The 72,089-nt window shown below is 38.8% G+C and overlaps 1 protein-coding gene across 1 annotated transcript; it reads left to right on the forward strand.

The window, feature by feature from the left end:
• Window positions 1-36,905: 36,905 nt before the first annotated feature.
• Window positions 36,906-37,836, forward strand: OR13H1 (olfactory receptor family 13 subfamily H member 1; the record flags this gene model as incomplete). Its single annotated transcript, XM_080653139.1, is given in 3 exon segments — window positions 36,906-36,974; window positions 36,978-37,351; window positions 37,353-37,836. Coding segments are annotated over 3 exon segments (927 nt in total).
• Window positions 37,837-72,089: the final 34,253 nt, after the last annotated feature.

Genomic DNA, 72,089 nt, shown 5'->3' on the forward strand with positions numbered 1-72,089 from the left:
TAATTTATTTGGTTTTAGAGAGATGTATTTGTTCAAATTTTCTTCTGCTTTGTGGCATATTTCTTATTATGGATGATTCAACTGCCTCTAATTTGTTGTTTTTTTTTTCCCTCATCTCCATTATAATATTTTAGCAGATATGTCTTGCTGATTGCATTTTGATTGTTACTTATTCTCAATAAGGACCATTTTTTTTGTTAAAATATACTGTTAATATTGGTGATAAAATAGTGAGCTTGAATAACCAGGAATTTTATTTTATTCTCTAAGAAGCATTTCTCTCCAATATTCTACCCTGGAGGTATGTATGTGTTCTGAGGAAGTAGTAAATCTCCACAGGTCACAGTCATATTTACTTCTCTTCCATTGACCAAGATGAAGAGCCACAGGGTATATTGCAAGTAAATGAATAAATGTACACAACATCCATGTTCTGCCCCGTGGTTTTTTTTACAATGCAAGTTTCTGTTAGTTCTGAGCATTAGCTTTTTCCATGGCTTCATAGAAAAAAACAATAATTGCTTTGCCAGTTACCCTCTTCTTTTTCTAACTTGGATTGCAGGATCCTTGCCTCAATCCACTTTAATCATAAACACCAGACCATGTGCTATTTATTTTCCCAAATTACCATCAATTTATTTGGTCCTCTAATAGTTTTCACTTATATAGTTTTATTCTCTATTTACCATTGCTACTGCAAGTGTGTTCTCACTTTTACAGTTATTCTGACATTTTTATCAAATTTGGAAAATATAGTGAAGTGACATCAAGGATGCAACTGCCCACACTGTATTAAAGCATTAACCAATATATTTAAATATTTTAATTAAAAATGTGGTAGATTGATTTACTAGTATATGTGGAGACAGAGATAGATCCTACTTAATGGGCAGGGAAGATAAATTCACATAACATAAATACTTAAATGTGCACAAATTCTCAGAGAAATCAAGGATTTTCTTTTAAACAAAAAGTTGTCATGTCTGATACCCCCCCCCCAAAAAAAAAAAGAACATCAGAAGAGCCAAAACACCTGCTGTGGACATTTCTACTTCATTGGTCTCTGAAATTCCATGCTGACTTTTATAAGAAGTATAAAACCTTCCATACTCAGACCCCTGGGAAGCAGCAATGTTAACTGCCAAGAACCTACGTGACAAAAAACACTAAAACCAGAGGGCAAGAAGAGGCGCCATGTGGATAAGCAAGCTTGGGCAATGTGAACACCATTCTTAGCATATATTGTGAATTGGTGAAAGTGCAGGGCATCACAGGTGGCATTTCCCATGGCCCCTAGTTTTTAGGATGTTAACTGCAAATTCTCAACAGAGGAAATGGCAACAGTGATGAGTCTATTTCCAAAGTCCTTTCAAATAACCTTCTGATTTCACCCATTCACACTTGCACTTAGAAATATCAATCAATGCACCAGTATTTTTAGGAGCCTTCTAAATGGGTCACCTTTCAAAGAAATAATTGGAGGCAGGCTGAGAAAACAGTAGGCCCTTGATAAATGCTTGAATGAATATGTGAGAGGGTAAATGAAAAGCCTACAAACCCCAGAGTCTAAATCTGTAAAGAATCAGAAAGGTATCTTTCCTGAGGGAACTATTTCATCTCAATTTTAAAATACTAATTTGTGACCTCAGACAGTCTATATAATGTATTGTCCAATCTGATGGATTTGGGTTCATAAAAATAGTTTTTCCAGACAAAACCTAAAACCAATTCTCAGAAAAAGTGCAAACTAACTTGTTTATGCTTCAGCATGAGCCCTTGAGTTTGTTTGGTTCAAATGTTTAGTGCAGACTTTTATCTAGTATTGCATCCACTCAAGGAAGTTTTCACTGCAATAGACTTGGTCTGTTCCATTAAAAAGCATAAACCCCAGGTGAACTTGATGGGGACTAAATAGGAAAGTAAATTAGTTCTTTCACCTTTCACTGAGATGACTGGAAGAAGCCAAGGTCTACAACCTCAGACAAAAGGCAAATATATGGCTTCCCTAAATGGCAGAGTTTGATTATTTTGCTATGAGTTAGTAAAAACTTTATATAGATATTAAAACAGCAACAATAACTAGTGTTTATTTAGACATTAAATATGCTTAAGTATACTGACTATAAGGTCCTTAAGGGTTATTATGGAAATCTAAGAATGCTGTGAGTAAACATCAAAATAAAAGGCTTCCACACAGGAAAAGAAGCTATAAAAAATGTAAAAGGGAGCCCACTGCATGGGAGAATATATTTGCAAATGACACTTCTGTTAAGGGGTTAATTTCCAAAATATATAGAAAACTAATACAGCTTAACAAAAGGAAGACAAATAATCCAATTTTTAAAAATGGGCAGAGGACATGAATAGACACTTCTCCAAAGAGGATGTACAGATAGCCAATAGACATGTGAAAAAATGCTCAGCATCACTCATAATCAGAGAGATACAAACTAAGGTGACAATGAGGTATCAACTCACACCTGTCAGAATGGCTGCCATCAACAAATCAACAAACGACAAATGTTGGTGAGGATGTGGAGAGAAAGGAACCCTCGTGCACTGCTGGTGGGAATGCATACTGGTGCAGCCACTGTGGAAAACAGTATGGAGTTTCCTCAAAAATTAAAAATAGAACTGCCATTTCAGTGATCGACTCCTAGGAATATATCCTAAAAATCACAAAACACCAATCAGAAAGAATATACGCACCCCTGTGTTTATAGCAGCACTATTTACAATACCTAAGACTTGAAAATAGCCCATCAGTAGATGAGTGGATAAAAAAGCTGTGGTACATTTACATCATGTAATACTATGCAGCTGTTAAAAAAGAAGGATCTCTTACCCTTTGAGGTGGTATCGATAAACCTGGAGAGTATTATGCTAAGTAAAATAAGTCAGTCAAAGAAAGACAAGTATCACATGATCTCACTCATATGTGGAATCTAATGAACAAAATAAACTGGTGAACAAAATAGATACAAATACAGAGAAGCATGGAACAGACTTTCCAATCTCAGAGGGAAGGGGAGAGAGGAACAAGAAGAGATTAACCAAATAATTTATATGCATATATGCATAACCCATGATGCAGACAATAGTATGGTGAAGGTCTGGGGGGTCGGGTGTAGAGTGAAAGTGTCAATGGGGGAAAAGGGGGACATCTGCAATACTTTCAACAATAAAGATAAATTTTTAAAATATTTAATCTCAATCCCTAATATGGGGAGCTTCCATCATTTTCTATAAGCACACCTCAAGTTGTCCCTCCCACCACATTATGAAATAGATGTTTCTTGGCTTTGACATTAAGGGAATTTAAGTAAATATAAAAATGCTTTATCAATTGAACAAGGTTATGTAAATATTAGTTGTTCTTATTGCTAGCGTTATGCTCAGATATCAAGTGTAATGAAAAGTCAAGTAAAGAAGAATTAAAATCCTTTTGCCTCAACCCTTCTCACATTAGCCATAACATACATCTTTGAGGGAAATGATGTATTAATTATAGATCTCTTTCTTTTTAAACATTCAGCTTGTTTATGCTTTCCAAAAATTCATATGTTGAAACCTAATAACTATGTTATGTGGAGACAGAGCCTTTCAAAAGTTAAAAGTATAACTTTTGGATTTGTGGGTTAAATAAAATATATTCCAAAATTAAAAAAATAATAATTAGGTTGTAAGGGCGAAGCGTTCATAAATGAGATTAGTACCCTTATAAGAGACATGAGCAAGATGATCTATTTCTCTCCACCAAGTGAAGTTAATAGCAAAAAAAGGAGTCTGTATACAAAGATGAAAGAGGGTCCTCACCATTAACACACTCATTTGGCACCTTAACCTTGGATTTTCCTAAATCCAGAACTATGAAATATATGTATTTATTGTTTAAACCTCCCAGTCTATGGCATTTATTATGGCAACCTAAACTGACTAAGACACAGTTCAAACAATTTTTTGGAAGCTTTAGCTTAAGTGATTCCTTTTTTTTTTTTTCAACTGAGGTGATGAGAACTCAATAATAAAATGATGGACAGGGTGACTAAGTTCCTTGACCCATCTCTGTTTGCACCTTAGGAAGGATAATATTGACTCCTGATTTCTTTTTCTTTCCAGTAATCCTGTCAAGAAGCACAGGATAAGAAAAGGTCTCCCAGCTTCCTGGAACAGAGGGATTAATTCCATTTAAGTCCTTTGACCCGTAACTCAATTTATCCTTGTTTCTATTTCCCAGTAAGCATGGAAGATGAGGAACTGATGAGAACATTTACACAAATGTTTAATCATGTTATGGACTTTTCTGTGGAATGTATCACAGGTCAAAATCTACTGGAGAAAATGTTGTAATGAAAAGTGTTATACATCAAATGTTTGTCAGTCCAACTAGGAGTCCAATAATTTTAGTAATAGCTAATACAATATTCTTAACAAAACTAGGATTTGGCACAGTCCCTTAAAGTTCATTATTGTGAGACTAAAAAATAATGTTATCTAATATCCCATACAAAGAAAAAAAATCATAAAATGTACTCATCCAATCTATTTGCAAACAGGAATAATGAGAGGAATCTGATTAAAAGCCTGTAATATTTCTTTATTGAAAACTCAACATTCCATTCCATGATAAAAATCCAACAAACTAGGAACAGATGGGAACTTTCTCTGTCTCATAAAGGGAATCTATGAAAAATTTAAAGATGACATCATAATTAATGGGGAAAGTGTGGAAGCTTTCCCCCTAAATCAAGAGCAATGTAAGGATGTCCACTCCTGCTATTTCTATACAACATTGTACTGGAGATTTTTTTATTTTTTATTTTTTTTATTGTTTAAAGTATTACAAATAGTAGTGCATATGTCTCCTTTTTTCCCCCATGTACTGGAGATTTTTGATAGGGAAATCAGACTATTAAAAGAAATAAAAGGCATACATACTGGAAAAGAATAAGTACATTTATCTGTATTCTCAAATCTTAATATAGAAAATTCTAGAAAAGCCATTGGGAAATACACTATAAATAAACAAATTCAGCAAGATTGAACACTATAAAATTAATATACAAAAATAACTCACAATAAACAACCTATAAATGAAATTTAAAAAATAATCCCATTAACAATAGGATCACAATATATAAGATACTTAGGAATATGCAACCACAAAACATGCAAAACTTATATTGTGATAACTATAATATGTACTAAAGAAAATCTAAAAAAGTAAACACACACACACACAATGTTCATGGATCAGAAGACTTAAAATTGTTAAGATTGCTATACTCCCCAAACTTGTCTATAGATTATATACAATTCCTTTCAGAATCCCAGTTTACTTCTTTGTAAAAATTTACAAGCTGATCCTGGAATTCATACATAATTTCAAAGTACCCAGTATAGCCAAAACAATTCTAAGTAATACTAAATGGCAGGACTCACACTTCCTAATTTCAAGTCTCATTACAAATCTGTGGTAATCAAGACACTGTGTTACTGACATAAAGATATACTTTATAGATAAATGAATAGAACCCAAAATACAAAATAAACCCATGCAACTATGCTCAACTGATTTTTAACAAGGGTACCAAGATTACTGAATGAGGGAAGAATAGTTTTTTCAACAAACATTGCTGGAAAGTCTGGATATCAATATGAAAAGAATGTAGTTGAGAGCAGAGGGGATGGATTTCACTCATATGTGGGATATAAAACTGAAAGTAGCAAATGAACAAACAATCACAAATTCATAGACATAGACAATAATAGTTACTAGGGAAGGGAGATTTGGAGGGTAGTAAAGGGTAAAGGGGCCCAAATATGTAGTGACTGAAGATGATTTGAATTTGGTGGTGGGTACACTATGCAATATACAGATTATGTATCATATATATAAATGTAGTCTTGAAACCTATATAATCTTCTTAAACAATGTCACCCCAAAAATTTTAGTAAAAAAAAATGTACAGAAGAAACCAGCATCAAAATGAAAATGGAACCCACTGTATGGGAGAATATATTTGCAAATGATACATCTGATTAGCTGATAATTTCTAAAATATATAAAGTACTAATATGACTCAACAAAAGGAAGGCAAACAATCCAATTAAAAAATGGGCAGAGGACATGAATAGACACTTCTCCAAAGAGGACATACAAATGGCCAAGAGACATATGAAAAAATTCTCAATGTCACTAATCATCACAGGAGATGCAAATTAAAATGACAATGAGGTATCACTTCACACTTGCCAGAATGACTACCTTCAATAAATCAACAAATGACAAGTGCTGGCAAAGATGTGGAGAAAAAGGAACCCTAGTACACTGCTGGTGGGAATGCAAACTGGTGCTCCACTATGGAAAACGGTATGGAGTTGTTTCAAAAGATTAAAAATGGAACTGCCATTTGACCCAGTGATCCCACTTCTAGCAATATATCCTAAGAATCCAGAAATACCAATCAGAAAGAATATTTGCACCCCTATGTTCATAGCAGTGTTATTTATAATAGCTAAGTTCTGAAAATGCCCCAGGTGTCCATTAGTAGATGAGTGGATAAAAAAACTGTGGTATATTTGCACAATGGAATGCTATGCACCTGTAAAAAAAAAAAAGAATCTCATCTTTTGCAACACCATGTATGGACCTGGAGATTATTATGCTAAGTGAAGTAATCCAGTCAGAGAGAAGCAAATATCACATGATCTCATTTATATGTTGAATCTAATGAACAAAATAAACTGAAGAATAAAAGTGGACCAGAGGCATGGAAACATGAAACAGACAGACAAATCTCAGAGGGAAAGGAGGAGGAAGGACAGGAAGAGAATAGCCAAAGAACTTATATGCATATATTCATTACTCGTGGATACAGACAATAGAGTGGTGAAGGCTTGGGCCAGGGCAAGAACCGGGTGGAAAGGGGCAATGGAGTAAATAAAGGGGGCTATCTGTAATACTCTCAACAATAAATATTTTTTAAAAGAAAAGTCAACCAAAAAAATGTAGTTGAACACACCTCATACTATATACAAAAAAATAACTTGAAATGTATTAATGACCTAAATGCAAGTGCTTTCTATGGTCTGAATATATTCCCCAAAAAGTCATATGTTGAAATCCTATTCCTCAAAAATGATGGTATTAGGAGGTGAAGATTTGAGAGGTGCTTAGGTCATGAGGGAGGAGCTCTCATTAATAGGACTAGTGCCTTATAAAAGAGGCTACACTGCCTGGGCAGTGTGATTCAGTGGTTGAGCATTGACTCATGAACCAGATGGTCATATAGTTTGATTCCCAGGCTGGGGCACAAGCCCAGGATGCAGGTTCAATCCCCAGTGAGGGGTGTGCAGAAAGCAGTCAATAAATGATTATCTCTCATCATTTATATTTCTATCTCTTTCCCTCTCCCTTCCTCTCTCTGAAATCAATAAAAACATTTCTTAAAAAAAAAAAAAAGAACCAAATGAGACAAAATAGCAGTGGAATAGGCAGATGGGTCCTGAGCCTTAATCCAGAACAGATAGAAAGAGCAAGTAAATAGAATAACATCCACCCAGAATTGGCAAAGTAGACACAACTGTTGAGACAATTCACAGCTGGGAAGGGCAGAGGACACCTGGAGAACAGTAAAATCCGGGATCTGCGCTGGAGAGAATTGTAGACTTCCAAGCCCAGAGGGTCAGAAGGAAGCCACATGGCAACAAAGCTGTGTCCATTAGGGACAGGCATAACATCTGACTGTGGAAAGGAAGTCTACAGGGCTGCTGGAGACAGGGGATTCTAGATCTAAGCCCATATCCATGAGAGGCTGAGCCTGGAGAGGGCAGCCTGAACAACTTCCCAAGCCATGCGATGCCAGGGGGAGAAAAACTTGCAGTGGTTTCCCCTCTTTTTGGTCTTTGCTTTTATTTGCTAAACCCAGTTCATAGGACCTTTCAAATACACTCACCCATGGCTGAAATGCAGGTGGAGGTGCAGATTTGTGGAATCTGGGAAGAGGCTGGGGAGAAGAGCAGGTCTGGGAGAGGCTGGGGAGAAGAGCAGGAGTCTGGCACTGGAACATACCTGACACTTTGGACCTAAGCAGCCATTTTCTCCTTAAAAGTTAGCCCCTCCCTGCAATCTCCAGACAACCAATACAGCCACATCCAGACTACACCCTGAGTGTTACAAAGGATACAAAAAAAGTCTGAATAGTCCCTGAGAGCCCTCAGGGACTGGCCTGAAGAGAGACCTTTCAGTCCCTGAAAGCAAAATGGCAACCTGCCCAGATATAGCCTTGTCAGAAACAGCTGCTTGAGAGATTAAGATTGACAGTGGGAAAATAGGCTAAGGGCAGAATTGGTCAATGTGGTAGAGGGTGAGCCACATAACCAGACACCCAGAGAGGAGACTCCATCCACGAATGGGTAAATAACACTTCATACTCAACTACAGAGGCAAGAAGATGGCGGCAATGAGGAAGAGAGTGTGAGTGAGTGAGGGAGAAAAAGGGGAGTGTATGGACTTGTGGTGTGTGTGTGTGTGTGTGTGTGTACATGAGTGAGGGACAGTTAGATCCCACAGGACTATTGGGGGATGGTGGAACAGGCTCACCTTGACAGGCAGCCTCTACTACCATTGCAAATAGTCCTGGGGTGGCTGGCTCTACTGCAGGTGACACACCATATTGAAGGGTAGAGCTGCTGTGACTGGGATCCAAGCCTCACCTCCACCCAGGATGCCCTCAGACACCACCCAGGACTCTACAGCAACCCCTGCCAGGGACCTGCTGACTCAGATGCCCTCATCTGAGGAGCCATAGCTGTGCAAGCAGCCTGCCCCCGTCCAAGGAGCAGCAGCCCCGCGAGCAGACCACACCCATCTGAGGAGCAGCAGTATAGTGTGGCCTGCTGGCATTCGAGGAGCAGCCCCACAAGCAGCCCGCTCCCTTCCAAGGAGCAGCAACCGCATGTAGCCCACCACCATCCGAGGAACAGCAGCCACGCATAGCCCGCGCCCATCTTAGGAGCAGCAGTCATGCAAGCAGCCCACCTCTGCCAGCTGGAGGAGCCACCACTGCTGCAAGCTGTGCGAGCAGCACCCACCCAAGAAGCCACTGCAAAATGAGGAGCAGCTGCTGCCACAACCACCCAAGAAGAAACCGCAGCCTGAGTAGCTGCTGCCACCTGAGGAGCAGGCCCCACATGACTCAACACCTATATCCTTCAGTGAGAGCAAAAATGGGGAGACAAAGAAACACCCAGTGGAAAGAAAAGGAGGAATCACCAGAAAAGGAGCTAGGTGAAACAGAGGCATGCAATATGTCAGAAAAAGAATTCATAAAAAGGGTCATACAATTCATCAACCAGATGGATGAAAAAATCAACAAGTTATGTAAGAATCAAGAGGAAATAAAGGTTGATATAGCTACAATAAAAAACACTATGGAATGTTTCAACAGTATATTAGGAGAAGCAGAAGACCGAAATAGTGAACTAGAAGACAAGGAAGCAAAACACACCCAAAGTGAACTGCAATTGGAGAAAAAAATTAAAATACAGGAAGAGAGCCTAAGGGAGCTTTGTGACAACATGAAATGAAGCAACATACAAATAATAGGGGTAACAGAATGACAAGTGGAGGAAAAAGGGTTAGAAAACCTATTTAAAGAAATGTCAGAAAACTTCCCTGATTTGGGGGAAAAAAAAGTCACACAAGCACAGAGTCCCAAGCAAGATGAACCCGAAAAGACTCACCAATACATGTTATAATTATTATGGCAAATGATGAGGAAAAGAGAGAATCTTAAAGGCTGAAAGAGAGAGACAGAAAGTTATGTACAAGGGATCACCCATTAGATTATCCAATGATTTCTCAACATAAACACAGCAGGTCAGAAAGCAATGGAAGGAAGCTTACAAAGTGATGCAAAGCACGGGACTGAATCTAAGAATACTCTATCCAGCAAGGCTGTCATTAAAAATTGAAGGGGAAATAAGGAGATTCACAGACAAAAAAAAACAGAAGGGGCTAAGGGATTTATCACTACCAAGACAACAATGCAAGAAATGCTAAAGAGGCTGGTGTAAAAAGAAGAAATAAAAATGGAAGAAGGAGCACAGGCACAAAAAATAAAAATGGCTACAAACAAGTACCTTATCAATAATAACTTTAAACATAAATGGACTAAATGCTCCAATCAAAAGACATAGAGTGATTGAATGGAAAAGAAAACAGGACGCATTTATAGGCTGTCTAAAGAGACCCACCTCAGAACAAGGAACTCACACAGACTGAAAGTGAATGGATGGAAAAATACCTACCAGACAAATGGAAATGAAAAATAAGCTGGGGTAGCAATACTTATATCTGACAAAATAGACCTCAAAGTGAAGGCTATAACAAGAGATAAAGAAGGCCACTTTGTAACACTAAAGGAATCAATACAACAAGAAGAAATAACCCTGATAAAGATATATGCACCCATTTAGGAACACCCAAATACATAAAAATCTTCTGGAAGATATCAAGGGAGAGATCAACAACAATGAAATCGTAGTAGGGGACTTTAATACCCAACTGACATCACTGGATAAATACTCTAGACAACAACAACAACAACAACAAACAGCAAAGAAACAGCAGTCCTAAATGACTCACTAGATCAGATGGACTTAATTACTTACATCTTTAGAACATTTTACCCCAAAGCCATGAAATATACATTCTTCTCAAGTGCACATGGGACGTTTTAAAAGATAGACCAAATATTGGGTCACAGACAAAGTCTCTCTAAATTCAAGAAGATAGAAATCATATCAAGCATCTTCTCAGATCACAATGGCATAATATTAGAAATAAACTACAATAAAAACAATCAAAAAATTCAAACACTTGGAAGCTGAATACCATGCTATTAAACAATGACTGGGTTGCCAAAGATATCAAAGAAGAAATTAAAAACAACCTGGAAATGAATGACAATGAAAACACAACAATCCAAAATCTATGGGACACAGTGAAAGCAGTCCTGAGAGGGAAGTTTATAGCTCCACAGGCCTACCTCAAAAACAACAAAAAATGATAATCAATTATTTAACCTTAAAACTTAAAGAATTAGAAAGAGAGCAACAAGAAAAGCTCAGAATGAGCAGAAGAAAGGAGATAATGATGATCAGAGCAGAAATACATGACATAGAGACAAAAAATACAAAGATTAAGGAAACTAAGAGCTGGTTCTTTGAAAGGATAAACAAGATTGATTAACTTCTAGCCAGGCGCACCAAGAAGCAAAGATATAGGACCCAAATAAACCAAATAAGAAATGAAAGAGGTGAAGTAACAACAGACCCACAGACATATAAAGGATTGCAAAAAATATACTAAGAACAACTCTACTCCAACAAACTAGACAACCTAGAGGAAATGGACATATTCCTAGAAAAATACAAACTTCCAAAACTCAATCAGGAAGAATCCAAAAATCTCAATAGGCCAATAACTATGGAGGAAATTGAAGCAGTCATCAAAAAGCTTCCAGCAAAAAAAAAAAAAAAAAAAAAAAAGCCCAGGCCAGACGGTTTCACAGGGGAGTGTTACCAAACATTTAAAGAACTAAAACCTATCCTCCTCAGACTATTCCAAAAATTTCAAGAGGAAGGAAGGGAACACTTCCAAGCTCATTCTATGAAGCGAGCATTTCCCTAATACCAAAACCCAATAAAGACAACACAAAGAAAGAGAATTACAGGCCAATATCCCTCATGAACATAGATCCCAAAATCCTCAACAAAATTCAAGCAAAGCAGATCCAGCAGTACATCAGAAACATCATACACCATGACCAAGTAGGATTTATCCTGGGGATGCAAGGCTGGTACAATATCCACAAATCAACAAATGCCACACATGCCACATAAACAAATTGAGAGATAAAAATCACATAATCATATCAATTGATGCAGAAAAGGCATTTGACAAAATCCAACACCCTTTCTTGATAAAAACCCTCAGCAAAGTGGGAATTTGAGGGATCATACCTCAACATAATAAAAGTCTTATATGACAAACCTACAGCCAACATCATACTCAATGGGCAAAAACTAAAAAATTTCACCTAAGAACAGGAACAAGACAGGAATACCCACTATCACCTCTCCTGTTTGACATAATACGGAAAGTGCTAGCCATAGCAATTAGAAAAGAAAAATGAATAAAAGGTATCCAAATTGGAAATGAAGACATAAAACTGTCATTATTTGCAGATGACATGATACTGTACATAGAAAACCCTAAAGACTCCATCAGGACCGAACCAAGATGGCGGCATAGGTAAACACCTAAACTGTTGCCTCGCACAATTTCAAAACTACAACTAAAAGACAAAACGTCTATCACTCAGAACCATGGGAAAGCTGGCTGAGTGGAAGTTCTACAACTAGAAGGAAAAAAAAAAGAGCATTGAGACATGCACAAGCGCTTAAAAGCTGAGGTATGGAGTTGCGTGAATCCTGCTGACAGTGGGTGACTGGGTGCACTGCTTTTTTCAACCCAAAGGGAGACACAAGCTCCCAATTACTCTGAACTCCAGTTTCTGGGGAGACGCTGGGGACCCAAACTCCTATGGGGAGAAGCTGGACTGTCTGCCATCGGGTGGGAAAGTCAGGGTGGCTTTCTTATAGAGGTGCACATAGCAATCATTGTTTACTGTGTTGGGGCACAGGACATGGGGACTTGGAAACGCAGAGACCCAGAAACAGGTGACTGGCAGCCATCGCTGTTTGCCACGCCCTAGCCTAGTGACTACCTGAGACCCCGCCCCGCACAATCTACAAACCCAACCAAGCTCCAGGCAGTGGCTTTTGCATATAAATGGCCTGCCCTAGCATAGCTTAACCTAACAACTGCAGCTCTGGTCAGACAACTCCAAAACCTCCAAACCCCAAGCAAAGAGGAGAAAACTGTAGTTCTCGCTGTAGCTCCTGCTGGGTGGCCTCAGACAGTAACTGACCTGCAACCCATTGGAGATCCAGAAGCCAGTGTATCTAGTGGTCAGTGTGAGATGACACCAGATTTCAACTACTCACATCCATAAGTGACACATTCAAGAGGCAGACTCAGTGAGCACCAAAGCCCCACTGAAGCAAGTCCTGCCCCATAAGCGTGTCTTTAGCACAGCAGTTCTTCCATTATAGACACAGCAGGTCCTCACAGCCAATTGGCCTGGAGGTCAGTTCCTCCCAGTGTACCAACAGCAATCAAGGCTTAACTACACCAAGACTTTGCACTGAGCCCACAAAGGGGTGCACCAAGAGTGTCTACCTCAGGTGATAGGCTGAACCACTGGTCACCTACCACAGAAAACCACTCCATCAACACAGGGAAGCAGCAAAATGCGGAGACAAAGAAACATGTCACGAATGAAAGAAATGGAGGAAAGCAAACTACTGTACATAGAGTTCAAAACCACATTTATAAGGTTACTCAAGAATCTTCTAAAAACCTCCGAGAAACTTGATGAGACCTCCGAGGAGCTTAGTGAGACCTTCAAGGACCTTAATGAGAATGCCAAAAAAAATGGAAAAGGACCAGTCAGAAATTAAGTGTACACTGTCTGAAATTAAGAATATACAGAAATTCAACTGTAGATCAAAGGACCCCAAGAAACAAACCAAAGATGAGGAAACAAAAAACACCCAACCAGAAAAACAAAAAGAAAAAAGGATCCAAAAATATGAAGATAGTGTAAGGAGCCTCTGGGACAACTTCAAGTGTACCAACATCCGAATTATTGGAGTGCCAGAATAGGAGAGAGAGCAAAATATTGAAAACCTATTAGAAGAAATAATGACAGAAAACTTTCCCTACCTGGTGAAAGAAATAGACTTACAAGTCCAGGAAGTGCAGAGAACCCCAAACAAGAGGAATCCAAAGAGGACCACACCAAGACACATCATAATTAAAATGCCAAGGGCAAAAGACAAAGAGAGAATCTTGAAAGCAGCAAGAGAAAAACAGGTAGTTACCTACAAGGGAGTACCCATACGACTGTCAGCTGATTTCCCAACAGAAACTATGCAGGCAAGAAGGGAGTGACAAGAAATATTCAAAGTGATGAACAGCAAGGAGGTACATCCAAGATTACTCTACCCAGCAAAGCTATCATTCAGAATTGAAGGTCAGATAAAGAGCTTCACAAACAAGAAAAAGCTAAAGGAGTTCATCACCACCAAACCAGGATTATATGAAATGCAGAAGGGTACTCTTTAAGAAGAGGAAGAAGAAGAAAAAGGTAAAGATAAAAATTATGAACAACAAAATGACAACAAATACATACCTACCAACAAGTGAATCTAAAAATCAAGTGAATAAAAAATCTGATGAACAGAATGGACTGATGAATATAATAGAATCAGGGACATAGAAAGGGAGTGGACTGACAATTCTCAGGGGGAAGCAGGTGGGTGTGGGAAGAGATTGGACAAAAATCTTACACCTATGGATGAAGACAGTGGTGGGGGGTAAGGGCATGGGGTGAGGTGGGGAATCAGGTGAAGGGGAGCTATGGGGGAAATAAAGAGGAACACCTGTAATAATCTGAACAATAAAGATTTATTTAAAAAAAGATTCCATCAAAAAATTATTAGACTTAATAAATGAATTTGGCAATGCAGCAGGATATAAAATTAACGGCCTGAAATCTATGGCATTTTTATACACCAATAGTGAACTTACAGAAAGAGAGATTAAAAAAACAATCCTATTTACCATTGCACCAAAAAAAATTAAAATACCTAGGAATAAACTTAACTAAGGAGGTAAAAGACCTACACTCAGAAAACTACAGGACACTGAAAAAAGAGATAGAGAAAGAAATAAACAAATGGAAGAGCATACCATGTTCATGGATTGGTAGAGTCAACATCATTAAAACGTCCATACTACCCAAAGCAATCTATAGATTCAATACAATCCCCATTAAAATACCAATGACATATTTCACAAACCTAGAACGAACTCTCCAAAAATTCATCTGGAATAAAAAAAGACCCCAAATTGCTGCAGCAATACTGAGAAAGAAGAACAAAGGAGGAGGGATCTCAATACCAGATATCAAGCTATATTACAAAGCCACTGTTCTCAAAACTGCCTGTTACTGGCACAAGAACAGACATGTAGACCAATGAAATAGAACAGAGAACCCAGAAATTGACCCGAACCACTTTGCTCAATTAATAGTTGACAAAGGAGGCAAGAGCATACAATGGAGTCAAGACAGTCTCTTCAATAAATGGTGTTGGAAAAATTGGACAGATACATGCAAAAAATGAAACTAGACCACCAACTTACACCATACACAAAAATAAACTCAAAATGGATAAAAGACTTAAATGTAAGACAGGAAACCATAAAAATCTTAGAGGAATCCATGTGCAGCAAAATCTCAAACATATGCCCAAGCAATATATTCACCGATACAGCTCCTAGAGCAACGGAAACTAAAGTTAAAATAAACAAATAGGACTACATCAAAATAAAAAGATTTTTCACAGCAAAAGAAACCATCTGCAAAACAGCAAGAAATCCCACTGCATGGGAGAACATATTTGCCAAGGTTATCTCTGATAAGGGTTTAATATCCAACATTTACAGGGAACTCATACAACTTAACAAAAGGAAGATAAACAACCCAATCAAAAAATGGGCAACGGACCTAATTAGATACTTTTTGAAAGAAGACATACAGAAGGCCAAGAGACATATGAAAACAGGCTCAAAGTCACTAATCATCTGAGAGATGCAAATCAAAATCAAAATGAGGTACCATCTCACACCAGTCTGAATGGCTATTATCAACAAATCAACAAATTACAAGTGCTGGTGAGGATGTGGAGAAAGGAACCATCGTGCACTGCTGGTGGGAATGCATACTGGTGCAGCCACTGTGGAGTACAGTATGGAATTTCCTAAAACAAAACTAAAACGGGAACTTCCATTTGACCCAGTGGTCCCACTTTTAGGAATATATCCCAAGAAACTAGAAACACCAGGGAGAGATATAATGGCGGCGGAATAGACAGACGTGTTCCGAGCCTTGTCCCGGAGCAGAAAGAAAGAACAGCTGAGGGTCGCACAAGGAGTGTTTGTTGGCTGGTTGGGAGACAGCTGAATTCCAGAAGGAGGTGGGGGACTGCTGAACAGGGTTCCCCTGACCTGGCAGCACCAACTGTGGCTGGGTCCCCTCCCGGAGCTGCGGGGTTGGACGCGGAGTCTGCGCCATCTTGATCCGGAAAGTGGAGCTTATCTGAAGCCTGAGAATCCACAACGGCGGCACCCCAGGAACAGCTGCGAGCCCCAGAACAACGCTCCCCAACTGGCGCAAGCACATGGGTTCAGAGGAGCTCTACACTCCACCACGGAAAGGTCAGATTTCGCCTGGGATAAGGTGAGGTCTCTGGTCTCGGCGGGAGAGAGGAACGCGCGTTTTGCGGGAGCTGGAGGACCAGGGAAGTCTGTGCCTAGAAAAATCCGTGGCTGTAGGGGCTGGCGTGATCTGTGATTGTGGAAAGGGGTCCTCAGAGCTGCTAAGAGAAGGGCACTCTAAAAAGCAACCCATTTTGATCTGAAGTGCAGGGACACCCTAAGAATTTCAGGCAGTCCAGACTTACGCGCAGCCCCTGCGTTCCCTGGGTGCCTGGGCTTATGCGGAGTCCCGGAGTACGCACAACTGGGCTTTTTCCTCTTGAAATTCTTGCTACTGATTACTAAGCCCAATACATAGGATCACCCAGTTGGGGACACCCTGGGAGACTGCAGGGGAAGGTTGTTTTTCTGGAACCTGGGGATCGGAGCGGGGAGTGACCATCAGAGAGTCAGCTCTGAGGCAGACCACTCCCACAGGCCGGTGACGAGTGCCACAGAGAAAGAAGGCTCTAACACTGCCTAGAGAAGCCATAGATAGACCCGGAAGTTAATCCAGAAACACTGCCACCCAGGGGCTGAATCACAAATCGACTCTTGTGTAATCAAAAATAAAGGAATACGAGAAATTAAGACACACCGCCTGCTTAAAATCAGGACTGGCTTACAACACCGAAGAGCAGTGGATCGCAGGGAACTGCAATACTGTCTGGACTGAGAAACAGGCGTGCCAAACAGAAAAACAGAGGAAGTGAATGACCTTCACTACTTCACATTTTATTTTTACCTTTTATTTTTTTAATTTTTTTTTAATTTTCATTTTTTGCATCTTTTAATCAAGAAACTTTTTTTTTCTTTTTTCATCACTTGATTTTACCTTTTTAATGATTACATTTTTATTTTCAATCCGTATTATTACTACTGCTATTTTATCTTTTTTTTTTTTTTTTAAGTGTCATTTTATTTTCTCTTCATTTTATTTTGGGATTAGGGTTCTACATTCTATTTTTATCTTTCCTTTAGCATCGTTTTACTCTATCTCAACTCTACCTTTAGGCCATCACTCTCTTCCTAACCTCCCCCTTTTCAGTGTCCTGTTTATATTACCCTTTTACTGCTTTAGATTTTCCCTATTCTTTCTGTTTACCCCTTGTTAAAATTTCACCCTACTTACATATCTAATCTCCAATCCTCTGCTCCAAGTCCACATACACCTCTCCCTTCGCTGTCTGAGCTATCCATAAACTTGTCCTTCTCTCTGTCCTTTTGTTGTTGTTTGCTTGAATGTAGACTATATCCAATTTTTATGCTTTTTTGTGAGATTGTTTTGCTTATTCTTCTTTTGTTTATTTTTTTGTTTGTTTTGTGCTTCAGCTTTCCCTTGCCTCACTCCATATTAGATGGTGTGGTAGTTTGTACTAATCCCCAGGCACTTGTTGCTGGCATTTTCTGGGATTAGTGATTGTTCTATTGGAGTTTTATCCCCAATATATATAGTCTGTTCCCCTTTCTCTCTTAGTCACTTTCTTGTCTCTCTTACTTTTTTTTTTCTCATTACTTTCCCTTTTCCCAATTTCATTTTCACACTCCTTTTTTCTTTTTTTCTTTTTCTTTCTTTCTTTCTTTCTTTCTTTCTTCCTTTCTTTCTTTCTTTCTTTCCTTTTTCCTCTTCTTCTTTCTCTCCTATCACCTAATTTGCCTTTCTCTGGTGGTCACCTTTATTGGAGGTTATTAATATCGTGAATACATTCCTGTTCAGTGCCTTGTGAGTTGTACCTGGTAGTGCTGTATTTTGTGCCTTTAAATCAAACCAGGAGAGAGAGAACTACATAACCAGACACCCAGAGAAGAGAGACCATGGGGAGACAAAGAAGCAGCCCGCATATGAAAGAAAAGCAGGCATCACCAGAAAAGGAAGTAAACGAAATGGAGGCAAGCAACCTTCCAGAAAAAGAATTCAGAGAAATGGTCATAAGGTGGCTGAAAAGAATGGAAGACAAATTCGACAATATGAGCAAGAACCAAGAGGAAATGAAGAAGAACCAAGAAGAAATGAAAAATGACATCGCTGCCGTAAAGAACTCAATAGAAAGCATCAAGAGCAGACTAGAAGAAGCAGAGGACCGCATCAGTGAGCTAGAAGACAAGATGGAAAAAAATACCCAAGTAGAGCAACTTCTAGAAAAAAAAATTAAAAGGCAGGAGGAGAGTCTAAGGGAACTTTGGGACAACATGAAACAAAACAACATACGCATAATAGGGGTTCCAGAAGGAAAGGAAGCTGAGCAAGGAATACAAAACCTGTTTGAAGAAATAATGACAGAAAATTTCCCAGATATAGGGAAGAAAAAACACACACAAATCCAAGAAGCTCACAGAGTCCCAAGCAAAATGAACCCCAAAAGACCGACACCAAGGCACATTATAATTAAATTGGCAAACACCAATGACAAAGTAAGAATCTTAAAAGCAGCAAGAGAGAGACAGAAAGTTACATACAAAGGAACCCCCATCAGACTAGCAACTGATTTCTCAACAGAAACTCATCAGGCCAGAAGGGAATGGAATGAAATATACAAAGTCCTGCAAAGGAAGGGTCTGAATCCAAGAATACTGTACCCAGCAAGGCTGTCAATCAAAATTGAAGGTGAAATCAGGAGCTTCACAGACAAAAAAGGACTAAGGGAATTTATTACCACCAAACCAGCAATGCAAGAAATGCTAAAGGGTCTGCTGTAAAAAAAAAAAAACAAAAAAAAACAAAAAGAAAGAAAGAAACAGGAAGCGAAGAAGTAACACAGGGGTAAAGAATAGGAATGGCGACAAATAAGTACCTATCAATAATAACTTTAAATGTAAATGGATTAAATGCCCCAATCAAAAGACATAGGGTAACGGATTGGATAAGAAAACACGACCCATATATCTGCTGTCTACAAGAAACCCACCTCAGAAAAAAAGACGCACACAGACTGAGGGTGAAGGGATGGAAAAAGGTTTTCCAGGCAAATGGAACTGAAAAAAAAGCTGGGGTAGCAATACTTATTTCTGACAAATTAGATCTCAAACTGAAGGACATAACAAGAGATAAGGAAGGCCATTTCATAATACTAAAGGGAGAAATCCAACAAGAAGAAATAACTCTGGTAAACATATATGCACCCAATACAGGAGCACCCAAATACATAAAAAAACTCCTGGAGGATATCAAGGGAGAGATTGACAGCAATACAATCATAGTAGGGGACTTTAATTCCCCACTATCACCACTGGACAAATCCTCTAAACAAAACATCAGCAAAGAAACATCAATCCTAAATGACTCACTAGACCAGATGGAATTAATTGACATCTTCAGAACATTTCACCCCAAAGCCACAGAATATACATTCTTCTCAAGTGCACATGGGTCATTTTCAAAGATAGACCATATGTTGTGACATAGGCAAAGTCTCTTCAAATTCAAGAAGATAGAAATCATATCAAGCATCTTCTCAGACCACAGTGGCATAAAACTGGAAATCAACTACAATAAAAACAACCCAAAGAAATCAAACACATGGAGACTAAACAGCATGCTATTAAACCATGACTGGGTTACCAGAGAGATCAAAGAAGAAATAAAAAACATCATGACAACAAATGACAATGAAAACACTACAATCCAAAATCTATGGGACACAGCGAAAGCAGTCCTGAGAGGGAAGTTCATAGCTCTACAAGCCTACTGCAAAAAACAAGAAACAGGGGTAATAAATTACCTAACCCAACAACTCAAAGAGTTAGAAAAAGAGCAACAAGAAAAGCCCAGTGTAAGCAGAAGGAAGGAAATAATAAAGATCAGAGCACAGATAAACGACATAGAGACCAAAGAAACAATACAAAAGATCAACAAAACCAAGAGCTGGTTCTTTGAAAGGATAAACAAGATTGATGAACCTCTAGCCAGGCTCACCAAGAAGCAAAGAGAGAGGACCCAAATAAACAAGATCAGAAATGAAAGAGGTGAAATAACAACAGATCCCGCCGAAATACAAAGGATTGTTAAAAAATACTACGAACAACTCTATTCCAACAAACTGGACAACCTGGAGGAAATGGACATATTCCTAGAAAAATATAACCTTCCAAAACTCAATCAGGAAGAATCTAAACATCTCAACATGCCAGTAACTATGGAAGAAATTGAAGCAGTCATCAAAGAGCTTCCAGCAAACAAAAGCCCGGGGCCAGACAGCTTCACAGGAGAGTTCTACCAAACATTCAAGGAAGATCTAAAACCTATCCTCCTCAGACTATTCCAAAAAATTCAAGAGGAAGGAACACTTCCAAGCTCCTTCTATGAAGCCAGCATCACCCTAATACCAAAACCAGATAAAGACAACACAATGAAGGAGAATTACAGGCCAATATCCCTCATGAATGTAGATGCCAAAATCCTCAATAAAATTCTAGCAAATAGGATCCAGCAGTACATCAGAAAGATCATACACCATGACCAAGTAGGATTTATCACAGGAATGCAAGGATGGTTCAATATCCGCAAATCAATAAATGTGATACATCACATAAACAAATTGAGAGATAAAAATCACATAGTCATATCAATTGATGCAGAAAAAGCATTTGACAAAATCCAACACCCTTTCTTGATAAAAACTCTCAACAAGGTGGGAATAGAAGGATCATACCTCAACATAATAAAAGCTATATATGATAAACCCACAGCTAACATCATACTCAATGGGCAAAAACTAAAACCATTTCCCCTAAGAACAGGAACAAGACAGGGATGCCCACTCTCACCACTCCTGTTTGACATAGTACTGGAAGTATTAGCCACTGCAATTAGACAAGAAGAAGAAATAAAAGGCATCCAAATTGGAAAAGAAGAAGTAAAGCTGTCCTTATTTGCAGATGACATGATATTGTACATAAAAAACCCGAAAGACTCCATCAAAAAACTAACAGACTTAATAAATGAATTCGGCAATGTAGCAGGATACAAAATTAACACCAAGAAATCTATGGCATTTCTATACACCAACAATGAACTTACAGAAAGAGAGACTAAAAAAGCAATCCCATTTTCCATCGCACCAAAAAAATTAAGATACTTAGGAATAAACCTAACCAAGGAGGTAAAAGACCTATATGCGGAAAACTACAGGACACTGAAAAAAGAGATAGAGGAAGATGTAAACAGATGGAAGAACATACCATGTTCATGGATTGGTAGAATCAACATCATTAAAATGTCCATGCTACCCAAAGCAATCTATAGATTCAATGCACTCCCCATTAAAATACCAACGGCGTATTTCACAGACCTAGAAAGAACTCTCCAAAAATTCATCTGGAATAAAAAAAGACCCCGAATAGCCACAGCAATCCTGAGAAAGAAGAATAAAGTAGGAGGGATCTCAATACCAGATTTCAAGCTGTATTACAAAGCCACTGTCCTCAAAACAGCCTGGTACTGGCACAAGAACAGACATATAGATCAATGGAACAGAATAGAGAATCCAGATATCGACCCAAACCAATATGCGCATTTAATATTTGACAAAGGAGGCATGAGCATACAATGGAGTCAAGACAGTCTCTTTAATAAATGGTGTTGGGAAAATTGGACAGATACATGCAAAAAAATGAAACTAGATCACCAACTTACACCATACACAAAAATAAACTCAAAATGGGTACAGGACTTAAATATAAGACGGGAAACCATAAAAATACTAGAGGAATCCACAGGCAGCAAAATCTCAGACATATGCCAAAAGAACTTTTTCAGTGATACTGCCCCTAGGGCAATGGAAGCCAAACAGAAAATAAACAAATGGGACTACATCAAAATAAAAAGCTTTTGCACAGCAAAAGAAACCATCAACAAAACAACAAGAAACCCCACTGTATGGGAGAACATATTTGCAAATGGTATCACTGATAAAGGTTTAATTTCCAACATCTACAGGCAGCTTATACAACTTAATAAAAGGAAGATAAAGGATCCAATAAAAAAATGGGCAACAGACATAAATAGAATCTTTTCGAAAGAAGACAGAAGGAAGGCCAAGAGACACATGAAAACATGCTCAAAGTCACTAATTATCTGAGAGATGCAAATCAAAACGACAATGCGATACCATCTCACACCTGTCAGAATGGCTATCATCAACAAATCAACAAACGACAAGTGTTGGCGAGGATGCGGAGAAAAAGGAACCCTCGTGCACTGCTGGTGGGAATGCAGACTGGTGCAGCCACTGTGGAGAACAGTATGGAGTTTCCTCAAAAAACTGAAAATGGAACTCCCATTTGACCCAGTAATCCCACTCCTAGGAATATATCCTAAGAAACCAGAAACACCAATCAGAAAGGATATATGCACCCCTATGTTCATAGCAGCACAATTTACAATAGCTAAGATTTGGAAACAGCCTAGGTGCCCATCAGCAGATGACTGGATCAGAAAACTATGGTACATCTACACAATGGAATACTATGCTGCCGTAAAAAAGAAGGAATTACTACCATTTGTAGGCACTTGGATGGAATTAGAGAACATTATGCTAAGTGAAATAAGCCAGTCAATGAAAGAAAAATACCACATGATCCCACTCATTTGGGGATAATGAAAAACATTATAAACTGATGAACAAAAAGATAGTTACAGAGGCAGTAAAGCATCAAACAGACTGTCAAATTACAGGGGTAAGGTTAGGGAGAGGTGGGGGAAATAAGAGATCAACCGAAGGACTTATATGCATGTATATAAGAGTAACCAACGGATGCAAAACATTGGGGGGTGAGGGCATGTATGGGAGTGGGGTGGGGGTGGGGGGCAATGGTAAGATATGTACACATATAATACCTTAATAAAAATTTGAAAAGAAAAAAAAAAAAAAGAAACTAGAAACACCAATCAGAAAGGATATTTCTTTTGCTATGCAGAAGTTTTTTATTTTGATGTAGTCCCATTTATTTTCACTTTAGTTTCCATTGCCCTAAATAGCTAACATTTTGAAACAGCCTAAGTGCCCATCAGTAGATAAGTGAATTAGAAAACTGTGGTACATCTACACAATGGAATACTATGCTGCTGTATAAAGGAAGGAACTCCTACCATTTGCAACTGCATGGATGGACCTGGAGAGCATTATGCTAAGCGAAATAAGTCAGTTGGAGAAAGATAAGTATCACATGATATCACTTATTTGTGGAATATAATGAACAACATAAACTGATGAACAAAAAGAGATCCAGAGACAGAGAAGCATCAATCAGATTGTCAAACCTCAGAAGGAAAGCAGGGGAGTGTGGGGGGAGGGGAAGAGAGCAACCAAAGGACTTGTATGTATGCATATTAGCATAACCAATGGACACAGACACTAGGGGGATGAAGGCATGAGTAGGGGGTGAGGGACAATGAGGGGGAAATGACACATATGTAATACCTTAATAAAAAAAAAAGAACCTCCAGAGAGATAGCCATTTCCTCAACAAATTTGCCAATTAAAAAATGGGCAAAGAATGTGAATGGACAACTCTTCAATAAAGATATACAAATGTCCAAAAAATAAATAATCACATGAAAAGTTGCTCTACATCATTATTCATCAGGAAAATACAAATTAAAACAATGATGAGATACCACTTTACACTCACCAGGATGGCTGGAATAAAAAAGGCAGAAAATAACAAGTGTTGATGAGGATGTGGAGAAATCAGAACCCTCATACACTGCTTGTGTGAATGTAAAATAAGGTGGCCACTTTAGAAAACAATTTGGAAGTACCACAAACAATTTTACTTAGAGTTATCATGTGACCCAGCAATTCTATTCTAGGTATGTACCCAAAAGAAATTAAAATATGTGTCACACAAAACCTTGTACTCTATTTTATAGCAGCATCCTATCTAATAAAAGAGTAATATGCAAATTGACCGTACCTCCGCTACACCCACAAGCCACGCCCACCAGCAAATCAGGAGTGAGTATCCAAATTAACCCAACCAAGATGGCTACGGCCACGGAGAGAGCAGGAGGCTTGGGTTTCCCTGGCAATGGAGGAACCCAAGATTTCCGCCTACCTTAGCCTGCCTTGGACTCTGCTTAAGGCTACAAAGTTTAAATTATAGAAGATAAATAAATTCCAACAAAAATGGCAGCAGCCATGGAGCTGGAGGGAGCAGAAGGCTTGAGTTGCCCCTGGCAATGGAGGAAGCCAAGTTTCCACAGCCCTGGCCTGTCTTGGCCTCCACTTCAGGCTACAAACTTTCTATTATAGAAGATAAATAAATCCCAGATACCAGGGCCTCCACTTGGGTCGCCGGGGGTGGTGGTGGCCAGCCTGCAAACGACCACAGGCCCCTCACCCAGGCTGCCCAATGCCCCAAGGGAACCCCCATCCAGATCTGGGACATCCTTCAGGGCAAACCACTTGGCCCCCACCCATGCACCAGGCATCTATCCTATCTTATCCTATCTAATAAAAGAATAATATGCAAATTGACTGTCACTCCAACACACAAGATGGCTGTCCCCATGTGGTCAAAGATGACTGCCCCCATGTGGATACAAGATGGCCACCACAAGATGGTCATCAGGGGAGGGCAGTTGGGAGTGACCAAGTCTGCAAGGGAGGGCAGTTGTGGGTGATCAGGCCAGCAGGGGAGGGCAGTTGGGAGAGACCAGGCCAGCAGAGGAAGGAAGTTGGGGGTGACCAGGCCTGCAGGGAAGGGCAGTTGGGGTGGGGGGGGGACCAGGCCTGCAGGGGAGGGCAGTTAGGGGCATAGAGGCTGGCAGGGGAGCAGTTAGGCATCAATCAGGCTGGCAGGGGAGTGGTTAGGGGGTGATCAGGCTGGCAGGCAGAAGTGGTTAGGGGCAATCATGAAGGCAGGCTGGCGAGCAGTTGGGAGCCAGCAGTCCTGGATTGTGAGAGGGATGTCCGACTGCCCCTTTAGGCCCAATCCTACCTGGATCAGGCCTAAACGGGCAGTCAGACATCCCTTGATGGGTCCCTGATTGGAGACGGTGCAGGCTGGGCTGAGGGACACACACACCCCTTGCACAAATTTCTTGCACTGGGCCTCTAGTTATTTATAATAACCAAAAGCTGGAAACAACCAAAATGTTCATCATTGAAAATATGGATAAATAAAATGGTTGCAAGTATATATTATTTGTCCATAAAAGAATGGAGTACTGATATTTGCTGCAACTTGGGTAAACCTCCAAAACCTTATGCTTTATAAAAGAATACAATCACAGAAGTCTACATAGTATATGACTCCATCCATATGAAAATCCAGAATGAGTAAATCTGCAGACATGAACTAGATTAGGTCTGAGAGGTAGATGAAGGGATGAGTAGAAAATGGGGTTTCTTTTTGAGGTGGTGCAAAATTCTGAAACTGACTGTTGTGACAGTTTAACATATCTATGAATATATACTAACAACTGTACATTTTAAATGGGTGAGTTGTATGATAGTAAGTTATATCTCAATAAAACTATTTGAAAAACAAAACAAAACAAAAAAACTCTGACTAGATGTTAGAAGGTGAAGGGATTAGCCAAATAACATTTATGCATAACCCATAGACAACAGTGTGGTGATGACTAGAGGAAAGGGGTAACGAGGGCGGGGTTGGGAAGGTGGTAAAGGGGAGGGGATTGGGACATCTGTAATAGTGTAAACAGTAAAAATAAAGTAAAAAAGCGTGCAAATTCTACATAATCTCTCCAAGAATTGCCCTTTACTTGGAGTAAAAATTAGAGAGAGAAGTAACAAATTAACATTAATTCATTAATATTTCAAAAAACATATTGAGGATGTGTACCAGATAGAAAATTAGTAAATAAGACAGTCAAAATTCTACTTTCAAGGAGCTTACATTCTTTTGTTGTTATCAAAAACTTATAGATTGCATCCTAAGTGTCAGGCACTATTCTACTTTAACTTTACTAAACCCTATGAATTATTATTATTCCCATTTTACACATGTAGATAAAACTGAAGCCTTGATTCAAGCTTCATCTGAACTACTTCCTCAAATTTCCAATGAGTCTTGATGTCTCCAGACTTGCCCTCCTATTCCATCTTCTACAATACCGCCAGGTATTTTTCTATAAGCAAAAACCAGACACATACTCTTTTAACTCTTCAATGGCTTTCCGTTATCTTTAAACAAAGTCCATGTTCTTAACATGGTGAACAATACCAATCATTACCTGACCTATGCCTAACTCTGCTAGCCCCATTTCATTTTACAAGGTCTGCTCCAGCCATGCTGAGCTGCTTTTTGTTTCCCAAACTAGGTAGGAGGTGTTATATCCCTGAGCCTTGGTACATGTTTATAGTTTTCTCTGGTTTTCCTTTATACCTTTATAAGACAAGCATATACTTATCTTAAAGACTCACTCAAGCTTTGCCTTACCAATTAACCTTTCCTGACAAGCTTCATCCCAGCAGAAGTGACTAGTCCCTCTTCTCTTTCTCATTATAGCTTTTATTCCTATTAAAGCACCTGTAATACTTTTTTTTTGCATGAACCATTTTAGATATCTGTATCTCCTTACTAAAGGATAAAATCATTGAAGTTAAGGGAACTAGACTTAATTATTTTTGTACATTGAGTTTCTGACATATTGTCTGAAGCCATAGTACATAGTTAATATGTTTATTTATTAAGTGAATACATGAGTGAATGACTGAACCAATAAGTCAGTCATTAGATCAAGTAATTTAAAATTTCATGACAAAGTCAATCAATTAACCAGTCAATAGATCAAGAAATATGAATTTTCTGGAAACATGACTTCTGCATAGAGTTTATATCCCTACCCTTCTACCAGCTATGATGAATTAATAGATTTTCATTTTCACATTCCTCATCAGTAATCTATGTTTCTGACCTGAATACATCAAATGACTGTGTGATAAATAATGTCCATAACACTATTTGCCATTTATTGAGTGGCTATTATGTTCTAGGCACATTGCTTATTGCTTTCCACTTAAATTATTTCATTTATTTGAACCTGTTTCTTAATCTATAAAAATAAGGTGTTATTATGTATTTTGTAGGTCTATTGTGAAATTAAATGAGATAATCTATATCTGTATGGAAATGCATCTCCTCCCAAATTCAAATAAGGCACAGTGTCTTCTACATGAAATTTAGACCTTATCCTGAGGTCAATAGACTTTGCTTTTATTTCTTTCTGACCCTCGGTTTAAAATAATTCCATGAACAGGCATATTTCTTTATCTTCAAGTGTCCTTTTCACTCAGTATTTAATTTGGTCCTGGTAACACCCATATGAAGTACCCAGGGTAGGAGTTATTTTTCACCATTTCACAAATGGGAAGAGATTAATAGACTTACTACATAATAAAGAAACTTTGTAACAAACCAAGATTAGAACCCAGATTCCCCTACAGATTATTTGCATTTTTATACTGGCATAATTTATTATAAAGTATTATATGCTAAATTGGGTGTCATTTATATGAGTGCATTTAGTACAACTCTCTTGTGTCAAACTTATAGAAAGTTTTTGAAATAACCCACTGCTTGGCTTCTGTTTGTACAGAATTTTTTTTCATTCTTGTTAAGTGTTCAAAGTTTCTTCACTCTCACCTTGTGAAAGCATTCTACATTTTTTACATTATTTACAATTAGTATGTTACTATGGGGCTGAAAGTTTCAGGTGAAGTTAACTTCCAAGTCTTCCAACTTCTTAACAATGCCCAGTGTAGCATCTTTGGGGGTTTTCAAGAAAGAGTTTTTAATTATTGAGCAGTACCCCAAGGCTAATAATGCCCCCAGAGCTTTGAGGGATCTCTGACATACGAAGCTATTAGAAGTGTTCTGTTTGAGACCAATCCAAAACATCACAGGTGAAAAGAACATTTTTCCAATTTAAGGGGGGCACATAATTTTCCAATGTTGAGAGAAATTTCCTTACAAATCTGTTTCAAGACTATTATGAGATGTTTGGTAAGTCAGTCCTCTCGAGAACCTCATATCCCTTTTTTCTGCTAATCCATGCATCTTAATTCATGGCTGAGGCCTACTTCATAATATTAGGGGAAGGGAGAAGGCTGACTTGTCACTTTCCAAATTAGGATTATGTATTTATGTATAACTCCAGACAGGCACCTAGAGACTGTGACTAGGAACTGCCTGTACTATAGTTAGCTCTTTGGAATCCACTACACACTTTCTTTAGCTCATCTTCTGATTAAGGGTTTTTCAAGAGTGTACCAGAAACAGAGTTACTGAAGAGGTCTTATACTAGTCACAATCTTTCTAAAGCAGAGAAACATATTCTTATTAGCTTAGTCGCTGCCTTTTTTCTTGGCCCACGTTAGTTCCTGGTATTTATTGTTCTAGGGCCTTCATTAGACTGTTAAGATACATCCCTACCCTAAGCTACAGAATCCACAAATATTTCCCTTTTTACCTTAGACCCAATCTTTCCTGCCACCATTTTAGTAGGCCTTAAGATAATTTCTTTAGTTGTCTTCCATATACAAGAAAGATATTTTTGACTCACTATTGAAAAAAGAATGCTTTGGTTACGGAAGGTTTATCTAGAATTAATTCTATTATAACTGTTAGATACAGCAGGACCATCTGTGAAGAAGGAGTGGGAGTGAGTATGAGGTATTCATGAAATAATGAAGAAACTAACTTGAATCAAGTGGATAAAATCTGCTGAGGAGTCATGGGAGACAGAGGTGGATGTGGGAATCGATAACATATATCACTGTGTAGTTTATCTGCATAGCACTTACTACAGGTGCATATTTACATTCTTGATTGCTTGTTTAAAGTCAGTTTCCTCCACTAGATAACAAGTTTCATGAAGGTGGGAACCATGTAAATGAATGAATGCATGTTAAATGATAAATGAGGAACTGCTATAGTTTACTTTGCATGTCAGATGAAGAAATACAGACTTTATGCAGTTGAAAAAAAAGAGCCCACGGAGGCTGTTTGCACAGACTGGGGAGGTGGAAGGCATGGAAAGGCAGACATAAGGGTTATTTCATTGTTGAAATCAATAACACATGACTCCCTGCTGTGCTCACCCTCTCTCAGCTCCCCTTATAGACAGTTCTCTATCAGCTGCAGGCTCTGTCATGACACCAGTTTAATCAGAAAGAATGTGAAGAGACTATGGACCAAAATGTTAAAGAAAGAATTATTTCTTAGTTCTCTGGAAAGCCATGAGTGGTATATGAAAGTCTCATGGTCTCAAAAGTCTCCTTTCTCTTTTTTTTAAATTTGTTTCCCCTACACAAAAATGCTACTTTTTATCTGTTTTCCCCAAACACTCTGGTTTGGCAAATTTTAATTGCCTATTTGGGATGAGGTTCCTGAAGCTCTTAAAGTTAATTATTTCTTTCTGGTGAAGATCAGAAACTTTGAACTCTACTCGTGAGATAAATAGTCTGGTGGCACTTTGGAACTTCATCTTATTGAAGTTAACTGAGCAGCTCACCAACTTACTCCCTGCATTTAGAATTGAATCTGAAGAGAATTGGACCCCAGACATTATGATTAGGCTGAGGATGTAGGATTAATAGAGTTAGTTCAGAGCAAAGTATGTTCCCAGAGATACAACTCTGGTGGCAGCTTCCAGATAAACAGATAGATTGATGGATTTTGAACCGAGATGGCGAGAAAAGGAGAAATGGAACAATTTCAATAAATCAAACTGCTCAATTAAAGACAGGTTCTGGTAGTTATATTTTCTGGATAAGTGAGAGGTAACCTAAAGACTTTTAGGCTTCAACTCCAGGATATGCTTTTGAAATGCCTGGGTCTATTTTCCAGCCTGAGTGGGTAGAGTAAGTGTCATTAGATATTTTTGTTGACAGAGGGATGCACAGAACCTTAGAGTCTTCAGGTTGTATATGTCCACTCTCTGGCACTGAAAATAGATGGTGGTGAAAGAGCAAGAAACTGTGTAAGGTATGTGCAGAGCCCAGGACATCTACTAAAAATCCTCCAATTTATTTTAAACCCTGGCCTTGTAATCATTTTCCTCTTTTTAAAGAAAGTGAAAATTTGGTTTAATTGTGTTCCAGTTCACCAAGATAAGAAAATAGATAGATAAATATTTCCAAGAGGCAAAATATGTCTTATCTAGCAGGTTGAAAATTGAAATAACCTAAGGGTCTTGAAGCAAATCATTCGAATCATCAATCCTCCTTTTAAGTTTTCTAGGGGAGCCTGAACAAGGATGTATGTGGGTCAAATGTCAGTGAAAGAAATGTTTACCTAAGAAATTAAATACTTTAATTAGATGACATCACCAGGTGCTGCACATCAAAAGGTTTAGCAATTGCAATTGGACCTAATCCAAAAGAATCTTCTTTCTTCAGAGGTTTCTAGTCATTTGGGAGTTTGAGATGCTGGAAAGGTTTTTGAAATCTGGACAGAAGAGTTTGCTGGGATATCATCACTGTTCCAAACCTGACAACTTTTGGAAAGTTGTTCTTTTGTGCATTCTCATTCTGCTCCATCTACTGGTACTTGAGAGGGACCTCCAATGGTGAGTCAGTAACAGAAAAAGGTTCAAATTGCTTTCTTCATGTTCCCCTTTTTATTCAATCTCTAACCATTTATTAGACATGGGCAACCTCCAGGAAGGTAAGGGGCAGTAATTAGTTGAAAGGAAAGCTAGGTTGTATAAATTATTGTAGGTGACAAGACTAAGATGGGAAACATATTAGGCTCAGTTTGCCAGGAATATTCTCATGATTATTCTAGGATGAGACAATCAGCACTGTTTTTTCAGGGCAGGGCCCAGACTAAGTTGAAAAACAGGCCATTCAGTTTAGATGTTGAGTAGCCTTCAAGTGTGAGAGAAAAATTGTCATCAATTTTAGTTCCATAAGTCTAAACACAGTACTAATGGAAGCAAGGTCATGAGTTTGATCCCAATCTGTATTAGTAAGCTTAATACCATTTAAAAATAAGTATTCCCGAATCAGGAGAAATCAAGATGGCAGCATAGGTAAACACCTGAACTTGCTGCCTCGCACAACCACTTCAAAACTACAACTAAAAGACAAAACAGACATCATCCAAAACCACAGGAAGGCTGGCTGAGTGGAAATTCTACAACTAGAAGGGAAGAGAAAAGCACACTGAGACTCAGAGGAGCTGTGGAAGTAAAGGAAGAGGTAAGGAGGCATGTGTGGAGAGGGCTGGCAACTGAGTATGTGGCTGTCTTTTTCAAGTGGGAGGGAGACAAAAGCTCCCAACTGCTCTGAACTCCAGTTCCGGGCAAGACTCTGGGGACCCAGACTCATACGGGGAGAAACTAGACTGTCTGGCAGTGGGCAGAACGTCAGGGCAGCTTTCTCTCAGAGGTGCTTACAGCGATTACCAAGGGACACTGAGACCTGGGAGCCTCTTAGGGCAGGGCTGACAGGAAGCCATTGCTGTTTGCTCCACCCTGAGACTCCGCCCCATCCAAACTGTGCACAGAGGGATTTGCATATGAATGGCCTGGTCCTTTCAAATCTAAACTTACCTAACAAACTGCAACTGAGTCAGAGAGACCCAGAACATCCAAAAGAAGGCCCCCAAGGCCCCACAGCAGCTTGCATTGCTTCACAGTTGGGCCTCATCTGGGCACCTCCAAAACCCAAACAAAGAAGAGGAATTTGCAGATCTCTCCATAGCTCCTGTTGGGTGGCCTCAGGCAGAGGCTAAATTAGCACCTCCTTGGAGATCCAAGAGCCAGTGTACCCAGGGGTCAGAGTAGGACCATCCAGATTACAACTCCTCAGATCCATAAGGGACACACTCAGGGGGCAGACTCAGTTAGCACCAAAGCCCCACTGAAGCAAGTCTTGTCTCATAAGGGTGTCTCCAGCACAGAAGTTCTCTCATCATAGACACAGCTGATCCTCACAGCCAATTGGCCTGGAGGTTATTTCCTCCCAGTAATACCAACACCAATTATGGCTTAACTACAACAAGACTGCACACAGCCCACAAAGGGGTGCACCAAGAGTGTCCACCTCAGGTAACTGGGGAGGCTGAGCCACTGGGCCCTATAGGACACCTAGCACACAAAGCCACTCTATCAACTCAGGGAAGCAGCCAAAATGTGGAGACAAAGAAATAGGTCACAAATAAAAGAAATGGAGGAAAGCAAATGACTGGATATAGAGTTCAAAACCACGGTTATAAGGTTTTTCAAGAATTTTCTAGAAAAGGCCGATAAATTTAGTGAGACCCTCGAGAATATGAAAAAGGACCAACTAGAAATTAAGCGTACACTGACTGAAATAAAAAAATATTATACAGAGATCTAACAGCAGACTAGAGGATCACAAGAATCAAGTCAAAGATTTAAAATACAAAGAATCAAAAAACACCCAACCGGAAAAGCAAAAAGAAAAAAGAATCTGCCCTAGCTGGTTTGGCTCAATGGACAGAGCGTCAGCCTGCGGACTGAAGGGTCCCAGGTTCGATTCCTGCCAAGGACATGTGCCTGTGTTGCGGGTTCGATCCCCAGTAAGGGGCATGCAGGAGGCAGCCAATCAATGATTCTCTCTCATCATTGATGTTTCTATCTCTCTCTCCCTCTCCCTTCCTCTCTAAAATCAATAAAATATATTAAAAAAAGAAAAAAAGAATCCAAAAATATGAAGATAGTGTAAGGAGCCTCTGAGACAACTTCAGGCGTATCAACATCCGAATTATGGGGGTGCAAGAAGAGAGAGAGCAAGATACTGAAAACCTATTGGAAGAAATAATGACAGAAAACTTACCCCACCTGGTGAAAGAAATAGACTTACAAGTCCAGGAAGTGCAGAGAACCCCAAACAAGAGGAATCCAAAGAGGACCACACCAAGACACATCATAATTAAAATGCCAAGAGCAAAAGACAAAGAGAGACTCTTAAAAGCAGCAAGAGAAAAACAGTTAGTTACCTACAAGGGAGCACCCATACGACTGTCAGCTGATTTCTCAACAGAAACTATGCAGGCCAGATGGGAGTGGCAAGAAATATTCAAAGTGATTAATAGCAAGAACCTACAACCAAGATTACTCTAACCAGCAAAGCTATCATTCAGAATTGAAGGGCAGATAAAGAGCTTCACAGACAAGAAAAAGCTAAAGGAGTTCATCACCGCCAAACCAGTATTATATGAAATGCGTAAAGGTATTCTTTAAGAAGAGGAAGAAGAAGAAAAATGTAAAGATAAAAATTATGAACAACAAATACATATCTATCAACAAGTGAATCTAAAAATCAAGTGAATAAAAAATCGGATGAACAGAATAAACTGGTGAATATAATAGAATCAGGGGCATAGAAAGGGAGTGGACTGACAATTCTCGGGGGGAAAGGGGTGAGGGGTGTGTGGGAAGAGAGTGGACAAAAATTGTACACCTATGGATGAGGACAGTGGCGGGAGGGTAAGGGCAGAGGGTGAGGTGGGAACCGGGTGGAGGGGAGCTATGGGGGGAAAAAAGAGGAACAATTGTAATAATCTGAACAATAAAGATTTATTTAAAAAAATAAAAATAAGTATTCACACAGCCAAAGAGTGATCAATTTTTATTCAAATAGCTCATCAATTTATTCTACTGGCTCACGAGAGACTGAAGGATAGACTATGTTTTTATTATTAATATTCCCACAATATAGAGAAACAAAATGCATCCTACAGCTCATTAGTAATAATAGATTCATAAAAGGAGAGAAACATTTACTTATCAATATTTAATGTTTACCAGTACAATCAGTGTGTTTTATAGAGTTCTAGGAACAACAGAAACTTTTAAATGGCATAATAATCACCTTGTACTCCAATGCAAAACCAGTTCATTCTCCCGGCTGCAGCCTGCCTATCATCTTTCTAGATATTAATTGTGAATGACCCATGTATAAATAATTGAGAGTTAAATACACACCATTTAAAGAAATGTAAGGTATTATTGTACTAACTTAAAATATAACCGTCTTCAGGGCATTGTTTCATATAGCCATATACCTCTCATCTTCTTGCATTTTTTGTCTGTGGAGACAATTATCTCAATTTTCACTTGGAAAGGTGGAGGCAATCCAAGGGAAAACCTCTTTCTCAGGGTCTCAGGATAAATGAAGGCAGAACTAACATTAGATCTCTTAAGCTCTTAGGACACTCCTGTGAAGGCAAGTAACCATCTTGTCCATCTCTTACATGTGTTTATCACTTCACAAATGGCATTTGATTTCATATCTATGGCTTTACAGTTCTTGTGTACTTAGCCTGAGATGCTGAACAAGGTAGAGAAGAAGCAGGGATAGGCAACTTGTATGGGGGAGTTGTGGAATCTTCTTTGCTAAAGACTTTTCAGGACAAGTGGCTCTCCTGTTTCAGAGATGGTTAGAGAAACTCCATCCCTTAGAAAATCCCTTCTCTAGCTTTTCCAACAATGGAGGAAAATGTAATCGATTCTTCATACTCTGAGGAATGTTAACATTTGTTTCGGTTGTGATGTTGTTGTTCTTGTTGTTATTTTGAGAGAAATCAAAGAATCCTAGCATGTTAAAGCTAGGAGGGTACATATTGATCACTTAGTTCAGCAAGATTTCAAATGAAAAATTAGGTCAGTGAGGGGAATAAAGTTATTCAGAAATAGCCAGTGAGTAGCAGAAGCTTCAAGGAAGGGATTATGGGGCTGGGGGAAACAGAGGTAGTCTCATAAAGGAGCACATATACATTAAGGGGTGCTTGGCATATAAACAGTAATGGCTAGAGAAGAAGCAGGTAGAAAAAAGAGAGGTTGTTCTTTATCATGAAGCAGTCAAAGAGCTCCATTCATACATCCATTCAACGAATAATTCTTGAGCACCTTTCATGCACCTTTCAGACAATATTTTGGGTTTTGGGCATACACTAGCAAGCTAAACAGACAGAAATCCCTGACTTCACTGAGCATACATTTTAGCTTAAACAATCAATAAATGTAATAAATAAAAATATACAATGTGCTATAAGTAATAATTCTAAGGAGTAAAATAATGTAAGAAATGAAGATACAAAATTTCAGGGGCTAGAGATAAACTTTTAGGCAGTGTGGCCAAAGAAGGACTCACTAAAAAGATGCCTTGTGAGTAAAGGCCTGAGGTAAGTGAGAAGGTAAGTCATGTAAGGATCTGGGTTTCATAAATATAGAGCAGCAAGATAAAAAGATCAAAGACTTTGAGACAGAGATGAGCTGAGTATTTAAGGAGGCCAGTGTGACTGGAGCAAAGTGAGCAGGAAATAGAGTGGTAGGAATGGAGTTATAGGAACACAAAGCACATAGGGCCTAATAGGTCATTATAAGGAGATTAGTGTTTAATCAGGTTAAAATGGTAAACTACTGACATTTTGTAATAGAAGAGTGACCTGATCTGACTTACAATTTAACTGAATCATTTAAGCTGAATGGCCACAAAGATAGAAACAAAGAACTCAATAAGGAAGTTACTGAAGAAAGTGAGATGAGAGATGAGTAATGATGATTAAAATAAAGGATAGCAGTCCAAATGGCAAGAAGAAGTTATATTTTTTTTATATATGTGACAGCCTAGGACTTTATATATTCAATAATTAATAATTTACATTTGAGTGTGAGAAAAAATAAACAAGTAATCAAATCATTAATGTAATTTCAGATCTTGGAATATGCTATAAAAATAAAGCAGACTGAGGAGAAAGGGGGTAGAAAAAGAAAGTTTTTAAAAGTAGGCTGGTTACTCAAGCCCTCTCTTTATCATCCATACTTTTAGAAACATCACATTAGATTTTAACAGTTCAAACTGGGGCTCAGCGAACACAGAACAGAAAACATGGAGGCTGGAAGCATAACTTCAACCTCGGATATTAGCAGAGAGTTTTCACATACCTCAAGGGTACCATGAAATACTCCATTTACATAATATTCATTCAAATCAAAGAAGTACTTTGCAGCACCATGTGTCAAGCACCATGGTAGATACTAACACAATGGGAAAATGGAGGCATGAAAATCTAGAAGTGACAGACAAACACAAGAATAGTCAATATTTTAGCTAATCCTGTCAGAGGTCACCCCTTGGTGGAGATTAGTAACTCAAAGTGACTTATGAATCAGATTTGTCTTGTAAAATGAAGAACAAGTGAGAGAAACAGGAAGATGGCCTCCTTTTTCTCTTTTCTTCCTTCAGAAAATGATCCAAGAAGGCATCTATTGGTAGAAGATGGAGAACTTTTCATACAACTCTTTTCAAAGGATGAGGGATTTGCTATTTTTCAGAGGAGGGGGAGAATTTTAGCTTTACTTCTGTTCTCATTTTCCTGTCCCATTTGTATTTTATATCTTCAGAAAGGAAGAAGAGAATGATCTTATATATCCTAATTATTTCCCCCTTTCTCACAGCATCCCTCCATCTTTATTCTCATTCTTTCAGATAAAATTAGGCAAGTGGGAAGAATGGCCATGAACAATGCTACAGCAGTGCTTGAGTTTCTCCTTATTGGAATCTCTAACTATCCTGAGTGGTGAGTCCCATTTTTCACATTGGTTCTAATAACTTACCTCAGTACATTGTTTGGGAATGGACTTATTATCATTCTTATCCATTTTGACCCACACCTCCACACGCCAATGTACTTCTTCCTTAGTAACCTGTCTTTCTTAGACCTTTGCTATGGAATAGTCTCCATGCCCCAGGCTTTGTTGCATTGTTTTTCTACACATCCATACCACTCTTACCCAAGATGTTTGACCCAAATGAGTGTCTGCTTGTTCTTGGCTACAGCAGTGTGCCTCCTACTGGCTATGATGGCCTATGATCGTGTGGTTGCTATCAGCAATCCCCTGCACTACTCTATCGTCATGAATGGCCCAGTGTGTGTCTGTCTGGCTGCTACCTCATGGTGGGGGGGCATCACTTGTGCTCACTGCCATGGTCACCTTATCCCTACATCTTCACTTCTGTGGTACTAATGTCATCAGTCATTTTGTCTGTGAGATTCTCACCCTCCTCAAGTTGGCCTGTTCTGATACCAGTCTCAAAGAACTTATGATCCTCATCACAGGTATCTTCACCCTGCTGCTACCCTTTGGGTTTATTCTCCTCTCCTGTGTCCAAATTGCCGCTGCTGTCTTAAAAATTCACTCAGCCCAGGGTAGGCTCAAGGCTTTGTCTACCTGCGGTTCTCATTTGACTGTGGTGACAATCTTCTATGGGGCAGCCATCTCCATGTATATGAAACAGCAATCCAAGTCATCCCCTGACCTAGACAAGTTTATATCAGTGTTTTATGGGGCTTTGACACCCCTGCTGAACCCTCTAGTATATAGCCTGAGAAACAAAGATGTTAAAGAGGCACTAAGAAAAGTTATGGTAAAAAGAAAATAAGCCTTTTTTGGCTCCTAAACTTCTAAAATAATACTTAGCTACATCTCCACTGATGATAAAAAAAAATGCTTAAAGTGTCTGACTTTACCCTTGATTGAGCAGGTGATTGTCATGAAAGGCTTTAGGATGCATTCCTATCCCAAATATTATATCTCCTGAGACTTGAATTTCTGTTATAGACATTATTTTTACTCTATCTTTACATATAACACATTAGTGGTCACCCATTAAGCTACTCAACTTCAGGTAACTAATCTTATCAGAATCATTTTGTCACAGACAGAAGAGACCTAAGCAACAAGAGAATCTATTATGACTATTATCAGGAGGCAAAGACATAACTGAAATTTCAAAATAGAACAAAAATGGTATAATAAAAAGTCAGAAGAAAAATGTCAGAAATTGTCCAACTTTACTGAGGGCAAGTCTTGTTATGAAAGCATAATTTTCTTGTTCCACTTAACCTCAGAATCATAAAATTGTATCACAGCCATTTTCTACATTTGTGTGGAGTGTTTTTCTTTTTCTAAACTTCTTTCAAATCTATTATTTTGTTTTATATTTCTAATAAATCTATGACATTGCTAAGGGATATACCATAATGCTCCTCATGTTAATGATGACAAAATTGAGACTCAGAGGAGTTCAGACTTTTCTAAAGTTACACATAATTGATAGTGGAATCAGAATTATAATGCAGATCACATATATGATGCCATTGAGCTTTTTCAAATTGGAATCACAGAATAATGAATGCAGTTAATATTTGTTGAGTACTTATCACATATAACTCTTACAACAATTAGATGAAGTAGTACTATTATCAATATTAGGTATGCGGAAACTGAGGCTCCTAAAGGTTAAGTGATTTTCCCATGGCCACAAAGCCAGTAAGCAGTAGAGCCAGTATTTAAATCTAGGTCTGGCTGATTCCAGGTCACATTCACTGTATCTAAACTATAGAGATACACTGACATCAGAGATTATTTAATGCAGTGATTTTAATCAACTTTTTCATGATATAATTTATATACAATAAACTTTATCCAACAATATGGTGATTGCCAGGGAAGGGGGAGGCTGGTGGAAGGAGGTGGAAGAGGGTACAGGGAGAATAAATAGTGATGGACAGAGACTTGACTTGGGGTGGTGAACACACAATACAGTGTACAGATAATGTATTATAGAATTATACACCCAAAATCTATGTGATATTGTTAACCAGTGCCACCCCAATAAATTCAGTAAAAAATAACTTCACAGGAAAAAGTAACATCCTATATAATAAAAGTGTAATATGCAAATAGACCGAATGGCGGAAGGACTGGTCAATGGGGGGTGGGGCTCACGAAAAGGCGGGGCCAGGCCAGCCAAGGCACATGCCAGTGGGCAGAGGGAGGGGACGGGGGCGGCAATGGGGGGGGGGTGGTGACCAGCGGTGGTGGAGGGGTCTGGTGGAGGGGCAATCAGGGGTCCCTCCTGCAGAGGGAGGCCACTGGTAGCAGCCGTGGCAGGGCAATGGGGGCCTCCCCTGATCAGCCTGCCAGGTCACCTCCCACAGAGGGAGGGCAGACTGTGGCTTAGGCCTGCTCTCGTGGGGCGTAGGCCTAAGCCGTCAGTCAGACATCCCCTGAGGGCTCCCAGACTGTGAGAGGGTGCAGACTGGGCTGAGGGACCTCCCCCCCCGAGTGCACGAATTTTTGTGCACCAGGCCTCTAGTTGTGATATAAAGTGAAATTGGTAAAATTAATAAAATTGTAGAGGAAAAAACATTAAAGCTTTCAGGTAGAGAGAAATTCAGAAATTAGAAGAAATATTAAGAGTACTCATTTTAATGACTCTACATTTTGAAGCAAAATATTGCACTCTCTATTATAGGTCTGTTTACAGCTTAAAATGAGAATCATGTTTTCATTAATGGTGCCCCTATCACAAAACAGTAGCTCTGTTGGTAGGTGTTTTATCTCTTTATTGACTTGGTGCAGGCACAGCCTACAGACAGAGTGACATAGTGAGAGTCTAAAGATGGAGGCTGTGGAATTGATTCTGCAACTAACTATGTATAGGCCCTTAGTTATATCACTCCATGGGCCTCAAATTTACTCATCAATATAATAAGAAGATTGAGTTTTGTAACCTAAGAACCTCTCTAATTCTAAATTTCTATGTCTAGGTTTTATTTTATATAGCTTTTCTTTAAAAAATAGAATCATATCATCAATTTACTCTGCAACTTTCTTTTTCCCACTTGACAATATATTATGGAAATTCCTCCAAATCAATATTTATAGATCTATCTGCCTGACTTTAAATGTGAGTTTTGACTGTAAAGGTAGGCATACACAACAGCTAGTTAGCACAGCTATGACCCTTCCAGTACTAACATTCTGTTTCTAAGCATCTAAAGCCCAAAGATCATCTAATTTAACATTGATATTAAGTTATTTTAAAAATAAAAATAAATTTTATATGGATGTTTTGAAATAAAATCAATTCTGGATTGTTTGAAACACCTAAGGTTGAATATCATTTTTCCACATGATCAATCACAGCCAACACAATATTCCACTGTGCAACCCACATCTCAGGCAGCTGTGGAATGAAGTGTACCTTGCTTCACTCTGGAAAGCAAATAAAGATTGGTTTGAAACTAAGATAATTATGTCAGAAATTGAGGTGAAAGTTTGCAACTGTAAAACAGCTTCAAATGATACTTTCCAATGGGGATTTAAGAAAAAGACACCATGTCCCATTCACAGAATTTAGTATTTCATTTGAGGAGAGGCAGTGAAGTATAACTAGTCACTCTCTGTGCTTTGATCTCTATACCTAAGTAAGCTAATAATAGCACTTACCTGTGCTGAACAGTTTGATCGTGTTGATAGAAACCACTCTAGTTATTTATTCAGACAGAAATTAGAGGCCTACAAAAATCTTTGGAAGGGCTGTGGGAGGGAGAGTAAGAGAATATTGCCAACAACCTCATTCAGTTGCAGGAATTGCAGAAATCCACAAACCCCATGCTACTAATGACATCACTTCCTGGGAGAATGCTCTGAAACTGCTTTAAACTCTGTTTGCCAAAGTCTGCACACTTAAATATGATGTCAGGAGGAGCAATGCTGGTGTCTACTTCTGTTAATCTAGCCAAGTTTATTGTAAATATCTCTTATGGGTGAAATCCAAAACTGAACTTTACTGGCAAGGGAGTATGAAAAAGGTAGTTTCTAAGTTTTACAGATGAGAGCTGAAAAGGTATTGATATGGCTTCATAGCTTGGTTATGAAAAGTATATGGTTCAATTCATGTAAAGCATTTAGAAAAGTGCCTATCCTATAGTTAGAGAATGATAAACTTTACCTGTCATTATAATGTCTGGACCAAATGAGCCTAAAATGCCAAAAATTGAAGTGCCTACTTGCTTCCTTAATATAACATCCCAAGGTTGCTCTTTCATTGGTACATTCAAACATCCATACATATATCACTCACTCAGTACTTATTTAATAATCCCATGCCATACAGCATGTGGCAATGGAAGCATATTTATTTTCTACCCTCAAAGAATTAACTATCCCTGGGAAAAGATGTACATAGGCAACATTACTGTGTGAATTTATAAAGTACTTTACCCATTTTACAATTTATCTTATTCTTTAACATATATTATCTCAAATCATCAAATAATGAGATAAGCAAACAGGTATTATTTATCAATAATATAAAACTGACATTTAGTGATGATGAAAAGATTTAGGGAGGCTGTAATATTGTTAAAATCAACAGTTATTGACAGGACTGGGATTAGAAATATAATTCTCCTAGAGTTATTGTGATCATTTTGAAGTGTATGTAAATATCGAATTATAATGTTGTAAACCTGAAACCAATATAATGTTTTATGTCAATTATACTTCAATTTAACTTTAAATTTAAAAAATTTAAAACATTACAATTCTGATGCTTACATGCTCTTTCTGATGGGAGCCTGATGGGTTCAGGAAATCCTTGGAAAAGAGGAATAAGAAGAAGGCAAGATCGCTGTTGAGGGGAGAATGGACAAAACACTGTTTTCAGATTGTCTCGATTAAAAATCTCACACTGACACTTTATAGTTATACTAGAGGCCTGGTGCACAAAATGCGTGCACTTGGGGGGGGGGGCCTCAGGCTGGCCTGTGCCCTCTAGCAGTCCAGGACCCCTTGCTCCTTACCACCCACCTGCTCACTGCTCCTTACCCCCGGACTCATTGCTCCTTAGCGCTGCTGCGGAGGCAGGAGAGGGTCCTGCCACCAGCCATGAGCCAGGGAGTGCACTGACCACCAGGGGGCAGCTCCTGCATTGACAGTGTGCCCCCTGGTGGCCAGTGCGCATCATAGCGATTGGTCGTTTTGGTCTTTCTGCCATAATGGTCGCTTAAGCTTTTATTATATAGATGACCTTGGGCAACTTTCTGCCTCAATTTTCTCTTCTATAACGGGAAGACAATCATAAGACTGACCTCAGAGGGTTGTTAAGATGATTAAATCAGTTTATTTACATAAAATGCTGAGAACTATGGTTGGGACATAGTACATCCTCAGTAAACAGTCCCTATTTTTATTATTGTTATTTAGAGTCATTCTTATTATTAAATTCTCACATGACTCAAATGTAGGTGGTGCTCATCTCACTAGGTGTCTTCTCTCCTATTTTTCCACACTAGTGATATGCATAGTAACTGCTTCTGGTTAAGTATGAGCACTTTTTCAGTATAACATCACGATGGAATGGAGAAAGCACATGATTACGCGCTAGAAAGTCTGGATTCTAGTCTGGGTTCTTCCATTAATGAGCTATGAAACTGGCTGAATCAGTTAACCTATCTGGACTGCTTCTATTAAACAGGGGGAAATACGGTATATCCCTTAACCTACCTCAGAATGTTTGAAAGATCAAATGAGATCATAGATGTTATATGTTGAAAAGTTAAAAGCACATTTCAAATGCTACATGATAGTATGTTCATTATCCTCAAAGTTAGTCTCTACATCTTCTCATTTATCCTAGACAACCACTCACCCAGTGAATCTTGATTTTTGCTTTTAAATGTCTTCCAAATCCATCCCCTATTATTTGTCCTCAGTGCATCTGTCCTAGTTCACACGCTTATCATCCCTTAGGATAAATGTCACAAATGTCTGCCTAATTGTCTCTAGTCCAGTCTTATTTCTCTCTAAACTGGCCATCCAATCAGTGTCTCCAGAGTGATTATGCTAAAGGAAAAATATCATCATGTTAATCCTCCCTCTGCAAGATTAGAAACTCCCAGTAGCTCTTTATTGTCTATAGGATATGAAAAATTAATTGTGATCCCTGATAACCTTTTTTATCCTCATTCTCTACCCCATTTCCACAAACCCCATGCTCCAGGAAGACAATAGTGTACATTGTTCTGAGCCATTTTATATAAAGGACTTGAGCATCTGAGGATTTTGGAATCTGCGGAGAATCTTGGAACCAAGTGCCTGTAAATACTGGGAGAGGACAAGGCAATTAAGTTTTGGTTGAATCAAAAGTTATTCATAGATATTTTTCTGTGCAGAGGTCAGTGCCCCTAACCCCTGAATTGTTCAAGGATAAACTGTACTTTATTTCTGAGGACCTTTTATGCATATATTCCACTGTATATCCTGTTCTCTCTGCCTGCAGTACCCTTTATCCTTCAAGGACAGGACCTAATGCCATTTCTTCAGTGAAGCTCTTCCTAGTGCTTATCCCATTCTGTTTAACCCCAGATGGGTCACTTAATTCCATTTCTTTTGCTTAATAGCATTTTGTTCAACCCTAAATTTAACATATTTCATGTTGTTTGATGGAATAGTTGTTTTGCAGTGTTATCCCCAATTAGATCAGAACCTTATTGAGAGCAGGAAATTTGTTTTACTCATTCCCTTCTCCCTAGCATAGATCCCGACACAGAGTACATGCACAATAAGAAATGGTTTGAATAAATTCCCAACCAATACTAAATATTTACTCTCAATTCTATTCTTATATCACAGCAAACATTTTTTCAATTACAGTTCACATTCAATATTAACATTGCAAACATTTTGATTAGCACTCAGCTCGAGTATTTTCAAAGATGGCTCATTCCTATCCCCTAAAATATTGATATCTAAGTTGGAATTTTTAACAAGGATACATGTAAAAATAATTAAAAAGTACATCATATATTCAGAGCACACTGGGCAAGTAATCAATAAAATAGAATTATTAGGCACATGCAGACGAAGTAAGTAAAAAAAGGCAGTGAATGAGAGGATGCAGAATTATATTTAGACAGCAGCAGTTTGTATGATACCTCAAAACTAATGGAGGAAAGTTAAAGTTTTAGAAAAAAAATAGGATTTCCAGAAACTGTTTAAATGAAACATGGCTGGGATGGGCATGGGGAAGTCAGAGAAAAGGAAAGAGGAAGAGGATTCCTCTAGTAAACACTGTTTACAGAATTTTATTTACACGAATGCTTGATTTAAAGCTTTCATAGAGTCCCAATAGATGGGGGCCACTTCTCCTTTCTATTCATTCATTATCTTCTTCAGTTACTGTATTGGAAATCTTCTCAAGAAACACAGGACTATGAGTAATCACCCTAGGGAAGACTCTACTCTGATAACTGAAGAGGGGAAATGGAGTTAATGGTGTTGGTCAAAGTTTTATTTTATTGTAACTAATACCATAAGTATTGGAATTAGTGGACAAAAGCTACTTTTGTTTTAATAACTTAGAATAACACTCCCAAATGAATATACAACTTAACTCAGTAGTAGGATTTAATTGTCTTTTAGGGACCTGGTCCTTGAAGTCTCTTCAGTTAAATCACTTCTTTTGAACCAGAATGAATAAACTCAGAAGATAGCAGCAGAGGATGTTTAAGATTCTTCTTTTCTGTTCATACTTTGGATCATTTGAAGTTCTGGTTTCTAAAATGTTTAGCATAATTAAGATATGACCCATTGTAAGAGCGAGTGAAAAAAGTATAATCTGGCAAGAAGAAAAGAAGCCATTTTTCTCTTTTAAAACAAATCAACATATACATGTGGAATGGTCTGTTTTGACATGGATCTCCAGGTTGCACCTGTAACTCAGTCTGCTGGAAAGACTCCAACCCTTTAGTGAGCAAATGATCCTACAACACATAAGGGACTATAACAATACCACTCTTTGACACCTTAGTGTTTGGGGAGTTTTATGCTATTCAGGTGAGTAAAATCAATTTTATTCAAAAAATATTCATTGAGTTCCTGCCATGTGTGAGAAACTGAGCCAAGTTTTGGAGTTATAAAAATAAATAAAATGCAAATTCTGCTTTCAGAAGGCTAACAATATAATCTCATTACATTCCCTCTTCTCTGTCCTCATTTATTAACCCTTCCACCCTCCAGACAAGAAAGACAACCAATTTGGTCACATTGTCATGAGTGCTGTTTCCCAAGTGAGGCCTTGTTTAAAAATAATAATAGTTAATATGTACATAGCACAAAACCCTATGAGATCCTATCTAATAAAGAGGGAATATGCTAATTGACCCTCATGCCATTGCAAAGATGGCAGCATCCACAGCCAATAAGGAGGGAATATGCTAAATGACTGCCTCACCCTCAAATATGGCAGCACTCACAGCCAATAAGGAGGGAATATGCTAATTGCTGCCCCACCCTCAAATATGGCAGCACCCACAGCCAATAAGGAGGGAATATGCTAATTGACTGCCATGCCTTCAAAGAGGGCAGTGCCCACAGCCACAAGATGGCGGCGCCCAGTCCCCTCAGCACCGCTGCAGTGGCAGGCACGTGGCAAGACCGGGCCTGCCTTCAGGTGGGCCCAGCCTTGCCCTGCAACTGTATCCAGAGTCCCCCAGTCCACTCAGCCCCCAGCTGCCCAGGGCCGTCCTGAGGCACATGCAAACCTTGGATGTTGGCTGCCCAGCTGCCCAGGGTTGGCTCAAGGTGTAGGCAAGCCTTGGCTGTCAGCTGCCCAGCCCCCCAGGGCCACGCTGAGGTACAGGCAAGCTTCGGATAGCGGCTGCCCAGCTGCCCAGGGCCGGCCAAGGCTCAGGTAACCAGGGCGGGCCAAGTCTCACACTGCCGGCAGTGGCAGCAGCTGAGGTGTGATGGGGGCATCGCCTTCCCCTGATTGCTAGGCCACCTCCCACCGCTGAGGGCTCCCAGACTGTGAGAGGGGTCAGGCTGGGCTCAGGGACCCCCACCCCCAGTGCATGAATTTTCATGCACCAGGCCTCTAGTAGATACTATAATTATCTTGATTTTATAATTGAGAAAACTAAGGTGTAAACAAGTTAAGAAAATACCAATGTCACACAATGAATCAGTGATGGATCCCAGATTAAAATTTGATCCCAAGTCCATGCTGTGTACAATGTCCACCACTGTACAATGTCTGATATGGATAATAGCATTTCTTATCTATAACAACTATCCATTCCATTAAGTATATTTTGAGCTCTTAGGAGCTTTCTGAAGAGCTTGATTTGTCCCTTAATTTTAGTATCAAGAAGGAAATGAATTCTCCTGGTAAGCATGCTCTTACATGGTAGGTGGGACCAGGAGGACCCTCTTTGGTAAAATGAGTGAAGAAAACCCTTGAGGTGTGTCCAAAATATTTCTTAAAGGTAAAAACCTGGAAATATATGGTGTGTATTTCCTCATATGTCTCATTTATTTAGAAAAAATCTGGCCTATACAGTGCTAAAACATTGAATTATTAATATATATATATATATATATATATATATATATATATATGCTTAGTCTAGTGAGATTCACTAAGATCATTTAAACACAAAAATGTATTATTTGTTTTCCATCTATTTATATAGTCATTTGCTTGGCTATAAAATGGTGAGTATTGTAAGTCAAAATAAGGCTTTATGAGTTTAAAATGTTGTCATTGTGGTGTGAAACTTAGTATCCCTTGAAAAATCTCTGACCTGAACATTCCACTCTTCTAATGATAATAGGATCTATGGTTGTGTTATCACCATTGCATAAAGACAAGATCCCCTGACTTCTGCCTCAGTCTTAATTTCACAACTCTAATCCAAGAAGACTTTCTTTCCTTCAGATTAATTCTGTTTTCTAATTCCAATTTTGGGAATATACAGAACAAAAAGAGTCTTCTAATTCTCATTCGAGGTAGTTAAGGGTTTCCTTGTAGAATCACTCTCTGTAATAAGTAAAAACAACTGTAGTTAGAAGCTTAGAAGCAGCTAAGTATATTTTGTTTACTTACCATTGGCTCTGATTTCTATTCAGAGCCCCTTTATCCTATAATATTAGGTTTTATTGAGGATCCTATTATAAACTTACTCTACTTCCTAAATTATTTTTCCATAAAAGCCTTGTAATTTCTGAAATATGGAGTCTGTCCTAGGTAGAAAATTAAAAAAAAAAATACCTACCTCATTAACCTGCATGGTCTTTCAGGTGCCCAACTCCTAAGATAAACCTTCCTATCTACAGCCTGCTCTGACCAAGACCTGACACCTGCCTTATGAGTATGAAACTATATACTACAAATGCCCCAAATCCTGATTTTTTTATTAGAACTTAATTGGAACCTTACAATCTGGAATAAAAACTTGACCTTAATAATGAGCTAGTACAGTGGTTGGCAAACTCATTAGCCAACAAACCAGCAAACGGCAGCTCGTGAGCCACATGTGGCTCGCGAGCCGCAGTTTGCCGACCACTGAGCTAGTATGTGATAATGCTCATACTTGGTAGAACTAGAGCAAACAATGTAAATAAAAATTCATATGGAGGACAGAGTGAAAACATTTTTTTGTATAGATTCTAGATGATATCCATCTTATCACTTTACTATAACAACTTCTTTCCATGTGAAAATAAATTATATGATAAAAACTATAAGACATTAAAGTGCATTTTTTAGCTTCAGGGAATTAATAAGATTGAATGCTATGAGATATTGACTGTTTCTCATCATAGGCTTTTTATCCTCAACCGTTTATTTCCTTCAGCCAATTCAGTGTAGTTTCAGTCAAATCAATTTCATGATATTGGGTAAGACAGAAGAGCCAAATAACTGGCCTTGATTCATTCAACAAATACGTATTGAATACATACTTTGTAGGTTCATACTAGACACTTTGTGAGGTGTTGAAAATAAGGCAATGAATGGGACAGTAAGGGCTTCTTCTACCCTAGGGCTTACAATTTAGTAAGGGATCAGAAATTAAATAATCACATAAATATATAAATACAAACTATGATAAGAATCATGCAGGTAAAGTTCAGATTGTTATGAACAATTATAACAAAGAGATATGATTTAGATTAGTGGGGTTATGGAAGGCTTTTTTGTTTGTTTGTTAATCCACACCCAAAGATATTTTTCCTTTGATTTTAGAGAGAGTGGAAGGGAGGGAGAGAGAGGGGGGAGAAAAGAGGAGAGAGAGAGAGAGAGAGAGAGAGAGAGAGAGAGAGAGAGAGAGAGAGAGAGAGAATCTATCAGTTGCCTCCTGCATGGGCCCCAACTTAACCAGGGCCAGGATAGAGCCTGCAACCAAGGTTCTATCCTTGACCAAGAATAGTACTGGCAACCCCTCAGTGCATGGGACAATTTTCTAATCATTGAGCAGCATCTGCCAGGGCATGGAAGGCTTTTTAATAAAATTTCTTTAAGCCTGAGATATTAAGGATTACTAGGAGTTCAGCAAGCAAAAAGGGTAGGAAGATTATTTCCAGGAGAGAGAACACAACATGCAAAAGCCATGAGGTAGAAATGACCTTAGAATGTTTCATAACGATACTATGAATAAAACATGGTAGGCACAAGAAAAGACAGTGCAAGGTAAGTTTACAGACAGATAATTTAGAGTCTTGTAGGTCATGGTAACTAGGTTATATTTCATTCCAAATGTAGTGATTTCAATCATGAAAAGGATATGGTCATAATATTATACAGGGGGTCCCAAAACTGTATATGCTCTTTAACAGCTAATAGCTCAATTTTGAAAAAGAAATATATTTTAATAAACACTGTATTTATAATTATTCAAAGTGTGTGTATACATTTTTGGGATACCTTATATGTTTGTAACAGTTATCTCTGCTATGTGGATAATAGACTATAGAGAGGAAAGAATGGAAGTAGGAAGACCTCTTTAGACAGCTCATGTATTTGCCCAGATGAGAGATGCTGGTGGCTCTAGCTAAATAAGTTTTGACTATGGATATTAAGATTTGTCAGATTTAAAATATATTTAGGAGAAATAGCCAATAGGACCCAATAATTGGTTGGCTATGTATTGCAAGGAAAATATAAAAGTGAGCTGGCACACATTTTATGTCATGGATATATACCAGTTAAGACAAATTTCTGGCTAATATCTCTAGTGAGAAAGAACAATTCTGTGATTCAGGAATCTGGTTACCTATGAACAATAAATTAGCACATTTTTAAGGAGGGTGTTTGAAGCACATTTCAGGTGGAGTCCAACTCCCTCATTTTTTAGATGAAGGAATTAAGTCTCAAAATAGATTGTGTTACTTTGCAAATTAATTTGGTGATGTGTATGAATGCTTTATCTTCCAAATTAGAACATAAACTTCAAAATAGCATCACTTATTTCAGAGACATCTCCTAATAGCAACTGATATAAGACTAAAGATATAGCAGACAATATTTTTCAAATTAAAATGAACTATATTTCTTATTTCTCAGAAGATAGAACAAAATGGATATTCAGATTACTGATAATGACAGCGAAGTGACAGAATTAATCCTGGTGAGTTTGTCCAATCATCCAAAATCCCAAATTGCTATTTATTGTACCATGGTAGCAAGCTACCTGATCACATTGGCAGGTGACAGTCTCATCATTGGCATGGTTAGAGTTGGCGGCTTCATACCCCTATATATTTTTTCTTAAGCAACCTGTCCTTCCGTGATATCTGATACTCTAACAATTCAGTGCTCCTTTTTTGTTGTTGTTGTTCAATGGTTTAAGAGACCACCCCACCATTTCCCATACTAGCTATTATGCTCAGATGGATATTGTTCTTTTTCTGGGGATGACAGTGTCTCCTTCTGGCTGTTATAGCTTATGATAGATTTACCAGTATTGCAATATCCAATCCCCTGACTTTCACCATGATTATGAACAACTGGGTCCGTATACAGTGGGCCCTGGGAGCCTGGTCCAGTGCCTTCTTTTTAGAAATAATACCTGTCGGGAGAAACCAAGATGTCAGCATAGGTAAGCACCTAAACTGCTGCCTCGCACAACAATTTCAAAACTACAACTAAAAGACAGAACAGACACCATCCAGAACCACAGGAAAGCTGGCTGAGTGAAAATTCTACAACTAGAAGGAAAGAGAAAAGTTCACAGAGAATTGGAGGTACGGCAAAGGGTCTTTGTGCGCGCAGAGGGAAGGGCGGCTGAGAGCCTGGCTGACTTTCTCTGGCGGAAGGGGGAAGAAAGCCCCCGACCGTACTGAACCCCAGTTCTGACTGCACTGAACCCCAGTCCCGGGCAAAACCCTGTGGACCCAGGCTCGTACAGGGGGCGCCTGGACTGTCAGGTAGAGAGAAAGGCACCCGGAGACTCAGAGACCCCGGGGAGACCCGGGGGAGCCCCGGCAGGCAGGGTTCCGGAGGCGCGTGCGCCAGTGTGCACAAAGGCTGCGGAGGTTGCCACAGGCTTTCCCTAGTGGAAGGGAGTCAGAAGCTCCTGACTGCACTGAGCCCCAGTTCTGACTGCACTGAACCCCAGTTCCAGGTGAGGCCCTGGGGACCCAGGCTCTTGTGGGGTGAATCTGGACTCTCCGGTGGAGACTCGGGAGCCCGGGAAGGCAGAGGTCTGCAGGCGCCCGCATGCCAGTGTGCACAAAGGCTGCAGAGGTTGCCACAGGCTTTCACAAGTGGAAGGGAGTCAGAAGCTCCTGACTGCACTGAGCCCCAGTTCTGACTGCACTGAACCCCAGTTCCAGGCGAGGCCCTGGGGACCCACGCTGTTGTGGGGGGAATCTGGACTCTCGGGAGGAGAATTGGGAGCTGGGGAAGGCAAAGGTCTGCAGGTGCACACGCGTGCAAGGGCAAGGCTGACTGGAAGCCAAGACTGTCTGCTCCGCCCTGAGACTCCACCCCATCCAAGCTGAACACAGAGGCTATTGCAATTTGGCAAGTCTAATCCTATAAGGCTGTCTCCAACACCGAACTTCTCCCAGCATAGACACAGCTGATCCTTACAGCCAACTGGCCTGGAGGTCAATTCCTCCCAGTGATACCAACAACAATCAAGACTTAACTACAACAAGGCTGTACACACAGTCCACAAAGGGTGCACCAAGAGTGTCCACCTCAGGTTAACTGGGGAGGCTGACCCACTGGGCCATATAGGAAACATAGCACACAAAGCTACCCTACCAACTCAGGGAATCAATGAAAATGCGGCTTCAAAGAAACAGATCACAAACGAAAGAAATGGAGGAAAACAAACGTCTGGATATAGAATTCAAAACCACGGTTATAAGGCTTTTCAAGAATATCCTAGAAAAGGCCGATAAATATAACGAGACCCTCGAAGATATGAAAAAGGACCAACTAGAAATTAAACATACACTGACTGAAATAAAAAATATTATACAGAGACCCAACAACAGACTAAAGGAACACAAGAATCAAGTCAAAGAGTTGAAATACAAAGAAGCAAAAAACACTCAACTGAAAAAGCAAAAAGTTGAAGATAGTGTAAGAAGACTCTGGGACAACTTCAAGCGTACCAACATCAGAATTATGGGGGTGCCAGAAGAAGAGAGAAAGCAAGATACTGAAAACCTATTTGAAGAAATAATGACCGAAAACTTCCCCCACCTGGTGAAAGAAATAGACTTACAAGTCCAGGAAGCACACAGAACCCCAAACAAAAGGAATCCAAAGAGGACCACACCAAGACACATCATAATTAAAATGCCAAGAGAAAAAGACAAAGAGAGAATATTAAAAGCAGCAAGAGAAAAACAGTTAATTACCTACAAGGGAGCACCCATACGACTGTCAGCTGATTTCTCAACAGAAACTATGCAGGCCAGATGGGAGTGGCAAGAAATTTTCAAAGTGAAGAATAGCAAGAACCTACAACCAAGATTACTCTACCCAGCAAAGCTATCATTCAGAATTGAGGGCAGATAAAGAGCTTCACAGATAAGAAAAAGCTAAAGGAGTTCATCACCACCAAACCAGTATTATATGAAATGCTGAAAGGTATTCTTAAAGAAGAGGAAGAAGAAAAAAGTAAAGAGAAAAATTATGAACAACTAACACATATCTATCAACAAGTGAACCTAAAAATCAAGTGAATTAAAAACCTTTGGAACAGAATAATCTGGTGAATATAATAGAATCAGGGCATAGAAAGGGAGTGGACTGATAATTCTCAGGGGGAAAAGGGTATGGGGGGTTCAGGAAGAGACTGGACAAAAATCATACACCCATGGATGAGGACAGTGGGGGAGAGGTAAGGGCAGAAGGTGGGGTGGGAACCAGGTGGAGGGGAGCTATGGGGGGGGGAAAGGATAAACAATTGTAATAATCTGAATAAAGATTTATTTAAAAAAAATAATGCCTGTCATTGCAATCCCTATGCATTTTTGTGGACACCATGTCATCAATCATTTCACCTGTGAGATCCAGGCCCTGTTGAAGCTAATCTGCTCAGTCTCTCCAGTCAGATTTATTCTGGATATGACATATTCACAGTGCCCCTGCCCTTCACCTTCATCCTCACCTCCTATACTCACATTGATTATTGTTATCATACAGAGGATCCATTCTGCAGAGGCCAGATTCAAAGCTTTCTCTACCTATGCATGCCATCTGACTGTAATCACCATATTTTATGGAACAGCCATCTACATGTACCTGAAAACTCATTCACGGGGTCCCAAAACCAGGTTAAAGTCATCTCTGAATTTTATGGTGTTACATCTCCTTTAGGGACAAGGATGTGAAAGGTGCCCTAAGAAAAATAATAAGGAAGAAAGAGTCCTAAAAAGGAACTGAATAGCCCACAGGGACTCATTTAATCAACAGCTTGACATTGACTTGTAAAAATGACAAGATATAAATACTAAACAATCCTATCTAATAAAAGAGTAATATGCAAATTAACCATCACTCTGCTACACCCACAAGCCACGCCCAACAGTCATGCCCACCAGCCAATCAGGAGAGAATATGCAAATAAACCCAACCAAGATGGCTACGGCCACAGAGAGCAGGAGGGAGGCTTGGGTTTCCCTGGAAATGGAGGAAGCCAAGCTTTCCGCCTGCCCTTGCCGGCCTAGGCCTCCACTCAAGGCTACAAAGTTTCAATGATAGAAGATACATAAACCCAAACAGAAATGGCGGCAGCCACAGAGCTGGAAAGAGCAGGAGGCTAGGGTTGCCCCCGCCAATGGAGGAAGCCAAGATTTCCGCACACCCTGGCTGGCCCAGGCCTCACTTAAGGCTACAAAGTTTCAATTATAGAAGATACATAAATCCGCAAAAAAATGGCTGCCACCATGGAGCAAGCAGAAGGCTTGGCTCTGATCCAGGCTACAAAGTTTCAATTATAGAAGATAAATAAACCCCAGATACCAGGGCCTCCGCTTGGGTCACCAGGGGGTGTGGCCGGCCTGCAAACCACCACAGGCCCCTCGCCCAGGCCACCCCATGCCCCAAGGGAATCCCCACCCTGATCCAGGACACCCTTCAGGGCAAAACAGCTGGCCCCCACCCATGCACCAGGCCTCTATCCTATCTAATAAAAGAGTAATATGCAGATTGACCATCACTCCAACACACAAGATGGCTGCCCCCATGTGGTCAAAGATCCTGCCCCCATGTGGACACAAGATGGCCACCACAAGATGGCCAGCAGGGGAGGGCAGTTGGGAGAGACCAGGCCTGCAAGGGAGGGCAGTTGTGGGCGATCAGGCCAGCAGGGGAGGGCAGTTGGGAGGGACCAGGCCTGCAAGGGAGGCAGTTGGGGGCAATCAAGCCTGCAGGGGAGGGCAGTTAGGGGTGACCAGGCCGGCAGAGGAGGGAAGTTGGGGGCGATCAGGCCCACAGGGGAGGGCAGTTAGGGGTGACCAGGCCTGCAGGGGAGAGCAGTTAGAGGTTACCAGGCCTGCAGGGGAGTGCAGTTAGGGGTGACCAGGCCTGCAGGGGAGGGCAGTTAGGGGCAAACAGGCTGGCAGGGGAGCAGTTAAGCATCAATCAGGCTGGCAGAGGAGTTGTTAGGGGGTGATCAGGCTGGCAGGCAGAAGTGGTTAGGGGCAATCAGGAAGGCAGGCAGGTGAGCAGTTGGGAGCCAGCAGTCCTGGATTGTGAAAGGGATGTCCGACTGCCCGTTTAAGCCCAATCCCACGATCCCACCAGGATTGGGCTTAAACGGGCAGTCGGACATCCCTTGAGGGGTCCCAGATTGGTGAGGGTGCAGGCTGGGCTGAGGAACACACACCCCCGTGCACGAATTTCATGCACCGGGCCTCTAGTATTTAATAAGGTTATTAGTTTCGAATTCATTTTTTCTATTTCTGATAGGAATATGATAAAGAACATCTTCTCATTGAGGAAAAACATGCTAAAGACTTACAATGCCATTTATTTAAGTAATAAATTATACAGAATGATTTTGTAGGAGATTTTATAAAACAAAATAATAATTAGTACATTTTAATTCTGAGAGGTTTGATTTTGTTTTGCTAAGTGGGAAGTATTTCAATATTCTAAGATTCTCTTTTATAAATGATAAAGTGCAAAGTTGCAAAATGGACAATTCTTATCTCAGTGATTTTTGTATGAGCTATATCATGACCCAGGCTTCAGAATGATGGATGTGAGTTGGTAGAGAGTGGAAAATTACTCAACTGCTATGTAAAACTTGCACATAGAAGCTTCTCTGCTAAAGCAAGAAGCCCTTCAAGATTTTGTAGATACTGAGGGCCAGAACTGATGGCCCTATGGAACTTACTATTGTATGTATTGATCAGTAGAAAGGGCTACATTTTCTCTGTCAATGTACACTACTCCTGGATAATTACATGTACCTTCCAAACTTGTTCACCTCACAGACATAGAAAAAAAATTTAACTCAGAAGAAATGCCTTGAAAATGAACTAATGTGTACTCACTCATTTGTACTATATTTAAAAATTATTTTAAAATGCATGGAGGGTAAGAGAAGAAATTAAAAATATTACCTTTAATCCTAGCATTCAATTAGGCTTGCATAGGTTTTCAAATCCAGCAGACATGTATTTATGTCTGTCACTCATGGTCATATGAAATTCAATTAGTTACTTTCCATCTTTAAACTTCAATTTTCTCATCTCCAAAATGGGGAATATAAGAGTGCCTACCTCACAAAGTTGTTTTGAGCATTAAACGAGATAATACATGTTAAATTCCTGTCACAATGTGTGGGACATGGTAGACACTGAATACATGTCAGCCAAAAGAGAAAAAAAAAACAAAAAACAAAACAACACCTGTCAATTCACTCTCTAACTTCCACACCCATTGTATAACTGACTGTGCATTTGCTTATGTCAGTACCCATAATGACTATATCATTTAAAAATGATCCATGACAATATGATATACTGAAAAAAATATGTTCTTACACTTACCTTAATTTAAGTTTATTATATGTTTCTCATGTTCATTTGTCATTTGCATTTTGGGAATCAGGGTATTTGTTATTGGCTCAAGTGATGACGAACCAGTCCAATTTTGGAAACAAAAAAAATGTTCTATTTAGTGACATATGACTAATTATAAGGCCCAAATTACTCAACCAGTATTTTCAGGTACATGCTAACAGGCCAATCCCCTGGTTGATCTAAGCAATCCTGCAATTAATACCTAATTGGTGATCAACAGAAGCTATTATAAATGAAAATAAAAATAAAAATGTGGGAACCCCCACAGAGAACTCTTTAGAAAGAACTATATGGTGCTATGCAAATTTTGTTGTAATGTTACCAATTTAACTTTGAACAAATTCTTGTGTAAGTTTTGTTTCTGGTGTTTCTAAATACTTCTTATTTAACCTAAAGCACTTCTGAAACTAAAAGGAAGGTACTAATAGCTAACTATCAAGACATGGTGAGCAAATAAAGCTAAAAGCTAGAGGGGGAAATAAACATAATTCCTCAAAAGAAAAAAGAAAAAGTAGTGAAACTGCAAATCTAATACTTATTGGAGTTTGATCAGTCTCATTAAGGACTAACAAGAGGTAAAAAAGAATAAGCAATGAGATGTGCTTTTTGCTGACAGAGAGAAATTTATTGGGGAGAGGCAGAGGTCATCTTAGCTACAAGAGAAAATTAGACAGGTAAACTAATGTCTTTCCTTTTGATTACCTCAGGAAGAAATTAGACAGAGTTCTCTCTCTAGAGAGAAATAAGTTACATCTGGAAGTGGAGAACAAGCTGCCGGAAGATTTCAGACATGAAGTCAAGACTGGATGAACAGAATGTGTAGGACATAAAAACAACTAATCAGTTAGAGATATGTGTACAAGGTGCTTTTACATTTAATGTTTATTGTAGAACTTGTCTTCTTCAAACCTCCTTTATATTACTAAATAAACAAATTTGCATTACAACAAACAAGCAACACTATGAATTACCCATGTCTTGGGAAACGTTTAAATTTCTTATCTCTGCCAAACAGCACTTATGACTTGGAGCTGATAATGGGCAACTCTGCCTTCCTGCACACCATCTCTTCATAAGGTGTGCCAAAATCACAAAACAACATCTCAGAAGGTGGAACTGACCCCTTAAAAATCGACATGACTGAGGAAAGAGCTTCCTGCTGTTTCCTCGTAGCTGCAGAATGAAGAAAATGGACTTGAGAGTCATAACCGCAACTTTTCCTGGAGATGTTTTTTAAAAAAGAAATTTAACATTTGAAAAAGGCTAAGAATATAATATTGACTTTTGAGGGAATTTTTCAACAATACCAGAACTAAGTAATAAAAAAATTATCTGAAGACTGCTCCTTGAGTTTCTACAAGTCATGAAAGCAGAGCTGTTAAATCTACCACTTTGATCATATGGAAAAGAGCACATGAAAAAGTGTTCATATATTCCTGTAATGCTTGTGTTGTTGTTTCAATTAAACTAGTGACCAGATAAAGTTTTTTATTGACATGCTTGTGTCAATGGTCCTTATATCTGCATCTGCTTCCCACATATACACATAGATATGCACATATAAGCTTTATTGTTAGAAAGACCTCATTTAAATTCAGACATTGTGGATTTAAGAAGACCACTTTTTAGCTGTCCAACCTTGTGCAACTCAGTTTAACCTCTCTGATTACTCAATCCTCATTTATGTAGTTAATAACAATAGTAATAATAATAATAGTTTCTATACTTCATAGGGTTGCAATGAGGATTGAGTAAGATAAAGCATGTAAAATACTAGCTCAGTATTTGGCAAATAGTAAGCAAATGAAATGTTAGCTACTATTCTTACATAAGTCTAACACCACAGATGCCTGTCCATTGAAATGCATAGTTTATTCTATACTCAGACAGGTTATCACACATCTTGACTAAAGCTTCTACCTGGATTATGGAGAGCATGTTTGGGTCTCTTGGTGTAAGTGTTAGAGGTTATGTCACACATTGCCTGTTTTTATTCCTTACTCACTTATTCAACCAATATTTATTGAATATCTTCTGTGTTCAGTAATTTGGGGATTTACAGTGAAAAAGACCAAGTTCCTGACCTTGAGTACAAAAAAATTTAATAGAAAGACAGATGTTAAACTGATTATCACGTATATAAATAAAATATGAGAAGTACCCTGAAGGGAAAAAAAAACAATAGGAAGGTTTTTTGAGGAACTATTTTGGAATAGATTGTAAGGTAAGATCTCTCAGAAGAAATAATATTCCAACTGAAACTGAAGAACCACATTAAATGCTTATTGTGAAATTTGAAGAGTGAGGAGATGAGTGTACTAGAATAAGGGGAAAATACAAAGACTCTACAGAAATAAATAACTGTGCATGTTTAAGAAACAGAAGAAGACAGCACCTGTCAGAATGGCTATCATCAACAAATCAACAAACGACAAGTGTTGGCGAGGATGTGGAGAAAAAGGAACTCTTTTCCACTGCTTGTGGGAATGCAGACTGGTGCAGCCACTGTGGAGAACAGTATGGAGTTTCCTCAAAAAACTAAAAATGGAACTCCCCTTTGACCCAGTGATCCCATTTCTAGGAATATATCCCAAGAAATCAGAAACAACAATCAGAAAGGATATATGCACCCACATGTTCATAGCAGCACTACTTACCAAGCTAAGATTTGGAAACAGATTAAGTGCCCATCAGCAGATGAGTGGATTAAAAAAACTGTGGTACATCTACACAATGGAATACTACACTGCAGTAAAAAAGGAGTTCTTACCATTTGCAACAGAATGGATGGAACTGGAGAGCATTATGCTAAGTGAAATAAGCCAGTCAGAGAAAGATAAATACCACATGATCTCACTCATTTGTGGAATATAATGAACAACATAAACTGATGAACAGGGACAGTTCTAGAGACAGAGAAGCATTGATCAGACTGCCAAACCTCAGAGGGAAGATAGGGGAGGGTGGGGGAAAGGAGGAGAGATCAACCAAAGGACTTGTATGCATGAATATAAGCCTAACCAATGGACATGAACACCAGGGGGGTGAGGGCATGAGTGGGGGGGTTGGGGGGTTAATGGAAGGATGAGGACACATATGTAATACCTTATCAATAAAGAAATTTTTTAAAAAAGAAGACAAGTGTGCCTAGAGCTAAGTGAGCAAAGGGATGGATAGATGGTATAACATCCATTCTTCTCATTCAACATTAACAATAATAACTAAATACAAACACAAAACACAAATTTATGTTCATGTGTGTGCAAGCACACACACACACACACACAAATACAGACACATAAAGACAGATAGAGAGACAGAGACAGAACCTACTCTGTATACCAGGAATTGTTCTAGGATTATAGGATATGCCAATGAGTAAAAAATTCTACATATGCATGAGACCTATATTATAGTGTGGGGACATACAGCATCTATACTAATAAAAGCCTATGTGGCCCTTGCATGCGACATCATCACAAGATGGCCACCACAAGATGGCCGTGCTGCACGGTGAGGCCTGAGGGTCCCACGGCTCTGCAAGGCACAGAGGAGGCCAGTCCCGGCCTAGGAGGTGGGTTGCGGCAGGGGAGGGTAGTTGTGGGCAATCAGGCTGGCAGGGAAGGGCATTCGGGGGTGATCGGGCTGGCAGGCAGGTGAATGGTTAGAGCTAGCAGTCCTGGATTATAAGAGGGACCCCTCAGGGGATGTTGGAGAGCCGGTTTCAGCCCAATCCCACAGGCCAGGCTGAGGGACCCCACTGGCGCACAAATTCATGCACTGGGCATCTAGTAGAAAATAAATTATATAGGAGCATGATAACAGGGATATGAACAGACAGGATAAGAACTTACATTTTAAATAGGATGATTGGAAAAATACTGAGAATTTGGAGCTTAAACAAAGAGGTGGAGAATAATGTAAATATGTAAGAAAAGAATATTCCAGGAAAAGGCTCTAGAGAAGGAAACTACATAATATATTTGAAGAACACAAAGGAAGCAATGTGACTGGCGAGGAGTGAGCCAAAAGGAGAAAAACAGCAGATATGCTCAGCAAGTAACAAGGGGTCAAATTGTGTAGGTACTTCACAACCATTGTAAAGACCAGGGTTTTAAAAAAAAGTTTTATTGAGATAAAATTCACATACCATAAATTCATCATTTGAAGTTGTGTATTTCAATTGCATTTAGTACATTACAAAGATGTGCAATTATCTCTACTATCCAATTACAGAATATTTTCATCATGCCAAAAAGAAACCCTGTACACATTAGCCATCATGCACCATTCTCCATTTCCCTCAGCCTCTGCCAAAAACTAATGTTTCTGTCTCCATGGATTTGCCTTTTCTAAACATTGCATATAAATGAAATCATACACAATATGGTTTCTTTTACATAGCATAATGTTTTCAAGGTTCATCTATGCTGAATAACATTTCATGGCTGCATAATATTCCATTGTATGTACATACCAAATTTTGTTTGTCTATTCATTAGGTGCCTGTCTCTATATTTTAAAAATAATAATCTTAACAAAAATCAGCAAAGAAACAGCAATCTTAAATGACTCAATAGATCAGATGGACTTAATTGACATCTTCAGAACATTTCACCCCAAAGCTATAGAATATACATTCTTCTCAAGTGCACACGGAACATTTTCAAAGATGGACCACATATTAAGACACAGGCAAAGTCTCTTCAAATTCAAGAAGATAGAAATCATAAAAAGCATCTTCTCAGATCATAATGGCATAAAACTAGAAATCAACTACAATAAAAACAATGAGAAAACTCAAACATTTGGAGGCTAAATAGCATGCTATTAAACAATGTTGGGGTTACCAAAGAGATCAAAGAAGAAATAAAAAGCATCCTGGAAACAAATGACAGAAAAAAAAAAACAATCAAAAATCTTTGGGACACAATGAAAGCAGTCCTGAGAGGGAAATTCATATCTCTACAGGCCTAACTCAAAAAAAAAAAAAAAAATGGTAATAAATTATCTAACCTTGTGACTTAAAGAATTAGAAAGAGCGCAACAAGAAAAGCCCATAGTAACCAGAAGGAAGGAGATAATAAAGATCAGAGCAGAAATAAATGACATAGAGACCAAAAAAAAAAAGATCAATGAAACCAAGAGCTGGTTCTTTGCAAGGATAAACAATATTGATGAACTTCTAGCCAAGCTCATCAAGAAACAAAGAGAGAGGAGCCAAATAAACAAAATTAGAAATGAAAGAGGCGAAGTATCAACTGACCCCACAGATATACAAAGGAATGTAAAAAAATACTACGAAGAACTCTACTACAACAAACAGGACAACCTCGACAAAATGGACATATTTCTAGAAAAATACAAGCTTTCAAAACTCAATCAGGAAGTTTTGAATAGGCTGATAACTACTGATGAAAATGAAAGAATAATGAAAAAGCTTTCGGCATACAAAAGCCATGGACCAGATGACTTCACAGGGGAGTTTTACCAAAGATTCAAAGAAGAACTAAAACCAATCCTTCTCAGAATATTCCAAAAAATTCAAAAGGAAGGCACATTTCCAAACTTTTTCTATGAAGCCAGCATTACCCTAATCCCAAAACTAGATAAAGACACCACAAAGAAAGAGAATTACAGGCCAATATCCCTCATAACATAGATGCTAAAATCCACAACAAAATTCTAGCAAACTGGATCCAGCATTATATTAGAAAGATCATACACCATGACGAAGTGGGATTTATTACAGGAATTCAAGGCTGGTTCAACATCCACAAATCAATAAACATGATACATCACATAAACAAATTGAGAGACAAAAATCACATAATCATATCAATTGATACAGAAAAGGCATTTGACAAAAACCAACACACTTTTCTGATAAAAACACTCAGCAAAGTGGAAATAGAGGGATCATATCTCAACATAATAAAAGCCTTATATGACAAACCTACAGCCAACATCATACTCAATGGGCATAAACTAAAACAATTTCCCCTAAGAACAGGAACAAGACAGGGATGCCTGCTTTCACCACTCCTGTTCAACATAGTACTGAAAGTGCTAGCCACAGCAATCAGACAAGAAGAAGAAACAAAGGGTATCCAAATTGGAAAAGAAGAAGTAAAATTGTCATTATTCGCAGATGACATGATACTGTACATAGAAAATCCTAAAGACTCCATCCAAAAATCATTAGACTTAATAAATGAATTTGGCAATGTAGTAGGATACAAAATTAACACCAAGAAATCTATGGCATTTCTATACACCAACAGTGAACTTACAGAAAGAGAGACTAAAAAACAATCCCATTTACCATCTCACCAAAAAAAATTAGGATACCAAGGAATAAACTTAACTAAGCAGGTAAAAGACTTCTACTCAGAAAACTGCAGGACACTGAAAAAAGAGATAGAGGAAGACATAAACAAATGGAAGAGCATACCATGTTCATGGATTAATAGAATCAACATCATTAAAATGTCCATACTACCCAAAGCAATCTACAGATTCAATGCACTTCCCATTAAAATACCAACAGCATATTTCACAGAACTAGAATGAACTCTCCAAAAATTCATCTGGAATAAAAAAAAAAAGACCCTGAATAGCCACAGCAATCCTGAGAAAGAAGAACAAAGTAGGTGGGATCTCAATACCAGATATCAAGTTGTATTACAAAGCCACTGTTCTCAAAACTGCCTGTTACTGACAGAGACTTGGCTGACAGCAGCCGCCCTATATCTAAATCCAGCCTAGCACCAGGAATGCTCAGGGCCTACTCAAGAATGCAAATAATCCTTTCCACTAATATTTACAGGGTAAACTAAGATTGTTGGTAGAGTATTAAATTTGACAGTAAAATAATAATCAAGTTTTCAGAGTAATTTAAATAGGCTAATTCAAATAAGTGAATATTCAAGAAAATTTAATTGCACTGGACAAAAAGCTGTTCCTAAAGTGTTAATTAAAATTTCTATTGGTAGTTCATCTCATGGTAAAATTCCTGAACATGCAATGAAACTAAAGCAGTCATATTTTTGTGCAAAAAGTTAAAATTTAAAGTTATCAAGACTGCATTATAAAATTTACAAAAGCCTCCATTAATCAAAAAAGGGGGGATAGTAGGGTAATATCATGTAAGGAAAAATATCCTATAAGTAAATTACATCTAGAAAATTTTTACTTTACAAAATTAATTTCTATTTGTAATGCTAACAGCAAAACGCACATGGTGTCTAAATAAGACAAAGGAAAATCGTTTGGGCAAAAATAAAAAGGATCCCAAATCAATTATATAGAAAAGATTCCTTTATTAACTCTTGGTCGAGAATATGTTTGTATATTTTCAGAAAACAACTCCAAGACCATGTGGATTCCTGCAACAGAGAGGAATTGACAGGTCTGCTCCAACCATGAAGACAAGAGGAGAAACAGTCCAGAGATGGGAGACGCTGACGACGCCTTGCCACGCTAGCAGTCAGAAGCTGTGCGACACAGCACTTGCCTAGGACCAAACCAGAGAGGGTTGGACCTGCATTGCCACCATGTGCCCACCATCCAGATATCATTGCTGACATGTACACATAAGGAACTGTTTGACATTGAAACGGGGAATCAGAACTGTTGGACATTGAAATCGGGACTCAAACATTTTTTGTTATTATATGTCTATTTCTAGTCTGCAGAGGCAAGATTTTTTAAAGGAAAGAAAACGGGGAAAAATAGATACAGAAGCAAAGAAGCATTGAACAGACTGTCAAACTACAGTGGGAAGGCAGAGGAGGTTTTGGTGGGGAGGGGGGCTGTAAGGGATCAACCGAAGGACTTGTAGGCATGCATATGAGCATAACCAATGGATAAAAGACACTGGGGGGGTGGGGCAGGTAAAGGCATGTACTGTGGGGAAGGGGAGGGTGGGGGGAGGTCAATGGGGGAAAAAAAGAGACATATGTACTACTATTTCTAATACTTCAAACAATTTAAAAAAATGTAAAAAAAATAAAAAAATAAAAATAAAAATAAAAAATTCTCATATAAAAAATAAATAAATAAAAAATGCTGTGAATCAAAAAAAACACACAAAAAAACAAAAGGGAGTTGTAATTACTTCTAACCTATTTTGTCAACAATAAATATATATCAGAATTTAAAAAAAAAAAAAACTGCCTGTTACTGGCATAAGAGCAGACATATAGACCCATGGAATAGAATAGACAACCCAGAAATCGACCCAAACCACTATGCTCAATTAATATTTGACAAAGGAGGCAAGAGCATACAATGGAGTCAAGACAGTCTCTTCAATAAATGGTGTTGGAAAAATTGGACAGATACATGCAAAAAAATGAAACTAGACCACCAACTTACACCATATACAAAAATGAACTCAAAATGGATAAAGGAATTAAATGTAAGACAGGAAACCATAAAAATCTTAGAAAAATCCACAGGCAGCAAAATCTCATATATATATGCTGAAGCAATATATTCACTGATACAGCTCCTAGGGCAATGGAAAATAAAGTGAAAATAAACAAATGGGACTACATCAAAATAAAAAGCTTCTGCACAGCAAAAGAAACCATTCTGAAAACAATAAGAAAGCCCACTGCATGGGAGAACATATTTGCCAATGTTATCTCTGATAAGGGTTTAATCTCCAACATTTACAGGGAATTCATACACCTTAAAAAAAAGGAAGATAACCCAATCAAAAAATGGGCAATGGACCTAAATAGATACTTTTTGAAAGAAGACATAAGGAAGGCCAAGAGACATTTGAAAACATGCTCAAAGTCACTAATCATCTGAGAGATGCAAATCAAAATGACAATGAGGTACCATCTCACACCTGTCAGAATGGCTATCATCAACAAATCAACAAATGACAAGTGCTGGCGAGGATATGGAGAAGACGGAACCCTCGTGCACTACTGGTGCGAATGCAGACTGGTGCAGCCACTGTGGAGTACAGTATGGGGTTTCCTCAAAAAAACTGAAAATGGAACTTCCCTTTGACCCAGTGATCCCACTTCTCGCAATATATCCCAATAAAGTAGAAACACCAATCAGAAAGGATATATGCACCCCTATGTTCATAGCAGCACTATTTACAATAGCTAAGATTTGGAAACAGCCTAAGTGCCCATCAGTAGATGAGTGGATTAGAAAACTGTGGTACAACTACACAATGGAATACTATGCTGCTGTAAAAAGGAAGGAATTCTTGCCATTTGCAGCAGCATGGATGGAGCTGGAGAGCATTATGCTAAGTGAAATAAGTCAATCAGAGAAAGATAAATATCACATTATCTCACTCATTTGCGGATTATAATGAACACCATCAACTGATGAACAAAAACAGATCCAGAGACAGAGAAGCATCGATCAGATGCTCAAACCTCAGAGGGATGGTAGGGGAGGGAGGGGATAAGAGGGAGAGATCAACCAAAGGCCTAGTATGCATGCGTATAAGCATAACCAATGGACAGAGACAGCAGAGGGGTGAAGGCATGAACGGGAGTGGGGAGGGGAGGCAATGGGGGGATAAGGGCTCATATGTAATACCTTAATCAATAAACAAATTTTAAAAAAATAATAATAATCTTGCCCTACCCAGTTTGGCTCAGTGGATAGAGCTCAGCCTGAGGACTGAAATTTTCTAGGTTTGATTCTGGTCAAGGGCATATGCCTGGGTTGTGGGCCCAATCCCCAGTAGGGGACATGCAAGAGGCAGCCAGTCAATGATTCTCTCTCATCATTGATGTTTCTATCTCTCTCTTCCTCTTCCTTCCTCTCTGAAATCAATAAAAATAAATAAATGAAAACTAGTAATAATCTTTAGGATGTGTCTACCAAATTAGAGAAATAGGAAAAGCCACACCCAGCAATATATGCACATACTAGCCAAGGCTTGTTACTGTTCACCTAGTTTATTATAGTCATCTTAGTGGGCTAAAATTGGTATCTTTTTATTTTGATTTGCATTTTAGTAATAACTAATGATAGTGTACATCTTTTCATGTGCTTATTTAGAGAAATATACACTGAGTGGCCAGATTATTATGATCTCTGGCCACTCAGTGTATATCCTATATAATATAATCTGGCCACTCAGTGTATATCCTATATAATATAAGGATAATATGCAAATTGTCCCCTGTTCCAGGAGTTCGACCAGCAGGCAGGCTGGCCAACCGCCCATGTCCCCTCCCCCTGGCCCGGCTGGCTGGACCCCACCCATGCACGAATGCACGAATTCATGCACAGGGCCCTCTAATACACACACACACACACACACACACACACACACACACACACACTGACTGGCCAGATTATTATGCACTCAGAGATCATAATAATCTGGCCACTCAGTGTATTTTCAGATATTTTGCCCATTTTTTCATTGGGTTATTTGTCTTTTGATTATTAAGCTGTAAGAGCCCCTTATATCTTCCTATATAATAAAAACATAATATGCAAATCAACCATACAGCGGAACAACCAGTCAGTCGGAGGCGGGGCCAGTGAGCAGGCGGCACCAAGCCAGCGCAGGAGTGTGCCAGCAGGCAAAGGGAGGGAACAGCGATGTGGGGGGCAACGACCAGCGGTGGCAGAGGGGCAATGGGGGTGGCAGGCACCATTCCCTGATTGCTCATCCCATCGCCTCCCGCAGAGGGAGGCCAAGCGGCAACAGTGGGGTGATGGGGGCAGCACTGTTCAACATAGTCCCCTGATCCCCTGTCCAGTCGTTTCCGGCAGAGGAAGCCGGGGGCAGCGGCGGGGTGATCCGGGCGGTGCTGTCCCCTGATCGGCTGGCCTGGTCGCCTCCCACAGAGGACTTCCCCTGATGACTCCTGGACTGTGAGAGGGCAAAGTTCGGGCTGACGGACCACACCCCCCCAACCCAGTGCATGAATTTTCAGGCACCGGGTTCTGGTCTATATATAAATCCCTATCAGATATCTGTTTTGAAAATATTTTCTTCCATTCTGTGGGTTATCTAGTTACTTTCTTGGTAGTGTCCTTTGAGGTACAAAAGCTTTGTAATTTAAATTTCAAGTTTATTGTTTTTCTTTTGAGGTTTATAACTTTGGTACTATTTATAAGAAATAATTTCTACTTCTTTATAGTTTGTTTTTTATTTTAAAAAAATCTTTTGCCGAAACCGGTTTGGCTCAGTGGATAGAGCTTCGGCCTGCAGACTGAGGGGTCCCGGGTTCGATTCCGGTCAAGGGCATGTACCTTGGTTGTGGGCACATCCCCAGTGGGGGGTGTGCAAGAGGCAGCTGATGGATGTTTCTCTCTCATCGATATTTCTAACTCTCTATCCCTCTCTCTTCCTCTCTGTAAAAAATCAATAAAATATTAAAAAAAAATCTTTAATGTTGAAAGTTTTACATATGTCCCCGTTTTCCCCCCATTGACCCTTTGTAGCCTGCCTACACCTGCACCCCAGACCTTTGCCACCCTATTGTCTGTGTCCATGGGTTATGCTTATATGCATATAAATTCTTGGGTTGATCTCTTCCCACCCACCCCCACCTTCCCTCTGAAATTTATCAGTCTGTTCCATGCTTCTATGTCTTTTGTTCATCAGTTTATTTTGTTTATGAGATTCCACATATCAGTGAGATCATGTGATACTTGTCTTTCTCTGACTGGTTTATTTCACTTAGCATAATACTCTCCAGGTCCCTCCATGCTGTCTCAAAGGGTAAGAGACTTCTTAATCCCTTCAATTGGTAGTTAGAAAATAGTTACGGGGATGTAAAGTTCAGCATAGGGAATATAGTCAATATTATAATAACTATGTACGATGCCAGGTTGGTACTTCAGCTCTGGAGGGGGTAATTTTGTGAATTATATAATTGTCTAACCACTATACTATTCATCTGAAACTAATATAAAATAATATTGAATGTTAACTGTAAATAAAAAATAAAATTTAAAAATGAATCATTGCCTAATATTTATGCTTATATCACAAATATTTATTATTGTGTTTCTTCTATTAGTTGCAAAATGTTAACTCTTACATTTATGACTGGTACATTTTGAGTTAACTTTTATATATATTGTGAGGTAGGTTCCAATTCCATCCTTTTGCATATGGATATTCACTTGTTCTAGCACTATTTGTTGAAAAAAAACTATTATTTCCCCCCATTGGATTATCTTCCTATGTCAAAAATAAATTGACTGAAAATGTATGGATTTATTAGATGTTTAGTTCTACTCCATTGAGTATTATATCTATACTTATACCTGTATTGTACAGTCTTGATTACTATAATTTTTAATAAGTTTTAGAATGGGAATCTGGTGAATCCTCCAACTTTGTTTTTATTTTTCAAGAATGTTTTGGCTAGCTTAAGCCCCTTGCATTTCCATATGAATTTTAGGATCAATGGGCCAATTTCTGTAAAATTACAACTGGGATCTAGTTAGAGATTAGATTGAATATGTAGATCAATTTCAGGAGTATTGCCATCTTACCAATATAAAGTCTTTTGATCCATGAAGATGAGAAATTTTTATTTAGTTAGGTCTTCTTTACTTTCTTTCAATAATTTTTGGGTTTTCAATGGATAAGTTTTGCCTTTCTTCTGTTAAATTTATTCCTAAGTATTTTATCCTTTGTTATGCTATTATAATTGCAATTGTTTTTTTTTTAAATTTCATGTTCATTGTTCATCTCTAGTATATAGAAATACCATTGACTTAGTATTTTAATCTTGTATTCTGATATCTTGTTGAAAAAGCTTATTAGTTTTAATATATTTGATTTTTTCCCTGTAGATTTCTTAGAATTTCCCATATACAAGATCGTGAAACATGTGAATAGAGATAGCTGTACTTCTTTTCCAACATGGATGCTTTTATTTATTTTTCTTCTAATTACCTTGGCAAATATTGCAGTACAACATTGAATAGAATTGGCAAAAGTGAAAATCCTAGATTTCTTCTAGGATATTACAGCAGAAGCTTTCAGTCTTTCACCATTAATTACAATGTTAGTTGTGTGGTTTTTATTGACGGAATTTATCAGGTAGAGGAACATCCCTTCCTTTAGTTGCCTGATGCTATCCTTTTTATCATGAAAGGGTATTTTGTTCAATTATTTAGCTATCTATTTATATTATCTTGTAGTTTTTGTCCTTCAATAAAGTAATATTTTGCATTACATTGATTTTCAGCTGCTAAGCCAATCTTGCAGTTCGAAAATAAATACCACTATCAATTAATTTCAATAATATACATAAGCTTTCTCTTAAATAACTTAGTTCCATTGCCCTTATTTGTAATGTTGTCATACAAATTATGTATCTGTACCTTATAAGCCCATCAACATACTTTTATAATTATCCCTAACTCTTTGAAAGAGTTTGAGAAGGGAAGTGTCCTGATCTGACTTACATTTTAAAAGAGTAAATTGACTTTAATGTGATAAGGGCAGAAACATAGAGACTACTCAGAAGGATACTGCAATAACCTAGTTAAGATTAGGGTGGTTTGCCCTGGTTGGGTAGCTCAGTTGGTTAGAGTGTTCTCCTGATAGCCATGGTTGTGGGTTTGATCCCCAGTCAGGGCACATACAAGAATCAACCAATGAATGAATAAAGAAGTGGAACAACAAATTGATGTTTCTCTCTCTCTCTCTCTCTCTCTCTCTCTCTCTCTCTCTCTCTCTCTCTCTCCCCCCCCCCCAATAAAAAAGATGATGGTGGCTTAGGAAAAGATAGCAATCAGTGTGGTGAGAAGTGACAGAATTTTGTAAATATTTGAAGGAAAGATAACCAGGATGCAGTGATAGATTGGATAAAGGATGTGAAAGATAAATATCACATGATCTCACTCATTTGTGGAATATAATGAACAACATAAACTGATGAACAAAAATAGATCCAGAGACAGAGAAACATCAATCAGAACATCAAACCTCAGGGAAGGTAGGGGAGGGTGGGGGTAAGAGGGAGAGATCAACCAAAGGACTTATATGCATGCATGAAAGCCTAATCAATGGACACAGACAACAGGGGGGTGGGGGCATGAATGGGAGGTGGAGGGTAATGGGGGAATAAGGACATATATGTAATACCTTAATCAATAAAGAAATTTAAAAATAAAGAATGATTCAAATGTTTAATGTCTAAACATTTGTGGGATAATGGAGATGGAAATGTTTTGGAGAGAGGATGTGCAGGGAAACAGCAAGATTTCAGATTCACATGTTAATTTTGAGATGCCTATTAAATGAAAAAAGAGATGATATCAGTTAAGCAGTTAAATATATGAGTCTGGAGATTAGAGGAGAGATGTGAACTAGAAATATAAATATGGGAATTGTCAACATATAGGACTATATTTAAAGCCATGGACTGGATAAGATCACCAACAGATAAATAGCCAGAGAAAACAAAAAGGTTAAGAACTGAGACCTTCTTTTTTAAAATGGCGTAGTATTCCATTGGGTAGAAAAAAAGGAATTCTTTTTTTTTTTTCTTTTCAAATTTTTATTAAGGTATTATATGTGTACATATCTTACCATTGCCCCCCACCCCCACCCCACTCCCATACATGCCCTCACCCCCCAATGTTTTGCATCCGTTGGTTACTCTTATATACATGCATATAAGTCCTTCAGTTGATCTCTTATTTCCCCCACCTCTCCCTAACCTTACCCCTGTAATTTGACAGTCTGTTTGATGCTTTACTGCCTCTGTAACTATCTTTTTGTTCATCAGTTTATAATGTTTTTCATTATCCCCAAATGAGTGGGATCATGTGGTATTTTTCTTTCATTGACTGGCTTATTTCACTTAGCATAATGTTCTCTAATTCCATCCAAGTGCCTACAAATGGTAGTAATTCCTTCTTTTTTACGGCAGCATAGTATTCCATTGTGTAGATGTACCATAGTTTTCTGATCCAGTCATCTGCTGATGGGCACCTAGGCTGTTTCCAAATCTTAGCTATTGTAAATTGTGCTGCTATGAACATAGGGGTGCATATATCCTTTCTGATTGGTATTTCTGGTTTCTTAGGATATATTCCTAGGAGTGGGATTACTGGGTCAAATGGGAGTTCCATTTTCAGTTTTTTGAGGAAACTCCATACTGTTCTCCACAGTGGCTGCACCAGTCTGCATTCCCACCAGCAGTGCACGAGGGTTCCTTTTTCTCCGCATCCTCGCCAACACTTGTCGTTTGTTGATTTGTTGATGATAGCCATTCTGACAGGTGTGAGATGGTATCGCATTGTTGTTTTGATTTGCATCTCTCAGATAATTAGTGACTTTGAGCATGTTTTCATGTGTCTCTTGGCCTTCCTTCTGTCTTCTTTCGAAAAGATTCTATTTAGGTCCGTTGCCCATTTTTTTATTGGATCCTTTATCTTCCTTTTATTAAGTTGTATAAGCTGCCTGTAGATGTTGGAAATTAAACCTTTATCAGTGATACCATTTGAAAATATGTTCTCCCATACAGTGGGGTTTCTTGTTGTTTTGTTGATGGTTTCTTTTGCTGTGCAAAAGCTTTTTATTTTGATGTAGTCCCATTTGTTTATTTTCTGTTTGGCTTCCATTGCCCTAGGGGCAGTATCACTGAAAAAGTTCTTTTGGCATATGTCTGAGATTTTGCTGCCTGTGGATTCCTCTAGTATTTTTATGATTTCCCGTCTTATATTTAAGTCCTGTACCCATTTTGAGTTTATTTTTGTGTATGGTGTAAGTTGGTGATCTAGTTTCATTTTTTTGCATGTATCTGTCCAATTTTCCCAACACCATTTATTAAAGAGACTGTCTTGACTCCATTGTATGCTCATGCCTCCTTTGTCAAATATTAAATGCGCATATTGGTTTGGGTCGATATCTGGATTCTCTATTCTGTTCCATTGATCTATATGTCTGTTCTTGTGCCAGTACCAGGCTGTTTTGAGGACAGTGGCTTTGTAATACAGCTTGAAATCTGGTATTGAGATCCCTCCTACTTTATTCTTCTTTCTCAGGATTGCTGTGGCTATTCGGGGTCTTTTTTTATTCCAGATGAATTTTTGGAGAGTTCTTTCTAGGTCTGTGAAATACGCCGTTGTTATTTTAATGGGGAGTGCATTGAATCTATAGATTGCTTTGGGTAGTATGGACATTTTAATGATGTTGATTCTACCAATCCATGAACATGGTATGTTCTTCCATCTGTTTACATCTTCCTCTATCTCTTTTTTCAGTGTCCTGTAGTTTTCCGCATATAGGTCTTTTACCTCCTTGGTTAGGTTTATTCCTAAGTATCTTAATTTTTTTGGTGCGATGGAAAATGGGATTGCTTTTTTAGTCTCTCTTTCTGTAAGTTCATTGTTGGTGTATAGAAATGCCATAGATTTCTTGGTGTTAATTTTGTATCCTGCTACATTGCCGAATTCATTTATTAAGTCTGTTAGTTTTTTGATGGAGTCTTTCGGGTTTTTTATGTACAATATCATGTCATCTGCAAATAAGGA

This window comes from Plecotus auritus, assembly GCF_963455305.1.
Source record: "Plecotus auritus genome assembly, chromosome: X".
NCBI classification, from domain to species: domain Eukaryota; kingdom Metazoa; phylum Chordata; class Mammalia; order Chiroptera; family Vespertilionidae; genus Plecotus; species Plecotus auritus.